General features: G+C 45.3%; 2 protein-coding genes across 4 annotated transcripts in view; both read left to right on the forward strand.

Moving 5' to 3' along the window:
• Window positions 1-3331, forward strand: part of Svep1 (sushi, von Willebrand factor type A, EGF and pentraxin domain containing 1) — a 176593-nt gene extending 173262 nt beyond the window's left edge. For all 3 annotated transcript variants that reach the window (XM_005085043.4, XM_021235926.2, XM_040737940.1), the window contains 2 exons: window positions 947-1040; window positions 2961-3331. In XM_005085043.4, the coding sequence (XP_005085100.1) occupies window positions 947-1040; window positions 2961-2982 (116 nt within the window). In that variant the 3' untranslated portion in view covers window positions 2983-3331. The remainder of the gene's footprint in view (window positions 1-946; window positions 1041-2960) is intronic.
• A 27877-nt stretch (window positions 3332-31208) lies between these two features.
• LOC101824647 (thioredoxin domain-containing protein 8) lies at window positions 31209-55892 on the forward strand. The gene is made up of 6 exons (XM_040741970.1): window positions 31209-31349; window positions 33542-33646; window positions 38042-38101; window positions 40516-40581; window positions 54368-54433; window positions 55779-55892. Exons 1-6 carry the CDS (start codon window positions 31332-31334, stop codon window positions 55839-55841), a joined length of 378 nt encoding a protein of 125 aa, XP_040597904.1. The 5' UTR covers window positions 31209-31331; the 3' UTR covers window positions 55842-55892.
• Window positions 55893-72089: the final 16197 nt, after the last annotated feature.

Raw genomic sequence — 72089 nt, forward strand, 5'->3', positions numbered from 1 at the left:
ACAGAAGACACCAACCTCATTCGTCCTCTCTTCCCAGGATCACATGGCAACTCTACTACTACATTTCCCAGAATCCTCCTTCTCTACTAGTCCCACCTATCTTGCTTCTCTATTGACCAACAGTGTTTTATTCATTAACCAATAAGAGATTCATATACACAGAAGGATCTCCCCCATCATGTGGAGATGCATCTCTCATTGTGGGATGGGCACCCAAAGTCCATTTGTATGTCAGGTATAAATACTGGTCTACTACCCAAGGCCCCACAGATTGCCTAGGCCTCCTCACTGACACCCACATTCAGGAGGTCTGGATCCTGTATACCACTTTCATGCCTGGTGCCTGAGGAGGCAATAAGAGGGCACCAGAACCTCGGGAACCGGAATTACAGGTGGTTGTGAGCCACTGTGTGGATACTGGGAACCAAGCCTAGAGCCTCTGCAAGAGCAGCCAGTGCTCTTAACCACTGAGCCATCTCTCCAGCCCCATGTGTTGTTCTGGGCACTCTGTGTGACAGACTTAACTCTCCTGCAAGCTGGTGTCTGACTCAATCAGTTTAGAGTTCATTGCTGTCCATTCCCCACCACTACAAACAGCCAGAAATTAAACTGAGTCTATGAAAAAAACTTAGAGCTCAGAAGAAGGTGGCACACTGTTTGTACACATTAAAATAATAATAATAATAATAATAATAATAAACATTTTAAAAGACAACCCAGTGGTTTGACATCAGTCAAGCTGATCTTAGTGTGGTGAAACTTAACATGGGGACCTGATATGGAAATCCAAATAGCTCAGAAGGGGAAGGGAAGGTGAGGCCACACGGGGATGTAGCGGGCGTGTCTGGGGAAAAAGAAAGGACAAATGTTACCCATGAGCCTCTGTGACTTCTTTAGAATGTCTAAGTACTGACTAAGTGAATTCATGCATTTTTTTTCAACACAGCTACTTGCCAGTCTCCCTGCTTAAATGGTGGAAAATGCGTAAGACCAAACCGGTGCCATTGTCTCTCAGCCTGGACAGGACACGATTGCTCCAGGTAAGACAGCCCAAAACAAACATCGAGCCCCTCCCTGGACTGTATTTCACGGGCAATAGTAGTCCAAGAGACAGAAGGTATCCCAGTTGTAGTGTAAACTTTGTTAATCACAGGATATCTAGGTATTCTCTCTAAAACTTCACTAAGCCCAAAGCTAGAAAATATTCAGTTGGGACAGGTGAAGAAACCAGATCTCAAAAACAGGCAGTGTTGGGCTCCCTTCAGCGGCACATGTACTTCCTAAAACGGGAGCCACAGTGAGTCTGACACTGCCCCTGTGCGAGGCTGGTGGGTACGGAACTTGTGGCCCTCCTGCCTCAACCTCCCCAGGCCTGGGGCAGACTTTTCCATGATTAAAGGAAAAAGTTTCAAGCCAGGCAGTGGTGGTGGCACACGCCTTCAATCCCAGCACTCGGGAGGCAGAGGCAGGTGGATCTCTGTGAGTTCAAGGCCAGCCTGTTCTACAAAGCTGCACAGAGAAACCCTGTCATGGGAAAAAAATTCAGGGCTGGTGAGATGGCTCAGCAGGTGAAGGTGACGTCTCTGAAGACTGAGCACCTGAGTTTGATTCCTGGGACCATGTGGTGGGGGAAAAGTGTCAGTTTCTGCTAGTTGTCCTCTGACCTTCACACGTGAGCTGTGGCATGGGCACACACACACACACACACACACACACACACACACACATGCACACACATGCACACACATACACATATGCACACACATACCCACAGATGCACACACATACACACACATGCATACACATACACACATACACACACACACATACACACACCACACACACACATACACACACATGCACACACATACACACACATACATATACACATAAACACACATACACACATGTACACACATACACACATACATACACATACACACATGCATACACATACCCACACACACATACAAACACATGTACACATACACACACATACACATACATACACACATGCACACACATGCACACACATACACACATATGCACACATAAACACACATACACAAATACATACACACATGCACACACACATACATACGCACACATGCACTTGCACATTAAATGAATACATAAATATTAAAAAGCAGCCAAAATTTACATACATGGTAAAAATAATATTCTTAAACAGAAAATATAATAATAAATAATGAACTTAACATACTTTATTGAAAATGTCCTAGTAAGGTAGGGTGCAATGGTGCACAATTTTAATCCCAGCATTCCGGAGGCAGAGACAGGAGGATTTCTATGAATTCCAAGGTCATCTGGTCTACACAACAAGTTTCAGGCTAGCCAGGACTATACAGTGAAACCGTGTCTCAAAAAAAATAATAAAAAAGGAAGGAAGGAAGGAAGGAAGAAAGGAAGGAAGGGAGGGAGGGAAGGAGGGAGGGAGGGAGGGAGGAAGGAACGAGGAAGGAAGGAAGGGGGAAGGAAGGAGGAAGGAAAGGAGGAAGGAAAGAAGGAGGAAGGAAGGAAGGAGGAAGGAAGGAAGAAGGAAGGAGGGAGGAAGGAAGGAAGGAGGAAGGAAGGGAGGGAGGGAGGAAGGAAGGAAGGCAGGAAGGAAGGGAGGGAGGGAGGAAGGAAGGAAGGTAGGAAGGGAGGGAGGAAGGAAGGGAGGGAGGAAGAAAGAGTGCCCCAGTTAATCTTTGAGCTTCTTGTCTACAATAACACTGTTGAAGTTGATTTTTTAAAAAAAGTTTCCTTATACTTTAATTTTTTCCATGCCCCTTCCTTTTCCTGAGGAACCACCCTTATCCTTAATGAGTATTTTTACAGATATGCCTACTGGGTTAAAATTTACTGCCCCCTCTCCATGAGCATCCCAAAATGTCTCCCAACCTCAGTCTCTTCTCTCTTCTTGACCCTGTTGGTTTTGCTATGTTTTCTTTCTTCAGGAGAAGGAGAACGGGGTTTTAACACACTCCCCGCCCCCCACCGCCCCTCCCAAAGCAGGGTCATCTCCTGGTAGCTCCTGGAACCCACACGAAGGAAGACCAGCGCGGTGCTTGGGCTCGTCTGTTTTATAAGCTTGAGGTCGACTTGTTAATTTTGTGATCCGTTTTGTTATTCTTTGTGACGTCCTTTCTTACATGTTTCCATTGTTTAAATATGCTTACATTTTCTATACAAAAGTTATATTAAAGGGACGCTGCTCCGCCCTCACCAGAGGTACACACTCCGCTGTCTGCTGAGAAAGTCCCTGGAACATGTTTTTTATTCAATTACTTAAAGATGACTTTCCATTAAAATATATTTTGCTACTAAATATGATTTTTCTGGGTAGTACCATTTTTTCTGAGGGAACTGGAGAACAAAGAAGAGGACTTCCTTCTAGCCCTCTGCACAGCACGGGATCGAATGAAGAGCTCCTTCTGGACAACTACGATAAAGGAGGCCCCTCCATTAGTCCCGTCTTGTCTACGGTGTGTGGCCGCAAAGGTTTCCTTTCTTCATTAAGAGGACACCCATCGGACCCAGTGCCCTCTGCAAAAACCTGTCCCGATGTTGAGTTGAGGGTGACTCGGAGGATCGTTTTCCACGTTCTCCACATTTGGAAGCTGTAGACATCGACTTAGTGGGGGGGGGAGGGTTGGAGTGACCATGATTTATGAGTAAGTGTATTTGCTGAAAAGTTCTCAGAGGTGGCTCCTGGGTCCCCTGATAAGAAGAAAAAAGAGAAGAAGGACAAAAAGGGAGGAGGGAGGGAGGGAGGGAGGGAGGGAGGAGGAGGGAGGGAGGGAGAGAGGGAGGAAGAAGGGGGAGGGAGGGAGGGAGGCAGGGAGGGAGGGAGGCAAGGGAGGGAGGGAGAGAGGGAGGGAGGGAGGATCGCAGACGGCCAGGAGACAGTCAAGCTGCCGGAAGTTTCCACGATTTCATCTACTTCCGTCATTGCACCTGTCTCAGAATAAAGACTTCCCAGACTTCAGAAAATGAAGCCAAACCCTAGATTTGTTTCAACATAGGAAGTGTATAACCACATTGGCTCCGCTCCCTGGGAAACGTAGCAAGGATGGTGCTGCCATTCCTAGAGGTCTCAATCACCGGCTCATTCTCTTGACATACCCTCTCTTCTCATTCTTACATGCTTACGGGCCTGCTTGTCACTCGGTCTGTTGGCTTCCATTCTATGTTGACCTTTGACATTTATAATCATAAAAATACAAAATAAAAGCTTAAAATCTATGACCAATAAAAAGAAAAGTGGTACCAGAGAGCAAGCCATGGACAGTAACACTTGGTTCTCCAAGTGCCTGCTGATGAAACGCACCTGCCAAGTAGACGGTGGTTTGTTAGTTTGAATAGGATCAAAGGTTTAGAATGTGAGTGCCTTTGCTTTGAACGGATTAAAAGGTTTATAATTCCAAAGTAAGCCAAATTAGGTGTTTTACACAAGGTTTTAAGGAAGCTACCTCACATGCCAGTGAGGGTTTTTGTTTGTGTTGTTTTCATCTTGGGGTGGGGATGTATGATTTTTTTTGGGGGGGTGCGCATGTGCCCATGCATGCATGCACATACACAGACTGGTCTTCACCTTGTTTGAGACAGGGTCTCTCGTCCACCGCAGCACACACACCAGGCTTGCTGGACTGCAAGCTTCTAGGAATCCTATCTCTGCTTCTGATCTCGCTGCAGGAGCCCTGGAGTTGCAGACACGTGCTCCTGTACCATGCTTATGTGGACAGAACAGCAACCACATTCATCAGGGCAGCTATGGCTGCTTAAAATAGAATATCGGGAATGAACCTGTGGTAATAGCACTTCCTTGGAGAAGGAGGTAACAGGGCAGGTTTCTAGACCCTCACTTGAGACAAGATCAAGTGAAAACCAAAACATGTTTTAGGATAAGGCAGCTCACCATGTCACCATTTTTATCCATGAAGGTACGCACACAAACAACATCCAATGTTAGGAGCCCTCAAATATGCCACCTTGATGTTTGCAGAATTAATTACATAGTATGCAGCCCTCAAAAACAATGCAACATCATGGAACTTGTCAGAGGCTACAGGACGACAGGTAGGGACTGAGAATCAGGATACAAAATGCTCTGGACCAGGATGTAGCTTAATGGCAGAGTGGATGCCTATGTGGGAGACCCTGGGTTTAAGCTCAACTGTCTCTCCTTTCAAAAGTCCATGTTCACAAGACCTAAAAATCCATTTTGAAAACAAGGAGGGAAATGCCCAACATTTTCTGTGTGTACGGTATCTCAAGTTAAAATGTGGGATGGCTCAATAATTAAAAGCACTTCCTGCTTTTGCGGCGAACGAAATACAGTTCCTAACACCCAAAACAGGCGGTTCACAATCACATGTTATTTCAGCTCTGAGGCCTCTGGGCCCTTCAGGCAATTACACTCATAGGTGCACATGCACGCACACACGCGCGTGCACACACACACACACACACACAATTTTTAAAAATGAACTAAACTTTTAAAAATCCAAAGCAAGGCATGATGCATGGACCCAAATATCTTTGAGTCAGGTGAGTGTCAAGTCCCCGTGGCTTCTCTGCAAAGAGAAGGTACAGAACAGAACGAGCCGTGACCTGAGGGAGAAAGACAAGGCCAGGCAGCGCGGTGAAGCATTCTGTTTGCTTCTTTGCAAGACATGACAGGCCCCGGTGCGTCATCACGGCACAGAGATGGAAGCCCAGGACGCTATTGCCGTGGTGTGAGATAGTCTTTAAAAGTGAGACAGATGCTGATGGTAAGGAGCAGCCGGGATGTCCAACTCCAACCCTCATGTATCTGTACAATCAAGGCGTTTCAAGGGTGCGCCTATAAAGAGGTATTTATTTGTTTGTCCACTTGTTGATTGACTTTTTTCAAGACAGGGTGTCTCTCTGCACAGCCCTGGCTGTCCTGGGACTCACTCTGCAAACCAGGCTGGTCTCCAACTCACGGAGATCCACCCGCCTCTGCCTCTCAGGTGCCAGAATTAAAAGATGTGCACCACCAGTGGCTAGCTATAAACAGACTCCAATTTGGAAATTGAAACAGAAAAAAAAAACACTAAAAGTAAATCCACGTCTTAAATCATGGTTTCATATCTATATAATTGGATTTCATATTACTTCCTTTATATCTTTTGTTTCTAAATATTGTAGATTTCTTACACTAATAGCACAGATCATTAGAAAACATTATTAAAAAGTAGGATTACCTGAAAGTGCAATAGCTTGCAGAGAGAGCAATTCCAAAGAGTGTAAAGAAGGATAATTAAATTAAGGCAGGTGTTAAAATGTAATTAAGCTTTGAGTAGTTCAGTTTGTACCAACTATAAAGAGCCAGTTTGCTGTCTGTAGACTACAACGGAAAGTCTGGAACACGCAGACATTGGTGACAGAGAGACTCACGCTGGAGGCTTGGATCCTCTGAAAAATGGACCAAGACAGGGTTAGACAAGTGAGGTGTGCATTAGAGGCGATGCTTACAAAACGATGGATGATGACAACTGGGAGAAGCAAGGAGTTACTGGGCTGTTAGTCACACACTGTTACTATGACAAAACATCTAAGGTAATCAGCTTAATAAAAGAAAAAGTTTGCTTTGGCCGTATTTCAGTCCAGAACGCCTCGGCTCTATTTCTTTGGGCTCGTTACCACAGAACATCAGGGCAGAGAGACGGCCTGTTCACCCCGTGGAAAAAAACAGACAAGACATGGGCCAGGGTCCCAAAAGTCTTCTCGAGAGCACAGTTCCGGCGGCCCACTCGCCTCTTGCCTCTTAAAGTCTCACCAGCTCCCGTCAGCACTCCCCATGGGACCCACCTTCTGACACAGACTTCCTCAGCTGTTTGAGACACTCGCTCACTGTAGACCTGGCCCTAAGTGAAGAGAGGACAAAAAGCATCAATGACTGTAACACGGGACATGGCAGACAGGAATTCAGCCATGAATTCCTGAAGGATTCAGCAGGACTATCATAGAGAAGTTGCCCTGGCAAGGAAGGAGAGAAAGGACTCTGAAACTTATCTTTGACCTCCATACACACACCACACAGTGACCTGATCTCCATACACACACCGTGCAGTGACCTCCAAACACAGTGTGCAGTGACCTCCATACACAGTGTGCAGTGACCTCCAAACACAGTGTGCAGTGACCTCCATACACAGTGTGCAGTGACCTCCATACACACGCTGTGCAGTGACCTCCATACACACACTGTGCAGTGACCTCCAAACACAGTGTGCAGTGACCTCCATACACAGTGTGCAGTGACCTCCATACACAGTGTGCAGTGACCTCCATACACACACCGTGCAGTGACCTCCAAACACAGTGTGCAGTGACCTCCATACACAGTGTACAGTGACCTCCATACACACACTGTGCAGTGACCTCCATACACACTGTGCAGTGACCTCCAAACACAGTGTGCAGTGACCTCCATACACAGTGTGCAGTGACCTCCATACACAGTGTGCAGTGACCTCCATACACAGTGTGCAGTGACCTCCATACACACACTGTGCAGTGACCTCCATATACACTGTGCAGTGACCTCCATACACACTGTGCAGTGACCTCCATACACACTGTGCAGTGACCTCCATACACAGTGTGCAGTGACCTCCATACACACACCGTGCAGTGACCTCCATACACACAGTGTGCAGTGACCTCCATACACACACCGTGCAGTGACCTCCATACACAGTGTGCAGTGACCTCCATACACACACCGTGCAGTGACCTCCATACACAGTGTGCAGTGACCTCCATACACACACTGTGCAGTGACCTGACCTCCATACACACACTGTGCAGTGACCTGACCTCCATACACACACTGTGCAGTGACCTCCAAACACAGTGTGCAGTGACCTCCATACACAGTGTGCAGTGACCTCCAAACACAGTGTGCAGTGACCTCCATACACACTGTGCAGTGACCTCCATACACACTGTGCAGTGACCTCCATACACAGTGTGCAGTGACCTCCATACACACACCGTGCAGTGACCTCCATACACACAGTGTGCAGTGACCTCCATACACACACCGTGCAGTGACCTCCATACACAGTGTGCAGTGACCTCCATACACACACCGTGCAGTGACCTCCAAACACAGTGTGCAGTGACCTCCATACACAGTGTGCAGTGACCTCCAAACACAGTGTGCAGTGACCTCCATACACACTGTGCAGTGACCTCCATACACACTGTGCAGTGACCTCCATACACAGTGTGCAGTGACCTCCATACACACACCGTGCAGTGACCTCCATACACACAGTGTGCAGTGACCTCCATACACACACCGTGCAGTGACCTCCATACACAGTGTGCAGTGACCTCCATACACACACCGTGCAGTGACCTCCATACACAGTGTGCAGTGACCTCCATACACACACTGTGCAGTGACCTGACCTCCATACACACACTGTGCAGTGACCTGATCTCCATACACACACCGTGCAGTGACCTCCAAACACAGTGTGCAGTGACCTCCATACACAGTGTGCAGTGACCTCCAAACACAGTGTGCAGTGACCTCCATACACACTGTGCAGTGACCTCCATACACACTGTGCAGTGACCTCCATACACAGTGTGCAGTGACCTCCATACACACACCGTGCAGTGACCTCCATACACAGTGTGCAGTGACCTCCATACACACACCGTGCAGTGACCTCCATACACACACTGTGCAGTGACCTCCATACACACACCGTGCAGTGACCTCCATACACAGTGTGCAGTGACCTCCATACACACACCGTGCAGTGACCTCCATACACACAGTGTGCAGTGACCTCCATACACACACCGTGCAGTGACCTCCATACACAGTGTGCAGTGACCTCCATACACACACCGTGCAGTGACCTCCATACACAGTGTGCAGTGACCTCCATACACACACTGTGCAGTGACCTGACCTCCATACACACACCGTGCAGTGACCTCCATACACACACTGTGCAGTGACCTGACCTCCATACACACACCGTGCAGTGACCTGACCTCCATACACACACTGTGCAGTGACCTGACCTCCATACACACACTGTGCAGTGACCTGACCTCCATACACACACTGTGCAGTGACCTGACCTCCATACACACACTGTGCAGTGACCTCCATACACACACCACGCAGTGACCTCCATAAACACTGTGCAGTGACCTCCATACACACACCATGCAGTGACCTCCATACACAGTGTGCAGTGACCTCCATATATACACTGTGCAGTGTGTACGACCACACTCACGGGTATACATCTATCATGTGTACAATAATAGCAAATTTAAGAAATTTAAGTAAGGTATTAGTTAGTAGATGTCCCTAAGGAGCATTTATTTTAGACAGAAAAAGCAATCTGGTACTGGGAAAGAGAGACAGGGAGAGACAGAGACAGAGAGAGACAGAGAGAGACAAAGAGAGAGACAGAGAGACAGAGACATACAGAGACAGACAGAGAGACACAGAGAGAGAGTACTGATGGAAATAAAGAATTTCCTACATTTTTGCCTAACAATTGGCAGAGCTTCTGCTGCTGGAGGTGGAGGTATTGACGGTGACAGGGGTGTTGCTCCTGGTGGCAGCAGTGTTTGTATAATGATAATGCGCAGTTGGCTGTTTAGGATTTCTGAGGCTTCTGTAGTGGTGGAAACACCCTTTCCTCACAATAGCTGGTCACCATGGAACAAAAATGCTTGAAACAGGAATTCATACCTTTTAGTTCGGTAATTCTCTGACTCAGAAGAAATCCCATGAGGAAACCTAACTTTTCAGTAAATATCTGTGCACAAAACCAATTATCACTGCATTATTACATCTTTTAAGAAGGCAGGGGTTTATATAATTTAAAAACCTAGACTTGGCACTGTGGTTCATGATTTATGTGATTAAATATTAAAGAGTCATTAAACATTTTGTAACTATATTAACAAAGATTGTTAATGACATGAAAAACCAGTATGATGTGATATTTAAAAGCAGAACATAAAATGTGTCTTTAGTGGTTCTCGGTTGCCTAAAATATGTACATACAACGTACTTGGAGATCTGCCAAATTCTGTCAATAATTATTTTCTGTGAAACAGGGGGCAGTAATTTTTACATCTTAATTCAACTTTGCCCTTTATGTCTGACTTATTTTCAGTGAAGACATGTCACTTTTAGAATCACACATGATAGGATAAGCCTGCAAATCCCAGCACTCAGCAGACTGAGGCGAGAGGATCTCAGATTTTGGGCCATCCTGTGTTAGATATCAAGTGCCAAGCTAGCTGGGTCTACATAACAAGACCCTATCTCAACACCAAAAAAACAACAGCTACGTCACATTCATGTTTGTAAATGCACCTTCCTCTTCATATCAAGTGATGATCTCCATGAAAACTAATTGAAATAAAATCCCCACATTAATGTGTATGTATATGTAACTGGTTCATCTTATTGGTAGGCAGATCCCATATAAATTTAAAATCAGCGTCTGTTTAGTTTTATTTAAACACACCTTCAGAAACCATTGGAGGAGAATTAAGATCACGATGACTATTAGCTTAATGTGATGTAGGAAAGCCTGGCCTGCTGGTGCACAGCTATGTGCTTAAGAGGGAAACGCCAGAGTGATTAAACTAAGGTATTTACGAATCAAGCATTAAAATGAACCCTGTAGCTTATCCTTGTGTAATACATATTCTCCAGGCAAAGGGTTCTACAAGAAGCAGATACTTATAATGCTGAAAATCCGCCAGCCAAGTCCTACCATAACGACGTTCCGGGGCTTCCTTAGCAACCAGCCGCTACAGCAGTCCCCTCCTGGATACTTTAAGATAGTGACAGCAACCCTCCTTTTCCTGTTAATGTTAGATAAACCAGTTCGAGGAAACCTAGACCCAGTGCCTGGGTTTGTGCAAGACCCGAACAAACAAGCAGTCCTAACCATGACCATGAAAATCGATGGGCCAGCAGCAAGGACCACAGGGCTGCCGGGAGCAGGGTCACGTGTTCTCAGCTGCCAAAGTCCTGTAAAATACGTGCCTTCCAGGGTACAACGTTTCCGAGTACTTCAGGTTTCTGAAGAATAAAGCCAGAGTCAACAGCTACCCCCATCCCCAAAAAATGGCTGCTGGATGTCTGGCCTGTTAGAAACGGAACGCTGCTGGCCTCCTCTTGTAAGCAGCAGTGGGTCCTGCCTGCCCCTCACCGAAATGCTTATAAATGAGTTTTCTCATAAGTCCCAGGTTCTGAGCTTGTCTAATCGCACAACCCACTCCTCCGTCACTCATTAAGATTTCTCCTTCCATCGTGTCTGCTGGATCTCTTTGCTCTCCCAGCTGGATTCGAGGGAGGCTAACGCTTCTGTAAGTTAAAGTATATCCTACCATGGAGGGTAAGAGGAAGCCAGGTCAAACTAGAAAAACCTGACAGGAGAGACTGTGGCAAGAACCCCACAGAGGCTCCCTGCATGCATTTCCCAAGAGCACCACATTCTTCAAACTGACTCCTGTGAATCCACGACATGGTTTAGAGGGGAGACACTTCCAAAGTCTCCCCTGGCACGCCTTAAAGTCTGTGTTCTGCTTTGTCATTTAAAACGCATTTTTCCCTTATGCCATCATCAAGTTGTTAGGATTCCAAGCTCTGTAGACACCTGTCATCTTATAGGTAACCAAATAAATCTTCGTCGGTCCTTCCTGGCTCCTGCTCAGCCCCTCCCCGGCATGTCTCAACACACCCTACAAAGCTCCTCTGTTCACTAAGAGCCCAGAAGCACAGGGGAGTCACACCCACATGACCAACACCAAACCCAAGGTCAGGCAAGGCTAGGCAATGGCAGCACCCTCTCCAGGGAATGAACCTTGGCTTGGCCCTGACCTTAACATTTTCAACCCCATGGAAGGTTTATTAGTGTGGTGGTTTGTTATTACACAGCCTACGTGTGTGATGTTTGCAAAAGAAAATGTCCTAATCACAAGGCATCTCTGGTTTAGGAGAGAGTCCCACCAAATACCCCCAAGGCTGTGTTTAAAGGACAGCCCAAATGTTCCAGAAGTCATAAGAAACAAAGAGGGGCTCATGATGAATGACTCCTGTCTGACTATGACTGCCTCTCATCTGGAGGCCTTGGCGCAAGGTATTTCCATTACTGGTACCACACCTCTCTCCACTCCCTGGTCCTGCCCAGCTTGGCCATCATGATCCAACCCTAACAATACTCTCCCTACAATTTGTTAACCTGTGGGTGCGTGTTTGTGTGTGCATGTACATGTCTGTGCATGTACATGTGAGGGACAGAGGACAACCTTGGAAGTCACTGCTCTATTTTTTGAAACCCACCAAGTCGACTAGGCTTGCCCATCAAAAAATCCACAGGAACCCTCCTATCTCCATTTTCCCCAATACCATGCCTGACTTCTTTGGTGTGGGTTCTGAGGCTTGCAAAGATTAACAAACTGAATTATCTCCACAAGGGCTAGCATTGTTCCTGAGCTCTCAAGTACTGTTGACCCTGCTGTATACCAAGGTCAATTGATCTAGGAGAGTGAAAGAATGAACTGTGCCCTTCTCTGTCCCAAGTCCCTTCTGGTCAGAAATGATCATGAACAGAACAGACAAATGAACATGGGTACCCAGACACAGAATAAAAACACTGTGTGTGTGTGTGTGTGTGTGTGTGTGTGTGTGATATTGCGACCCAAGAGGATCAATAAGTCTGATATTATCACTCTCACACATGCCCCACCAATCTGTTTATTACTACTCAAACAATTCCATGACCCTGGTGTTGACCCAAGATTGTCGAGCTGACAAGTCTACCAGCAAACACGGGTGGAAACAGGAAGGTGCGCCCCCACATTTGTAGCCCGCTCTCATGTGCATCTTCAGAGTGCTGTACTATTTCTCTAATTTTGAAGCGTCACTGAAGGCAAGCCAGATGTTCACGGCACAGTCGTGCATCCCTTCATCCAAGCAGCAGGACTGGACTTCATGGTCTGGTCCACTAAAGGGCTATCTGACTTCATGAACCTCTTCCAAAACACAGACGAGCACTGGCGTGGAGATGAAGCTAGCTACTCCTCCTGCGGGCTGTTTATGCTTTAGATTTCAACCGTGTCAATACACCTCCTAAGACCTCAGGATCCCGAGCTACAACCAGAAGTAAAAAGTGCATGGGAGCTGGGCGGTGGTGGCGCACGCCTTTAATCCCAGCACTCGGGAGGCAGAGGCAGGCGGATCTCTGTGAGTTCGAAGCCAGCCTGGTCTACAAAGTGAGTTCCAGGACAGCCTCCAAAGCTACAGAGAAACCCTGTCTCGAAAAACCAAAACCAAAACAAAAACAAAAAGTGCATGGGACAGTTGGCTCTCTCCATTCCTAGTGCTGCTCTCATACCCTCCCTCTTAGACTTGGGGAAAAAAAGTGACAAACTGTTGCAGATAATTCCTTCTGGTGTCTCACCTGGTTTCACATTCGGATACATTTAAACTCAGCCGCTTGGCTCACTTGACTTGGGAAAAAAAGTGACAAACTGTTGCAGATAATTCCTTCTGGGGTCTCACCTGGTTTCGCGTTCGGATACATTTAAACTCAGCCGTTCGGATACATTTAAACTCAGCCGCTTGGCTCACTTTATTCCTGCTGCCTTCTCTCGTGTAGTATCCCCACACCCCTCTGATTTCCCATGGACCAGTAATGGTTGCTGCTCCAGCTGGGTCCAGAGCTGCCGCTCACCTGACTCCCTCCTTAGAAAGAATCCCCGTGTTCATTTATCCCTGGTAACACTCGGTGCCTAGTAAACAATAAAAACTGTGGAAGAGGAAAATAAGACTCAGGGGGAGAAGCAGATCATAGAGTTTAGAGAAGAACACTCAGGGGTGTTTTCAGGAATATTACATCATTAAAAAAATGGGATAGTAGAGACGATGTTTTTATGTCTATATACATACAAACACAGTTTTTTTTTTCCTCTTCAGAGCAAAGTAACCTTGTTTGGGTGTTTGTTTCTAATGGAAGAAAAGTGTTTGTTGTGGCTTACAGTTATAGAGGGAGAGTCCATAACCATGGGGGGAGAGATGTAGCAGAAGGAAGCCAGAGTCAGAAGCTGAGAAATCACGTCTTCCTCTGCAACTGGGAAACAGAGCCAACCGGAAGTAGGGTGAGCCTACGAACCCTCAAAGCTCACCCCAACGATGTACTTCCCCCAGCAAGGCTGTAGCACCTCCCCAGGAACCTACCTTTTTAATTCGTGTTTTTATAGCTTGCCTTTCCAAGGTCAAACATAGAACAAAAAGGACTGAAATATACCCAATTGTTGGGGGTTACCCTGGAGGCTGGCTAAATTCATTGGACGACAACAGCCACACTCTGATGCAATGCTGAGGCTTTGAAATCGGTTTAACGATGAAAATTATCCAAAGAAAACTTCAGCAGCAGCATTGTGAGATTTCCCATGTAAGTGACCAACTCACTTCTGGGGGTTCTTGCAACCCAGCTCCTGGAGCGCTCACCCTATCTGGGGGTGGGGGGAAGCACTCACCCTGTCTTGGGATGGGGAGGTGGGACTTCCGGTTCCATCACCGCCATTGGTTTATCCATACGCTCCAGGCTTTTAACCCTATAAATAAAGTTACACTGCATCTGCTGCCCATAAAATGTCTTCCCTCTCTTTTATCTCCCAACCACACAATTGTTCATTAGAAAGGCTTGGAAGCTGTGGACACAAGCTCTGAAAGTACCGAGCGATAAAATGTATCCTTTCTTAACACGACAGCGTGGCCGATTCCCTCTGGGGCTCAGGTTGCTTCTTAGTGTGAAACTCCCCAGACCTAACTGTCTCATCCTTTGGGCTTCATGGCGCTTCAAACACATCTCCATTAAAAAGCACATCTCTCCTTGCAGGCTGGCTAGTTTACGTGTCTGGGCATCTTTAATAGCTATGTTTATTTCTTATTTATGGGTGCAGAGCTCTGGAACTCCACCACCCACAACAATCGGTACCCAGACCTTAACTGGCCATGTGACTTGGACAAAGTGATGTCCAAATAGTGCATTCTCCCGCTGGTGTAAAGGAAGAACGGACGCAGTAAAGCTGAGGCCTCAGACTATATAGGTACTCGCCCTGCTTAGTGAGTCAACATCTCTCAAAAAGAGCCCTTCCAAGTGAGTCCATGGTCACAATGACAGTTGAGGGCAGTAGGCTCTAAGCTCTCATTTCCTGACTCCACACTGGATCCACCCAAGCGGGTTAAGCTTGAAGGCTCCTGCAAAGCAACCATCACAACGACATCTGCAACTGAGACCCTCCCTCCCAGACGAAAGCAGAGCCAGTACACGACTCTGGAGCCTTAGTGATCCCAAACCTCTTCCAGGAATGAGGAAGGACCAACGTTGGGAAGTGTGGCCTGTTGGAGGAAGTGTCTCACTGTGGAGGCGGGCCTTGAGGTCTCATATGCTCAAGCCGTGGCCAGTGACCCAGACTACTTCCTGTTGCCTGTGAGTCAAGATGTAAGGGCTCTCAGCTCCTGTTCCAGCACCATGCTTGCCTGCGTGCTGCCACGGGCCATGATGATGATGATGGTGGTGGTGGTGGTGGTGGTGGTCTAAACCCCTGAAAATGTAAGCCACCACAATTAAACGTTTTCCTTTATAAGACTTGCCATGGTCATGGTGTCTCTTCACGGCAATAGAACACTGACTAAGACCAGTGCTCTGAGATCTTGTGACCAAAACATTTTCTTTTTCTAACCTCCCTTCCTGATTCTCCCGCTACAATAACAGCAACCCTCCTCACTTAGCTTCACGGGTCTGTGTTCACTATATTCAGGCCCAGGTTATAGAAGATATTGAGGACTAACGAAGCCTAAGCCAGAGGCACCCCTCCATATACCATTCCCCAGACTAAAGTGCCTGAATCTCAATCATTCTTTTCAACAGAGTTAAACCAGCATGTGTGTTGTATTCATCCAAAAACCATTTTTCAAGTTTGGTATCTCTGAAATGGGAATAGCTCTCACAACAGAAAGGTACAGTGTAAGTGTAGAACAATTTAACAATGCCTCCTACAAACTTAGAGTCAATAAAAACTGATCGAACTAAACCTCCAGTGTCTATCATTGTCTCACTAAGATTTCTGGCATATGAAAACTTACAAGCTCAGGTGAATTAATCACCCCAGACTCCAGGAGTATTTACTACATCTCAGAAAAGCCTTATGAGGCTTTTGTCTGGGGACCTTGTTCTTAAACAACTGGACTGGAGAGACAGTTCAGCAGGTAAGAAATTTGGCTGCTCTTCCACAGGACCTAGGTTCAATTCCCAGTAGCCACATCTCTAACTATATGCCCAGGGCATCTGAAGCCCTCTTCGGGCCTCTACAGGCATCAGGCACACACTTGTTACACAAGACATGCATGCGGGCAAAACACTCATACACATAAAGGATAAAATGAATGAATGAATGTAACTCTGCTATTTCTAAGAAAAATAAAAACAAAGGAAAGCAGTATGGCATGAGCTCTCTGGAACTCTGAACCTGAAGGTGCCTTCCTAAGCATCATTTTTTGTTTGTTTGTTTGTTTGGTTGGTTGGTTGGTTGGTTAGTTGGTTGATTGGTTGGGTTTTTTGAGTGAATCACTCTGCACCGTGCACTGACTCGTTAAGCTGTGACCGCATCTCTTCATTGATTTTCCTAAGAGCTAAGTGGAGAGAATAAGAAGTCGACTGAGATCTCCCCTTTGCCCTTTCCTGACAGGCTCATCCACTTTCACACATTCAGAGCGCCTTCTCCACCCAACGCTGGCCTTGTCATCCTTGTTCTGGTGAGTCACAAAAACACACAGCAGGCCTCCCTCTTTGGCAGCAGAACCCGGATCCCGCCCTCCACGTCTTTGTCTTCCTGTGGCTGATAATATCACCCTGTTTTCTGTTGCTTGCTCCAGGTTCAATGATCTAGGAAACGAGCCCTCCCGGCACCAGCTGCTGCAAGGAATCAGGACTCTTCAGCACCCTCCCCCGTGCAGTGCTCAGAAGGGGCCTTAGCTCGGAGCCATGCCTGTCTTGATTTTCAGAACTAAGAACTGAGGCTCAGGTATGTGAGAGCCACGTGAGTGGCATCACCATCATCGGTGAGAGAGTGGAAAACAGAACCTCAGCCACTGCCCCAGCCCTTCCTTCCTTGAGGTTCGGGACTCCCTCTGCCTTGTTACGCTCTCTAAGCTCAAGAAGAGCAGATAAAGTATTAGCTCTAGAAAACATCATCCATGGCACAGTCCTGGAGCATCTGAGAGGGTATGGGCACACGGTGCACGCTACTCGTAGCAGTGGCTTTGAAGGTACGACGGTTCGGTCAGAAATAGGCTTTAAAACATACTTGTGTGTGCCTTTGAGAGCAAGAAAGGGAGACAAGGAGATGGCTGAGGCAGTAATTGCTTGCACCATGAAAATATGAGGCTCAGAGTTGACCCCAGAGAACCTACATGGAAAAAAAAACAGGTGTATCCCATCTCTAACCCCCATTGCTGGGTAGGAGGGCAGAAATAGGTGGATCCCTGGGGATCACTCCTGGGCAGCCTGTTGAAGTAGTGAAAATAAATTGAATGACTGAATAAAATACCAAATGCCAGGCTCTGAGCTCCGCACACATGCCACACATGGGTACACACACACACACACACACACACACACACACGAAGCTTGATAAAGAGAAGATGGTGCGAAGAATTAACACTGGGCATGGTTCAATCCTGCCCTTTGGCATCCTCAGTCAGTCAGACATTAAGTCCCCACTCTTTGACACCATCTCCTCCTGGTCCTGACTAGATTTCTTTATTGTCTTTTTTTTTTTATAGCACAATAATATGGTGTTGACTGGGAATTGTCCTTTTCCTCTGTACACAATCGTCATGGTGACTGCCTTCTCTCTTGGGCAAAATGTCTCAGAACACATACACAAATACACACACACACACACACACCACACACACACACACACACACCACACACATACACACACATTCACGGGCAAGAACAGACACACAATGCTATCAATAATTCTGTATTATGTCGAGACAATAAAATCGAAATTCAACAGACTTAAGAGGTGGGATGCCAAAGGTCAGGCAAAAACGCCTTCTGGTCAACCACTGGATCCCTTGCTTTCCAGACTTCAGTGATGATGCTTAGCACTATGGAGCAGCCAAGCCAAAATGTTCCCTTCTCTCCTCTTCCATATTCCTTTAGCGCTGCTTTCATTTTCTCTCCCCAAAAAGTTCCACCTCTCTTTGGCACCGACCCCTAAGTATACAGCACCTCTGGGAGATGTGTTGAGAAACTATTGTCGGCACTTGCGTCTGCCTTTTCCTACCAGATGTCCACGCCCCACAGATATCCTGTGCCAGTCAGACCTGCTTATGACATGCTTATCACTACACGCCTTCCGTGGCAATGGTCTAGCCATGATGGGCGTCAAAGAGCACTCACACCCCAACAGCATACACACACTTGCAGAGAGCATCCAGTCACACTGAAGGTAATCCCAGTCACTCCTCAGAGTGGGAGGGAACTCCAGTCTCTAAAACTGTCTCTCTTTCTTCTCCAGCCATCATCCCCCATGCCTTCCACTTAAAGCCTGGTGTTTCCTTTTGAAACTTCAACTGTATAGTTGGAAGTGGTTTTCCATTTTCGAAAGTGATTATGCAATGTCCCAGGACTCTCTGCCCTGCTTTTGCTCTGTGTTTTGTCTTCATTAAGAAGTAGAGTGCCCAACCCCTCATCAGCTGTAGCCCTAGGGAGAATGGAACTTCCTCCTCACCTGGGCAGCAACTGATGCTGTAGACAGGGGTAGGGGTGAGCCAGGCCTCAGGGCATGAAAGGGGCATAGTTAGTATCGCCTCCCTCATCTTTGATGTGGTGGTGGGGACAAGGGATAGATGCCTCCCCCTTGACCCTACTGCCTCCAGCTGGCAAGGGAGCTGACCCTTTCCTGCCCCGACCAGCAGGTCACCACGGGTTCAAGCCCATGGGAACCTGGAATGAATGAGACAAGAGACAAGGAGAGATGGACAGCAGGACAACATGGCTGATCAAGCTGCCGTTCAATGAAAGTTCTGCACTGGCTTAAATGGGGGGAAATGAGGTAGGGGGATGGGGCAGGAGACTGCAGGACAATGATTGGGGGGGGAGTGGTTGCCTAGTAACCAGGCCACTGAAGGTAAGCAGGTAACAGGTCGCAGAGGGAGGGGGTTACGTGATCTAATTGTGGAATCTTTCCTTCCTGCCATCGGCTATTTCCTGTGAGCCCAAGTTGTATTCATTAGGAAGCTGGGGAGGGGATGGACTATTCTTAAAAAAAAAAAAAAAAAAGACTGATGGTATTTACACAAGAGGTTTTAAATAACAAGGATCGCTCCCAACACTTTCCCAGCTGCAACACTCAGAGAAAGCCCGGGTCCTGCACCTTGTCTGGGCAGCACAGCCGAGATCACCCTGTTGACAGGGCACAGGTGAGCCAACCCAGGGAATGTGAGCACGGAAGACCTGACCCTGCCCCTCATCTGCCATATGGCAGCATGGGCTGGGGATAAATGCAACCCCACCCTACCCCACCCCACCAATGCCTCTTCCAATAAAGCCACATGTCCTAAGCCTTCCCAAACAGTTCCATTGCCTGGGGACCAGGTTTTCAAATGTATGAGCCCATGGGGGGGGGTGAGAGGGGGGGATTCAACCACCACAGTAACATACAGTCCAGGCAGAATTATGCTGAAAAGTAACAGTGGCATAAGTCCAGGGTTTTCCAGGAGACTCATCCTGCAAGACTCAGAGGTTGGGAATGCTGACTGGGGGGGCGGAGCCCTTGATTAGCAGGCTCTATATTCTGTCTCAGGGAAAGGTGGGGATGGGGAGGGTCATCTTTGTTTCCTTTTCCTGTTGCTATGATAATAAGACACTCTGACGACAGCAACCCAGGGGAGAAAGGGTTTACCATGAAGGGAAAGACAAGGCAGCAGGCAGGGGAAGACTGCCTGCAGAAGCCGGGAGCCGGGTGGTCACACGGCATCTGCACTTAGGAAGTAGAGGCAGTTAACAGAATCTGGGGGGGGAGGCAACTGCAAAGCCCCAGGACCTGTCTCCAGTGACCTCACTTCCTCCAGTGAAGCCCCACCCCTTAAAGACTCCACGGTTTCCCCAAACAGCACCACCTGCTGGAGACCAAGTGATTAAATGTGTGAGCCTATGGTAGGGTGGGGGGATCCATCACATTCAAACTGAATCCGGGAGGCTTCAAGGAGGGGAGGGAGAGAGAGAGAGGGAAGAAGGAAAGGAAAGGAAAGGAGAGGAGAGGAGAGGAGAGGAGGAGAGGAGAGGAGAGGAGAGGAGAGGAGAGGAGAGGAGAGGAGAGGAGAGGAGAGGAGAGGAGAGGAGAGGAGAGGAGAGGAGAGGAGAGGAGAGGAGAGGAGAGGAGAGGAGAGGAAAGGAAAGGAAAGGAAAGGAAAGGAAAGGAAAGGAAAGGAAAGGAAAGGAAAGGAAAGGAAACAGGCCTAGTCAGGCATGGTAGTACACGCTTTTAGTCCCAGAACTTGGGAGGCAGAAGCAGGCTGATCTCCAAGTAGCCTGAGTTCCAAGTCAGCCTGGTCTACATACTGAATTCCAGGCTATCCAAGGCTACAAAGCAGACCCTGTCTTAAGACAAAAAAAAAGTGGGGGGTTTGAAAATAGTGAAATGTACTGTTTTGTCTTCACACGTGCACAAAAGCGTGGTTTAAGGCAGGAAAAGAAAGATAGGGTGTTAAGAGTTGTTAGCTTAACTAAATTGCCCTATACTGTAAATGCTCTGGATTGTTTTGCTTCTGTGATAAAATAGTTTTAGCAAACTCCCAAGGGTACTTTCCCCAAACAAGCCGGGGAGAGAAAGTCCATTTCAATACACGTAAGTCCTAGGCTCTGTTTATTTATCCCCCAGTAGAACCACCCAGTGACTGTTGGCTTAGTTGTGGTCCCCAGCTAACAGACTCATTTCCACAGAAAATCTCTTTTGGTCCTCAAAAACTCAGTACGATCACCCCCACTTGATGGAGTGACAGCTGTCAAACATGTTTAGGTCTGAAGTAGGCAGGGGTCATGGTGCCTTTTGAGAAGCAAAACGAACTAGTAAAATTTAAATTAGACAGCTGCAACATGTAGTCCCTCCCCCCCGCCACCCCCCCACTCCCCACCCCCCACCCCCGCCAGCTGCTTGGGCTCTGCCACAGTTGCAGTCCCCAAATAACATACAGGAAGCTGTATTAATTATGAAGCTGTTGGCCGTTTGCTTGTTTCTTACTGGCTATTTCTGACTTAAGTATTTAACCCATCTAAGTATTTCTCTTACTGGACCTCTTCTACGGCAGCTACATGATGTCTCCCTGAGTCTCTCTTACCCAGAATCCTCTTCGATTCCTAGTCCCACCTATCTTGCTTCCCTATTGGGCCAACAGTGCTTTATTGACATATATGCAGGACTTCCCCATCAGATAGCAATTCTTTATAGGTTTCTAGGGTAGACAACATATGGTAGAGACCAAACAAAAGCCACGTGAGCTAACAGGGGATTAGTCAGCCAAGGCTCTTCAGACAAAGAAACCCGTGTGCGTGCGTGCAAGTTGGTCCTTCACCCCGAGCCTCGGGCGCAACTCATGGGTCAAGGCAAGGTACACAGTGAGCCACAGTGAGGCAGAGAAAGCTGTGAAGTCCTCCCTCCTCCACCTACGGGTGCATCAGTCAGGAGCTCCACGCCCAGTCACACCCTCAGCAGAGGGACGGCGCTGGGCCACGCCCCGGAAGTGCCATCTACTGCGCCAATCTCACCCTCCAGGACACACCCTGCAGGATCACTGGATCCCGGCGCCTCATCGGAACGGCTCAGCTTAAATCAGGGAGTGCCGGTGTTTCCAGAGAAAGAGAGCTTTAAGACACACACTTGTGCCGAGCCCGACAACAGTAAGACCGCTATTGGCGGTTGACACTTCACCAAGGACACCCATCCTGTGCAAGCCTTGTCAGTGATGCAGGGCAGTGGTCCATGGGATAGGGAGAACCAAATGTCCTTTCCATCAATTCCCTGTTTTCACTCGGAAAAAAACTACTTGAGATGACCAGCGGCTAAATTTCTTCCCAGTTCAAATGAATGAATGAATGAATGAATGAATGAATAAAAATAAAACGTTTCTGGCCACACCGCCTAGAATGTACTTGTCAAACAAAGCAAAACAGAAACCCTTTGACAACCACAGTGTGGTTGCTGAGAACAGTGCTGTTAAGGTTTGGATGCGAGCTGACTCCCAGGGACTCGTGTATTTGGAGAGCGCGTGGTTGGTGGGCTGTTTTAAGAGGTGTGGACTTGGTGGCTCGCTGGTGGCCTGGAGCTAGAGGGTGAGAGTTCTCTCTGGTTCCAGCCCTACCTAAATCTTTTGCTTCCTGGTTCATCAGGCTGTCAGCAAGCTGTGCTATAGCCGCTACCGACTATTGACCGGTCGAAATAAACCCTCCCTCCCTCAAGGATGCTTCTTAACGGGTTATTTGGTCACAGTGGGAGAGTGGCTAACACTTGCTCAGTGTTTGATGGGGAAATGGTCACACGGGCTCCAGGAAGGGAACTGTGTGCCTCTCTAGTCTACAGCCCAGTCACAGCTTACAGTTCAGGGTGTTGTTAGTCAGGGGGAAAATACATGAGTGGTATAAGACATGCTTCTTTGCAATAAAAAGTACTTCAAACCATGTTATACTTTGTGGGGCACACTCCACACTTAGTGAACATGCTGCAATTGCAATGAAAGACCTCGGCATCAAAGCGCCGGGCACTAAACTGAACCCTCTGCTCAAGAACCGGGGCCAGACCACTGGCTGCAAATGCAAGAGGTGTTTTATTGAGTACACAGGCGCCTGCGGATGCTACTGCAACTCGGGTGCAGAGCATACCGGGCTTGTAGGAAGTACAATATTTATAGAGTTTTAATGGTTACATAAGTAACAGGCATTTCATTGGCTCATCTTGGGGGCAGGGGTAGTTCCCACGGACTAAGTTTCCTGGTATTACTTTATGAAAGACCCCGGCACGCTTCAGCAATTATTATCCTGGTCCCATGACTACTATGGTGATCATAGACACAAATGGGGGCAAGGGGAAGTTGCCAAGGACTAGGTGTCCTGGTATTGCCACATAAAAGACCCTGGCACACTTCAGCAATTATTATCTGGGTCCCATGACTGCTCTGGTGACCACAGATCCTGTTTGACATCCTGCCAGCTGGGCGAGGCACCTGGTCTGGGTTTCTTTCATTAGGCAACGGCCTGGCCTTGCTTTTCTTTTTCTAGGGGGTCCTGGGTAGGGGTCTTTCAGCAAGATGCTAGGAAGGAGTCACAGTAACATGCTGACCACCTTTTTCCTCTGGTTAGATGATGAACTTTTTTTCCCATTGTTTTTAGATTTTCTCCAAATATATGTAAATTTAATTAAAATTATAGAATATATGGTGTTTTACAAGCATTTTTGTGAGATGCCTGAAGAAAAGTAACACCTTCAGCTTTTTTGTTTCCATTCTAAGACAATCTGCTTTTCCTGTTGTTGCAGGGTTTGGTAGGGTGTCACCTCCAAGCCTCGTGATTGGCACATTAGTCGTTACGAGAAGGATTTGCTGTGCAAAATTGGAGGTACAACCATCATGATCTGTTCCAGTCTCATTTGTAAATTATAATTTCTTGATCTCTTGTATTTTCCTCTCTCCCTTAGAATGAGTTTGTACCTGGGTACCATGGTAGTGCACACCTTTAATCCCAGCACTTGAGAGGCAGAGGCAAAGGAATCTCCATGAGTTCATGGCCAGCCTGGTCCACAAATCGAGTTCCAGTACCAGCTAGGACTGCATAGAGAGTCCCTATCTTGGAAGAAGAGGAGGAAGCTTAAAGAAAAAGAAGGAAAGACAGCCAGACAGATGGGAGGAAGGTGGTAGCAAGGAGGGGAGGGAGGGAGGGAAGGAGGGGAGGGGGAGGGAAGAAAGGAAAGAAGGGAAGGGAGGAAGGAAGGAAGGAAGGAAGGAAGGAAGGAAGGAAGGAAGGAAGGAAGGAAGAAAGGAAAACAGGGAGCTGGAGAAAAGGCTCAGTGGTTAAGAGCACCCACTGTTCTTCCAGAGGACCAGGGTTGAATTCCCAGCACCCACATGGTGGCTCACATCTGTCTTTAATTTCTGTTCCAATGGATCCAATGCCCTCTTCTGATATCCTTGGTCACCAGACAAGTGTACTGTACACATATATACATCCATACAGGCAAAATACTAATACACACACACACAGGCAAAATACTAAATGCACAAAAAAAAATAAAGTGAATTGTTTTTAAAAAGAAAATAACTTGTGGGGCTGGAGAAATGGCTCAGCCGTTAAAGGCTAGGCTCACAACCAAAAAATATAAGAAGATAACTTGTTTTTACCCATACTAACAAACCACTAATTTTACTTCCGTTATTCATTAAAAGCGCAAATGCCCTCCTCAAGAAGAGCCTCTCATCACAGCAGTCAATGTCTTCCCCTCCTCTGTTGCTGGGAACACCGGGTCTCTTCCATAACTGGAAAGTCTGATCACGTGACCAAACTGTGACAATCAGGCTGGTGGCTTCTGCCTTAAACACTCTAGCACAGCGGCCTCCAGTATTTAAAGTAGGAGGCTGTATACCCCACGTTCAAACACTCTTCATCCCTCAGGAGTTTTTATGTCATTAAGAAAATGTCCTTTCCTTGGTGTACACATCCGGGGGTGCGCGCGCGCATGTGGGTGCCGCGTGGTTACATCACCTGTGCGGGTGCTCGCGGGGGCAAGGAGGTCACACCTCTCCCTTTGGTCTGCTTAGCATCACCACACTCACCCTTTATGAAGCCTGGCGGGGCTGCCTCGCTTTCCCCACTCAAGAACACCCAAAGACCCTGCTCTTTGCTGCTTACATGCTTCCAAGTCCTCTAATGTGAAGTCCCTGTAATCCGACCCTGGCCCCTTCATCTCAGCCTGGTTTCCTTACACTCAGCTCGATCCTGCCCTACGTGGGAGAACCTCAGGCACTTGTCTTCCGTAGAATGCACATTTCTGTGTCGCATGTCAATACTGCCGTCTTCCATCCTGGTCTTTAAGTCCTGATGAAAGACCCCTACCCAGGACCCCCTAGAAAAAGAAAAGCAAGGCCAGGCCGTTGCCTAATGAAAAAACCCAGACCAGGTGCCTCGCCCAGCTGGCAGGATGTCAAACAGGATCTGTGGTCACCAGAGCAGTCATGGGACCCCGATAATAATTGCTGAAGCATGCCAGAGTCTTTTATGAGGCAATACCAGGACACCTAGTCCTTGGCAACTACCCCTTGCCCCCAGTTGTGTCTATGATCACCATAGTAGTCATGGGACCAGGATAATAATTGCTGAAGCGTGCCGGGGTCTTTCATAAAGTAATACCAGGAAACTTAGTCCATGGGAACTACCCCTGCCCCCAAGATGAGCCAATGAAATGCCTGTTGCTATGCTGATACTTATGTAACCATTAAAACTCTATAAATATTGTACTCCCTACAAGCCCGGTATGCTCTGCACCCGAGTTGCAGTAGCATCCGCAGGCGCCTGTGTACTCAATAAAACACCTCTTGCATTTGCAGCCAGTGGTCTGGCCCCGGTTCTTGGGCAGAGGGTTTGGTTCAGTGCCCGGCGCTTTGATGCCGAGGTCTATCATTGGGTGTTTAATTTCCTCTCCCCACCCCCACACTACCCACAAGGCATAATTGCCCACTTACCTCCCCCCCTCCATCTTGGCTCCCTGAGCCTGTGCCAGTGAATACGGCTCCTTTCTGCCCTGGTCTTGGGTCAGAGGACCCAAACAACGGAGTTTTCTTCTCTGATAGTAAAGGAACCACTGACAGCAACAAAATCCACAGAGATGCCCCCTTCAGCCCTAAATTTCCAGGCAAATGCAATTTAAATAAGCATTTCTTCTTTTAAAAGATGTTAGATTTATTTCTTGTATTTGAGTTGTTTTCTTTTTTTTTTTCACCTGCGTGTGCGCGTGTGTGTCACATGCATGCTTGGTACCGAGGAGGTAAAGAGAGGGATTGAGTTCTAGAATTACAGAAGAATGTAATCTACAGTGTAGTGCTGGGAACTGAACCCGGGTCCACTGCAAAGAGCAACAAGTGCTCTTAACTGCTGAACCATCCGTCTCTCCAGCCCCACAAACGCATTGGTCTTCTGACAACTTGATTCTTGGGTACTGATATTGGAAACTTGGTATCTAGGGAGGGCAGCTGTTTGGTGCATTCACTGTCAGTATCACAAGGCTGATACATGCAAGAGACAGCCATACTAGGTTATAAATTATTAAAACAGATGGTGGAAAACTAAGGGTGGGTGGGTAATAGCTCAGTGGAAGAACACTTGTCTAGCATGGTCAAGGCCTTGGCTTTGGTCCATAGTAAAACACACACACACACACACACACACACACACACACACACGCATGATGGCCAATAGCCATGCATCTCTCTACTCTATCCCTTTATCCTTACTGAGGTTGAACAGGTCCTACCATGGGAACCTCCAAATCCATCAATCAAAAGGTTTAATGCCTGGCAGGAACTGAGCAGATACTGCAGGCGCTTCCCATCCTGGTTGATTAGCAAGCGCCAAGACTCAAAAGGTGTTAAGTATGGTGAATGTTACCCCACCACTTCCGGGTGTTGAAGCTGCCCTGCACCTTACTGACATAAATCAATCCAGCTGTGTTTTTCTAGGTTTTGTTTAAATCTACACCAATACTGCTCAAACTCGAGCATGCAACAGAATCCCTGGAGGACTTGTCAAAGCCTGCACTGCTGGGCCTCACCCTCAGAGGTTCTGAGTCAGTACGCCCAGGGCGGGGTCTGGGAATGTGCACAGCTCCTGGGCCATGCGGATGTAGCTCATTTGCAGGTCTACAGAGAGCCTCGGTTAGAAACGGGTCTTGATAGCCACTCTTTTAAATGCCAGTGTGCTCGAGAGGAGTAACATGCAGGGTCAGGAAGCAGGCTCTCTTTCAGCCGATGGGTCTGATGCAGAGTCTGATGCCCTGTGTTTCTGCCAAGTTCCCAGGTGACGCCCATGAGACCTTCACCTTGTATCAAGATCTTTGTGGGGCTTGAATAGAAAGGGCTGGGGCGCTAAAAAGAATTCACTCTTCGTCTCCACACAGGGAAAGTACCGCTGGGGGTAACATGCGTAAAAAAGTTAAATAAGAAAATTATTATAACATTTAAAAAAAAGAAAGTCCCGCTTGTAAGTCTGTTTCTCTGTCTATGGTGCCCTCCGGACCCTGTCTCTTTCATTGACTGTATTTTAACTACCTTCTTTCAGTTTTTTTTTTCTCACTTTCTCCCTTTTCCCCTTTATCTCTCTGTTTTCTTCCCACTCTCACTTTCTGGTGTTCTTGCCACCTTTTGAAGTTTTTTTTAAACCCTGACGTTTCTCAGGACTGAGTCCCTGTTTAAATTTTTTTTTAAAAAAATAGCAAACACAATAAAACAAAACTGCAGTTCTAGCTGCTCATAAGGAAACTCCCCAGACTGTCTCTGGCGTTCACGTTCCCAATGAAGATGTCAGGAATGCATCTAGGGAAATGCGTATGAGCGCATGTTGGGGAAAACAACGCAGTTGGCCAGGTCCAGAAGGAATGCCCAGACTCCTCTTGTTCTAGAAAGTTCTCAACTGAGACCGTTCCTTCTGAGACTTGAAACTTTCCCTGTCTGTCAGCTAATATAGCAAGCATTTTGTCTTAAGACATGAGATTTGTAAACCTGACTATTTTCTGATGTCTAATGCTGCTTAAATCCTAGTTGAGAACAAGCAGGCTTCTGTAAGCTTTCCTCAGTACTCTCCTTGCCCTAGGGCTGGGCAAGCTGCTTGGCAGCAAATTCTGTGGTGTCTGCAAGTCTTAGCACTAGAGGACAGAAGTATGGCCTGACCTCATGACCCTCCAGAAACTGGAGGATGAGGCAGGCATTTTTTCATTAATTAGCTGTGTCTCTCTCTGTGGCCAGGGTTTGAATTCTAAATCAATTCTAGCAACGCAGACTACCAAAACCTGTTGCATTTAACTAAGCAATAGTAGAGAGGCTACCTTAAATGTCCTTGCCCAATAATGAGATCGATCACTACCTTATATGCCGTCCTAGAGCCTTCATCCAATAGCTGATGGAAACAGAGACAGACACCAATAGCTAAACACTGAACTGAACTCCTAGAACCCAGTTTCAGAGAGGGAGGAGTGATGAGCAAAGGGGTCAAGACCAGACTGGTGAAACTCACAGAAACAGCTGACCTGAACAAGGGTGAGCTCATGGACCCCAGACTGATAGCTGAGAGGCCAGCATGGGACTGATCCAGACCCCCTGAATGTGGATGTCAGTGAGGAGGCCTGGGCAATCTATGGGGCCTTGGATAGTAGACCAGTATTTAGCCCTGGCATACAAAAGGACTTTGGGAGCCCATTCCACATGGAGGGATGCTCTCGCAGCCTGGACTCTTGGGGGAGGGCCTGCCCTGAATGATATGACAGACTTTGAAGATTCCCCATGGAGGGTCTCACCCTCCCTGGGGAGCAGAGGGAGGATGGGGTGGGGGTTGTGGGGGCTGGGGGAGGAAGGGAGGGTGAGAGAGCTGGGATTGACATGTCAAGCAGGCTTGTTTCTAATTTAAATAAAAAAAAACCCTCCTGCATTTCAATCGCTCCCCCCCTTACTGCGAGTAGACTTGCAAGGTAAACCATGGAAGGGATACCTAGAAGTCAGCCCTCTGTTTGAAGCAGCTGTTACGGAATGCATGCCCAAGTTTGCACCCCCAAAAGTCGTTTGTGGTTGTCACCAGTCAGGGACGCTAGTGACACCAGTAGGTAGAGCCCAACATCCCCATGCTGTTGAATATCCTACGATGCAGACAAGGTCCCTCACCTGCCAGGAAAGCAAGAGCTCTGGTCCCACAGATGCTCGATCTGACTCACATCTGTCTTCCCTCCTTGAGTGAGAGCTGAGAGACAGGAAGTGAGAATTCACGGAGGTAAGACCTTCTGTCTGTAATCGTGACGTTTGTTTGCTTCTTGGGGTTCTGTTTATGTTCGTTTGGTTTTTTTTGTTTGTTTGTTTTGTTTTAAGCTGCAGTTTGCCAGACCCTCGTTGGGATGACACAAGGATCAAAAGTAGAAAGGTACCAAGTTCTGATGCCAGCAGGGTCTAGATGAGCCAGCCATATAAGCAAAGCATCTCAGGGGGTGGAAAAAGGGGGGAAGAGGGATGTTGCACAAAGACGTCAGAAATGCTCTATCCCTTATTTGTTATAGAGGAAAATAGCAGCACGCCCGCCACCAGAAACAGCATCTTGCTCTTGGCAGCACCTTGTTTGGTCTTTCCAGTCAAGGAAGACTAAGGCCAACTTAGCACATGCATGTGCATACTTATGCCTCCAGGCCAAGCAGCTTATCTCTCCACCTTACTTTACCATGAACACAGGACAGGGGTATAGAAAACCCTAAGACGTCGCTCATTTTTCTTTCATGGTAGAAATAGCTGTTTCTCGCTTTTTTTGTATTGTCCTTGTTGCTCTGAGGAATCGAGGAACAGAAGCCATGGCCAGATCTATTTGATTTGTTTCAATTCTGAATTGATTGCTTTGGGGGGGGGGTACAACTTGCTAGCAAAGACTTTTTTAATGGTTTTTTTTTTTTTTGGTTTTATGAGACAGGGTTTCTCTGTATTGTTTTGGAGGCTGTCGGTCCAGCCTGGCCTCACAGAGATCCGCCTGCCTCTGCCTCTTGAGTGCTGGGATTAAAGGCGTGTGCCACCACCGCCCGGCTTTTTTTTTTAACGGTTTTTAAAAGTTATGAACACAAAGACGGTGTCATGACAAAACAGTATGTGGCCTGAAAAGCCTAAAATATTATAAAATATTATCTGTCCCTTACAAAAAAAGTTTGCCAAGCTCGATTGTGTGAAAGTGGAGTTTCTTTACATTCTGAGTGGTTTAGAGCAAAACAGCCAAGTGTTCTGGGAACTGTGAGTCATGAAATGAATTTACAGGAAGCTCATTACAGGATTAAGGTGGGTTTTTTTATTGCTTCTTTGTGGATTTCACATTACATACCCCATTCCCACTCATTACCCCATCCCTTTGTATCTCCCCTCTGCCCTTGCATCCTCCTCCCGAAAAATGAAATAAAATAAAAAGAAAAAAACAAAAAGAAACAAAAATCTCATCATAGAAGCTGTGGTGTTTCACCAGTCACACAGTATACCCTTTAGTTCATACACCTTTACTTGCAAAATGTTCATTACAATGAGTCACTGGCCTGGTTTGAGGTTCCTGGTTTCTGCTACACTATCAATACTGGATCCTCACTGGAACTCCTGGATATCCCGTTGTTTCCATGTCTTGGAGGTCCTGTGTGACTGGCCCCTTCATGTGCTCCAGCAGTTCACAGACGGGTGGATGTCGGGGCGGGCCAGCTCATAGCCCTGGGTGGTAGCTGCGTTGGTCAGCCCTCCAGCTCTTCCCAAATCCTCACCACCCAGGGCAAGCTCTCCAGTACTACCCTGGCTAGCTCACCCATTGGCTGCAGGCGACGAGGGGCAGTGACAGCTCTCCTACCCTCATGCCCTCAGGGCCGGCTCACCCAGGCTGACACCACCAGGGCCAGCTCTACCGTGATGCCCAAGTTGAGGCACAGAGCCTGGCCTTCCAAGTGCTGCAGCTGGTGAGGGAAGAGGGCCAGCTCTCCCTGCTCTCATTCATGCCCTGAGGCCAACTCTTCTTTCTGCCTGCCACAGGTGGCAAAGGGGAACGGGGAGAGGGCATCTTTCCCTCGACCACGCCACCGCACGGCAGACCAGGGACAGTGTCTTTAAAACCCTAAATGAAATTAGCTGTGAGTTTCTGATACTCAGGTGGGGGGAGGTCGGAAAAGGAAGAAATGTGTAGAAGCCAATGACAGAATGATAAGGGAGAGACTGAGCGAACCCGATGAGTGCCTTCCACATCCGATGCCCTTGGTTTTTCAGCTTCTTGGCGGGCTGACTTGTTGCCTAGTCACAGCCTAAAGGTGAAACTAGGTTCTGAATCTACCAGAGTTCCAGGTTCCGAGGTGACCTGTTGAATGATGTAATAGAAAAGCTAGCTTTATATTCCATCCAAAATGCCGTAATTAATGAGACGACTAAAGTGATCCACCTGAATCAACAGGAGTGGGTGGCCAGCAAGTCCCAGATGTTAAGCATGGTGCAGGTGATTAATGACATGGCAAGTATTTGTTGGCTTCACGAAATATTTCACAAGACACTTAAAAAGCATATTCCATGGGACACTCGGAATGATTGTCCGATACCCAGGCTCCCTCCGTTGCGCAATGTCAAGGGAGATTGTCTTGGGGTCTCACTAAAATAAGAACCCGTGTAACTCTGGCTGACTTGGAGCTTGCTATGCAACCTCAAAAACGTATGAGAAGCCAGGGTAGTGTTGCAGGCTGGTACTTTCTGGCTACTCCAGAGACAGTGGCAGGAGAACTGCAAGTTAGAGGCTAGCCTAGGCTAGACAGCGAGATTCTATCTCAAAATAGAAAGTAGCAAGAGGGGCTAGGTGGTGGCACCGGCGCACACCTTTAATCCCAGCACTCGGGAGGCAGAGGCAGGCAGATCTCTGTGAGTTCGAAACCAGCCTGGTCTACAGAGCAAGTTCCAGGACGGACTCCAAAGCAATACAGAGAAACTCTGTCTCAAAAAAAAAAAAAAATCAAGAGGGCTAAAAGTAGGCATTGTCTAGCTTATGCTTTGTGCTGGGTTTGATCTCTAAGACCGCAGGAAATAGAGATACAACTGAGAAGCAGATGCTTATCTTGGCTGCGTGAGAATTCAGTCGCCCACCCTGCAGAAACACAGGGCCGGAAAGTGGAGGTACTAAACCGAACGGGAACTTAATTATCAAGTTCCCCTTGCTGAACGTCAAGCATGCCATCTCTAAGGAACCAACTCCACCCCTGACAGGGGATAGGCCCTGCTCTGCTTAATCCCATTATGAGCTAACCTGATTATGGGGTACTTAGGTGATGCCGTTAATCGCAGTGATAAGAATGCAATTCTTCTCTGGGAGGAGTCAGCAATGGTTGAAGAAATGGCTCTGTAGTCAGGCTGCCTAAAGGGACAACGCCGGCTGCACCAGCACCCGCTGGCTGGCCCTGAGAAAGTTGGTGAACCGCCTGTGTCCTTTGCTGTGAAATCAGTAGGATGAGACGGTACACAGTGGGCGTAAAGATCACAGTTCAGAGCGTCGGAGTGGATGAGCTAATCTCAGTTCCAGTGAACCATGAGAAAATAAATTGTGATGAGCCCTCCCTGGTAGCCATCATTCTCTCACCCACTAGGCATTCCATAATGACTTGCCATCTGCAAGCCACAAGGGAAAGCTAGAAGTGACCTCAACAGGGAAAACCAGGCCCCAAGCAGCTAGTTTAGGAGAGTCACGAGCAAATATAAATACAGTGATCTGAGGTCCCATGATGGAAGACTTTTGGGGGGGGGGTAATAGAAGACTTTAATTAGGTGATAGCAACAACTACTGGAAATTTTACTAAGGAAGTTTAGCAAATGAGCAATTGCAGAGAGAAGCCTTTTCCTTGCCAGCCGCTTTGGTTTTTCCCCACCAGTCGCCTGGGCTCTGCCGCGTTGTAGTCCCCAAATAACACACAGGAGGCTGTATTAATTATGAAGCTGTTGGCCTTGCTTGTTTTTTACTGGCTAGCTCTGACTTAAGTATTTACCCCATAATTGTTAATCTAAGTATTTCTCTTACCAGAGAATAGGGTCTGGACTTCTCATCCCTATGGTGGCTACATCGTGACTCCCTGTGTTTCTCCCTCCCAGAGTCCTCCTGGACTTTTAGTCCCACCTATCTTGCTTCTCTATTGGCCAACAGTGCTTCATTGACATATACACAGGACTTCTCCATCAAGCAATTAAGTCAAACCATTAAATGAAGGGTACTAATACTTTAAGAGCGATCACCCCCACGAAGCAAGGCATTTCACCATTGATGCGTTTCACCTGGTCTTTAAAATTGTGGACTACAGAAATCCAGCTGTGGCAGCGCCCTCCTGCTTTCGCCTTTAATACTCTCACTTCTCCCTGGTTGACCTGCTTCTTCCCAAAGGTAGCCGCCACTGCTGCTGCGCCGTTTGGTAAGCAGACTCCTAGCTTCTTTGCCGATGTGTCAGCAGTCGTGTGCACTCGCAAAGAAAGCTCTGTCTAGCCTCAGACTCACTCAGACAAGGCGGGGCTATCTGTGGGACAGTAAGTTGGGGTGCCTGGGCTTGAAGACTTGCCCTCTTTCTTGTACCCTTTGCAAGATTTTCGTTTTATTTCTTGCAAGACTTTGTGAGCGTCCGTTTTTGACCATACCCATTTCCCCATTTGTTCTGGTTTTAGGATGAATTGAACGAGTTCCTAAAGTCTGCTGGGAGCAGGCTTGTGGTGGTGGAGTTCTCAGCAAAGTGGTGTGGCCCCTGCAAAACGGTTGGCCCCATTTTCCAGGTAAGTATTTCCAGTGTCTATGTCATAGTTGCAAAAGTTTTCCCAGCCACTCTGAAAAGTTTTTCTACTTCTGAACTTTCTGTAGGGTATAGTTCTGTTGTGATTGTTTTGTTTGTTTGTTTTTAAGCATCCCAGTGAACCTGAAGCTAATACCCTAGAATCTCATTAGGAGTTACCCAAATTTTGGGGTTATTTGTCTGTGGGCAGTTCACCAAGGAACACCAGTATATGCTGAAGAACTGCAGCATACAAATGAATGGGGATTCATATCATTACATCTTACCCAAATCGGAACTCAGACCTTGCAAATATTAAAAGAGACCACACAGAGAGAGGCAGCATTTCTGTTTAGCCGTAATGTGTGTCTATGCATCATTTGCACGCCTGGTGTCTGTGAAGGTCACAAGAAGGCATCTAGAGTCACAGACAGATGTGAGCTGCTGTGTGTGTGTGCCAAGAAGTGAACCCTGATCCTCTGGGAGAACAGCCAGGGCTCTTAACCACTGAGGAGTCTCTCCAGCCCCCACGCCAGGGAATTTTAGTTTCCTTTCTCCTGGTTGTACAAAAGTCTCCTGGTTATACCTTTGTGACATGTATTCCTTCCTTCAAATATAAAGACGCTTTAATCCCGTGACGACTGTCTTACTTAGGGTTTCTATTGCTGGGAAAGGACACCATGGCCACAGTGGCTCACTTACAGTTCCAGAAGTTCAGTCCATTATCATCATGACAGAGAACATGGCAGGGTGCAGGCAGACGTGGTGCTGGTTACATCTTGACCAGAAGACAGCAGGAAGTAGACTGAAACACTCAGTGGTAAATCTCAAAGGAAATCTCAGTAGGAAATCTCAAAGCCTAACCTCCTGGTGATATGCTTCCTCCAACAAGGCCATACCCACTCCCAGAAAATCACACCTCCTAACAGTGACGCTCCCTATGAGAGTATGAGAACCAGTTACATTGAAACTACCACAAGGATACAAGTAAAAACATTCTAGTCTATTTGGATTTTCTCATATGGCCTCTTGAATAGGCTGAAACTAGTTCACACGAATCACAACCATCAGTATTTAGTTGTAAATGAACTTGTGGCAGATAAAGAAAGGTCTGATATGCACGCGTGTATGGATGCTTGCATGTGCAGGTCCAAGGTGGATACAAGATGTTTTCCTCAGTTGCTCTGTATCTCACATATTGAAGCAAAGTCTCTTGCAGAACTCAGAGCTCGTCGTTCAAGCTAATCTGACTAGCCAGGTTGCTCTAGGGACCCACTGTCTCTGCCTCCTGCATTCTGAGATTATAGGCGGGCCACCGTACCCAACGGCAATGCACAGGTTCTAGATATCTGAGTCTTTACACTCTCATGGCAGGGTCTTTACCCACTGAGCCATCCTCCCATCTTCTGCATGACACTTCAGCATCCCTCCTAGCCCTGAAATTCTTGGGCTGTCAGGAAGGAACATTTTAGTGTCTGGAAGGCTACTCTGTCACTCAAAACTAAGAAGGAAGGACCCCTAACTATGCCTTAGAAATAGCCAGTGCTCAGGTGCAAAAGTGTGAATCCATTCAAATGACACACAGTTAAAGCCGATGCCTGTAGCCAATAAAAGGCCCTTAATATACCACCCGAGTGTGTGTGTGTGTGTGTGTGTGTGTGTGTGTGTGCCTGCCTATGTGCAGATGGAGACCTAAAGACAACCTCAGATGCCATCATTCCTCAAACACCGTCTACCTTCTTGTTTGTGGCTGTTATTTTGGTTCCACTTGGGTTTTTTTGAGGCAAGGTCTCTAACTGGGCTGGAACTCCAGCTAACCTGGCTCGTGGCTAATGAGCCCCAGAGATCCATTGGTCTGTACATTCCCAGAGCTGGAATTACAAGTGCACACCACCATACCTAACTGACCGTCACATGGGGTCTGGGGGTCAGACTCAGGCGTTCATGACTGGACACCAAACACTTTACTGACATATTTCTCCAGCCCTAAAATCCAAGTCTTTTTTTTTTTTTGAAACTGGTGATGATGTGGGGAAACTGTATTGTTAGATGATATGGGGAAACAGTATTGTTATATTTTTTTGTTGGTAGAAAGGCGATAAAACACACTCTGAAAATAATTTAGTAATTTATTATATATGCATATATATGTATTAATATTGGAATGTTAGAAAAATGTAGTCCTGTAAATAACTTAGTATAGCATGTTAAGTAATTAACCCGTAACCTAAAAATTAAGATTGAATTAATGTATGACCTAACAGTGTGTTCTTACTCAAATAAAATGAACCTACTCGTGAACACTCATAGTATTTACCTTTAATAGTTAACAGCTAAAAGAAAAGTTCGTGTCTTTCAATAGACAGTAATTGTACAAGAATTAAAAGGAATTACGTAAACGTCATTCATTGCATATGCAGATAAAAGATAGCAGAAGGATACCTGTCAAAAAGGGGGAAATTTTTCTGTGAATAAGTGACAGTTGGAGGAAAATGTGAATGGAAGAATTTTGCATCTGCTGTACTGTTAATGCCCGGCCTTTCATAAGAGAGCATATTTGGGTATTTCGGGTGATTTTGTTAAACTCGTTGTCCATGAGGGATTGGGAGGGAGGCACTGTCTAGTCACTGTACCCATCAGAAATCAAATCAGGAAAAATAAATGAAGTTAAACAAGGATTCTAATGCCTGGAATTAAATGCTTATTCAGCCGCTGGAAAGCCAGTGAGAAAGCTGGGTTGGGACCAGACTCTGGCACAGGCTGACAGGGCCTAGGACTCCATGGCTGGCCTCAGGCTTGTCATTCTCTTACCTCAGCCTCCCAAGCGCTGGGATGAGAGTCATGCCACACCACGCCCAGCTAAGAAGCATCCTTTTAATCTGAAAAATATTCTCAGGCCTTTGTGCTTATTTTGTTGTTTTGGTTTTGGTTTGGTTTGGTTTGGTTTTCTGAGACAGTGTTTCTCTGTGTAGTCCTGGCTGTCCCGGAACTCACTCTGTAGACCAGAATTCACAGAGATCTACCCACCTCTGCCTCCAGAGTGCTGGGATTAAAGGCTCTCGTGCTACCAATGCCTGGTTTCTTGTGTTTATTATACAAGAATCTTCTCCCATATCACCATTTCAAGGGACCACAGGAGAAAGAACCCCCACCCCCACCCCACCCCGCCCCATAAATCACAATTTCAGGGAGGATTACTAGTGGCTTCTTGGGTATCCATCTCAGCCCTCCCCACGCCTTGCAGTTTCCTGCCTCTTCCTCCTCCAGGGACGGCTTCTTGTGGTATTGATTCCCCTTGGCCAAGCTTTGGACACCTTGTATGTTACCTTCCAGGAAATGCTTGTGACTTTTTTTTTTAAACAAATCAAGATACTATCAAGTTACCAACAGCTGTCTGAACGTAAATCTGTGCTGGCATAGGTAACTACTGTCCTTCATCTGCATCCCCTGTGACAAACCTTGCTGTCACCACTTCTGTCGAAGACATTTTCAGAACAAAATAGAAGCAGGAGTACAAGACAGCCCCTTTTCCCTACCACCTTTCATGGTTTCCCATTGGCTAGCTGGAAGTCAGCTGACAAAGGGGTCTGAAAAAAAATCTAGTTTCAGTACCTGATAGACTGCAGAGAGTGTGGAAAGTTGGACGAAAAACTAGGCTGATGATGGTTATCAGGGAAACCTACTTCCCCCAGGATCACACCTCCCAAACCCTGTCAAGGTGAGAAGGTCAAAGCACCAAGCACGTATCTGGTTCAGAGAAATGCATCTTTCTGCAGTTCCTAACCGTGATCTAAGCCTACCCCCATCACCCCAGACGAATTTTGAAAGCCATTACGGGTAATCCCTTGACACCTTCAGGAAAATGCTGTTTTGTCCCCCCCACCCCCGACAGGGTAGGTCTGGCCCCACTGCACACAATTCAATTGTGCTGTATCTTGTCCTCCAATCTTAGAATGCCAATCTTCAGCTTTGTTCTTAGACTCTGCTAAGAATCCTCACCTGACCTTAAGGTGCTTCAAGTTCTAGGCTGTAGTGAACCTTCAGAATGATGCTGTAGGTCTCTCTAACGACCAACTCATAGCCGGGCCAGAGTGTCACACACCTTTAACTCCAGCACTTTTGAAGCAGAGGCAGAGAAATCTCTGTGAGTTTAAGGCCAGCCTGGTCTACAAAGTGAACTCCAAGACAGCCAGAGATACACAGAGAAGCCCTGTCTCAAAAAAAAAGCCAAAAAGAAAGAAAGAAGGAAGGAAAGAGGGAGGGAGGGAGGGAAGGAGGGAGGAAGGAAGGAAGGAAAGAGGAAAACAACTGAGTCATACATTATACATTTATTTTTTTCAAAATGACGTTTTTGGTACAAATGTTAATATTTATATTATTTTATTCTTTTGTATTGAAGGCAATGTCTTTAAAATACCAAAACGTCATGTTTGCTAATGTGGATGTGGACTCATCTAAGGTAAGGCTCTTAAATCTTCGGTGTGGAACATCAAAACCCAACACCACTGAGTCACTTGGTCAAAGTGATGACACCGTCTGGTTAAAAACAAGTGGAATTCCATATATCTGTTTTCATGATGAAGGCAGCAAACTGTTTTGCATAATTTTCTTTAAATATTAGCAAATATACGGTACCCCTTCTGCTCTGACACACATCACCAGTCAGTCCCAACAGTCTTCACAGCTTTCTCCTCAGCCTGTTGTTACTCTAGGCCGTGGTTCTCAATCTGTGAGTCACATCCCCCTGGGGGTCACATGCCAGATGCGTGCATTACGATTCGTAACAGTATCAAATTATAGTTATGAAGTAACAACTCAATAATTGTGTGGTTGAGGGTCTCCTCAACATGAAGAACTGTGTTAAGGAGTCACAGCGTTAGGAAGTTTGAGAACCACTGATCTAAGCAGACATTAAAATGAATCCATGGTGAAAATTTGCTTTTAGGTTGCAGCAAGTTTCAGGGTCTTAGTCCAACCACGGAAGGCTGAGCTGAGTCCGAGGAAGGGTAAATACACAGCTCACCCATTCCCCAACCTCCCAGGATCCCGGAGACACTCAGATGCAGCAGGGAGCCTAGTCTAGCAGGAACTCATTTATTGCCCCCACAGCAAGCATCTTTTAAAGCTAACAACCACAGAGCAGGAATACAGCCAGCCAATGGTTTTAAAGGCCAGCCTGTCATGCATCTAGGTGGTGCCCTATGCTTTACCCAGTGAACATGAGCCGTTCATGCAGTGGCCTCATCTGGTTCGATCTGGCAACCAATCACCCTTTTTTGTATAAAAATCTCACGACTCCTGACTTCCCCTCAGCCCCAACTTTAACTGGCTCGTGTGCCCTTCAGTAAGTTATTAATCATTTTCTAAAACCTAGCTCAATAATTATAGATATTTTGACATATTTCATTTTGGTGTCCTGTCTTTTTTTTTTTAGTGGTGGGGTGTGTTGTTTATATAGCATAAAAATTCCAGGAAATCCTTCCCTCTTGTCCCTAGATCCATCCTCCCCCTTCTCCTGTCCCCTCTCCCAAAATAATCAGCGTCCTAGTCTCAATCCTTTTGGATGTGACCCAAAGGGACCAACAGCCTCCTAGAAGGCCTCACTCTACTACCTCCAATGGCTCCATGCTGGAGACCAGGCTACTAACCAAGGAGAGACGTTCAGCATTCAAACTATGACAGAAAAGACAGCAGGTGACCTACCCATGCATTGGGTTGAAGCTGAACTTTAAAATGATTAGAAAATCAGAAATTAGTTATCTTGTGTGTCATAGTTAGTCATAATTTTATCAACGACACAAACTTGGCATAGCTGGGAATATTTGGGCTATTGTGATAATATTTGTATAAAGATTACTGTATAAATTTCTGTATGAGCATAAGTTTGATTTGTCTTGGAGCTATATCTATGTGTGTAGTTGTTGCTACTACACTTTGATGGTATATGGAGGAACTGGAAAACCATTTTGTAAATAAACCACATCATTTTACTTTCTCACTGCTACAGCAGAGAGTTCTGATTGCTCCCACATTCCTGCCAACACAAGTTACTCTCAGCGTTTGGATTATAGCTTTTTGTCTCTTAACGTGAAGCAAAAGACACACTTTTCTAGTAATAACTTACTGAGTAGCTGTTGCTGTAGCAATTATAACTAAAAATACAACTTGGTGTGTGTGAGTGTGTGTGTGTGTGTGTGTGTGTAACGCTTCTTTGGGTCTGTGTGTTCTGGGCAGAAAAGAGTTAAAGTCAAGCAAATGGCATATCAACAGGAGAGTTCAATTCTGTTGTCCATGGACAGCCGATTTTATTCAGCTTCCAAACAAGGGAAACTAGCAAACAAAAAAAAAATGCCACTTGGAAACAGTTTGATTTGGGTCAAAATTGCGGAGTCCTGGACTTTTCTCTTGTCCTTGGGCTCCAAGATGTTTCAGAAGTAAAGATGAGTAGTGAGGGGAAAAGGCTAACAAGGCTTAAAAGAAAAAAAAAGTGCTAGCCTTGAGTGTGTGGTGTCTTCAGTGTGACCGATGAAGACATGTCTTTTCCTTCCTCGTTTTGCAATATTTCCATAGTAGGCTTCCTGGCTCTCCTCTGCCATCATTAGGGTTGCTAAACACAACTCATTTAGCCACTCCCCATCCATTCCAATTGACTGTCATCTCATCCCTCACTGAGAGCTCTGGAAAGAGAACCCCAAGAGTACCAGAATTAAGGGGTGTCCTGGAGGCCTGGAGGGTATGTTAGGAAACTCTGTAAAGTGTCAGGTGCCCTTAGACTTTAAGACAGTGCTTCTTAGAAGTCACTAAGTAGCACACATGGTACAGAGAGAGAGTCACCAAAACCATGACTTCATGACATTTCTTTTTCTTTCCCAGGAATTGACCCAACTTTGTCAGATCAGAGCAGTACCCACATTTCAGATGTTCAAGCACTCCCAAAAGGTATGTTTCCATGGAAAGCAGCAGGGATGAATTAGATAATGCAACCATCAGAGCTAAAATTTAAAAAAAAAACCCTGGTGTTCCTTGGTAAGATGAAAATACTTGGGTTTTTAAAATGTAATTATTAGTTTCAAACACCACACACAATGATGAGGGATAAAGAAAATACATGACTTATAGTAAATCTCTCCTTGTCTGGGGCATTCAAATTATAAAAACTGCACTATTCTCTCTACTTTGGGGCAGAAATATCAAGAACCTACTAGATAAAGAAATAATGAAATTCTCACCCAAGAGTGTATATAGTCATTAACATGATATGCGGAAACACCCACCAAAAATTATCATAAGGCAATATAGCCTCATGACTGAGTATGCACATCCTGGGTTCAATACCCGTGGTCCAAACACCAGCTCTCCCTTTCTTAGTTATAGGGCCCTTGGTGGCTTAGTTACTCTTTTTATATTTTTGTTTCCCTATTTGTAAAATAGAGATCATTATAAATTTTCTATCATTTACTGTGAACATTAAATACCTTATCAAGACCAAAGTGGCATTAGTGGTTTAATGTGTTCCATTAATTGTTCTCTTATAGGCATTAATGGGATAACATGGCTAAAATGTCCTCCAGCACATGGTAAAGCTAGCATTTCCAGATGTGACGGGAGAGGGGGGCATCCATAGTGAACTATCATTTTGTAGCAAACTGGGGAGACATAAAATATACATTGTCTTTCACAACAGTATCTTGCCCCTGGGAACATATGCTACAGAAACACCCCCAAAGGGGAAAAAATAACAGTAACTGAATATATAACAATTGTAACACTATTTCTAGCATTGACAATAGCAATTATGACGCCTTTTCCAGCAGAATGTTCTATGGAATAATACGCAAAATGTTATGGAGCATTTTGTGAAGTTTAAAAGTCATGCCTAGGTTTTATAAAGAGTCTGTCTAAATTGGGTGAAATGAAAACACACTTCTTTGATCTACCAGCAGTACAATTTTATTTTTTGTTATTTATTTCTTGGTATTTGCTGTAATACGATCGATGCAATAGGTCTAAGCTATTTTTTTAAACACGGTGTTTCTTCAAATGGCGTTTAGTTGAAAGTAAGAGTACTCAGCATGCGTTTCCTTAACTTGCCCCCACCTACGTGTCTGATTGCCTGTGTATGTCTTTTTTGCTACCATCTCAAACGTGAGAATGTGTTCTTCTTGCATAACCAGTCCTGCCTTACACCTTGCCTGCCTCCCCTCTGGCTGCTACCTTCTTTGGGCGTGGCATCCCCCCCCCCCCAGCATCCATACTCCATTTTCTCTCAGGAGCCCTATTTCCTATCTTTAATCTCAAGGCTCTACCTCTAGGTTCCAACCAACCAATTAACTCTATCCTCATCAGGTGTGGATCCTTTGGTTTAATCAGGCCTCCTCGTATCACGCCAAAAGTAATACCAGAATTTGGTGGAAGGAGCTAAGTCAAGGTATTTTCTTTTGGCTGCTGCTGGATTTACCTTTAAGGGCAAGAGCTTTGACACGGCTCACTGCCGTATGGGACCTGATAATGAAGCCATCGTGGGGAGGAAAGCAGAATGCAGCTGAGATACTAGTGCTTTAAACTCAGAGTTCGTTGGAGGTTCAGGGAGGGCTCAGTGGCTCTTACACAGAACCCATGTGGCGGCTTGTAGCCATCTGCAACTCCAGTTCTAGGGAGTCTGACACCAGGCACCAAACATATACATTCAGGCAAACAGTCTTGCACATAAAAAATTAAAAATAAATAAATAAACTGAATTTGTCTGCAGCGTAAGCCTAAATCATTCCCATAGAGTCTTCATGTTTATAAACTGAGTGTATTTTAGCATCAACTAAAAAAATAAATAAATAAAAATAAATCTAAGCACATTAAGAGAAAGGGTTGGTACTCTATAACTCCATTCTAGAGTATTCCCCCAATGCCCTGAAGACCTCCTGCAAGGCCCCACCTCCTCCCAATGTCCTGGAGAGTAAGAGTTACCAGATGGACTTCTTGTGGACATGACAGCTGAAAACATATTTAAATTTGCTGATAGGAAACTATCAAAAAATGAAATTAATTGAATTGAAGATATTACCAGTAGCCGCTGTAACTCTCTACAGATTTAAGTTTGCTGATTTAAGTGACTATCGGAAAATAACATTAACTGAATTGATAATATTACCAGTAGGTACTGTAACTCCCCAACTTCTAATTCCAGGGCTACCCAGTAAGCCCCTGATTATAAAGTACATAGACATGTTCAAAACTTTTTCATAAGAATTGAAGTTTTCAACTGAATACTATCAGCATAGTATCCTGATTATGGAGTTTAAAAACCAAACAGCTGGGATGGAGAGATGGCTCAGCTCTTAAGAGCTCAGTTCCTAGCACTCAGGTCCTGTGGGCTCACAACCACCTGCAACTCAGGTCCTGTGGGCTCACAACCACCTGCAACTCTGTCTCCAGAGGATCCAATGCCCTCTCTGGCCTCTGGGGAACACCAGTGTGTACACACATACACAGACACACAGAGGGACACAGAAATAAAAAATAAAAATAAAGCCTCTTTCTAAAAACTAGACAATCTGAAACAACTTCTACCACAATACTTGGATGGATCTGTGTCTAATCATATGAAAACATGCTCAGAAATTAGTGACCAAATCAAAACAAAACACCTTTTGTACACCAAAGGCAAGGGCCAAGAAAAAGATGCCAAGATCCTGAAGGGGGATAACACTCTAAATCTTTTACTTCTTGACTCAAACTTCAAAATGGGGTTTGAACAGGTCTTTAGGGTCCCAGTTTTCCCATTGCATCAAGAGTTAGAGTTAAGCCATGGCATGTCTGGATCCTTCTCCCCCAGTCCCACAGGGGTCTGCAGAGAGAGAGTCCCTGCAAAGGAGGGGGCTTAGGGGACATCCAAGAAAAAAAGATACATTCACTTGAATGTCTTTGTTAGGAGGCCAGAGCGAGAAAGCTTCCACTGGCATCAACTGTCTTCTAGAAAGTAGAGAAAAATGGGATTCACGTCTTTGAAACCACCTCCAGAAACAGGCTCCATGCCTTCATCTGGAGCATGCAGCTGGAAACTGACTTATTGAAGCAATTAAGCACCACTTATGCTTTTTTTTAAAGCTAGAGTTCAGTCTCTGTTGAGGAATGTCTTTGTGGTTCCAGTAAGACATCTGTGTGTTTCCAGTAAGACATCTGGCAAACAGCCACTGTGCTGTGTGCGCCTCAGAGGTTCACAGTACAAAAAAAAAAAAAAAAAAAAAAAGAGTCATAAATCACCCTAGAACACAGGAGACTATCTTCCTCCTGTGGGAACACAGTGTGTGTCCTTTCGTCAGACAGGAAGAGCTAGAGTTCCCCCCTTTGTTTTTCAATAGACTTTGAGAATCTCAGGCTTACTTCTGCTGCAGTTCCGTGACCCCCTTACCTGTCCTGTCTCCAGCCTTTCCAAATAGACATTCACCATACTATGCCATCCTTACTTCTTTTACTTCTTTGGCCATCATTCTTGCCCATGTCACTTCTAGTGTATATGCATCATAAGTAAAGTAGAACTTTTTTTTTAACGAAAGCACCCTAAAGTCACGTATCTTAGTGATCAGTCCCTGGCTGCTGGAAGGTTTCATGTAAGAAGTTGATTGGCAGGGATGCAATATAAGAAATGACTGTAATGGGTAGGGAGACGGCTAAGGCAGTAAAACTTGCCAGAGAAGCACGTAGACCTGAGTTTGAACCCCAGAAATCACATATGAAAGCCCAGGTGTGACGGTAAGCATTTGAAATCCCAATGCCCGAGAGACAGAAGCAGGAGGGTGCCTGAGGACTGCTGCCATCCAGGACAACCATAGGGTGGGTTCCAAACCGTGTGAGAGATGCTGTCTCAAAAAACAAGATGGATGGTGCATGAGGAGTGATACCGGAGTTTGACCTACACACGCGCGTGCGCTCACACACACACACACACACACACACACACAGAGACAGAGAGAGCATATTCTACATTCCATTACTTTCTGCTATACTCCTTGTGTTTTCATCTAAGGCATTATAGCATGTTCCAGGAAGAATCACCATGTTTAGTGATTGTAGTATTCTATTGTACATGCACTAGTCCCCCTTTTATCAAAAAAAAAAAAAAAAAAAAGAATTCATTCCGAGACTACCAATGGATGCTTGAAACCACAGACGCTACTGAATGATCTTGTATATAACGTGGAGGGGTGGCCCTATTCATCCTCACTATAGATCTTGGAAATGCATATAATTCTTCTCATTCTTTAGTAAGTAAAAAAATTTTTTTACACATTTTCAGGTAAAACAAACATTTCATAGCTTTTTCTTTGATCACTGGTCATTACTCTTTAACAGTTTAGGGTTATTAGCAAGAAAAGCCAGGGTTACCTGAACGCACGCCCATAGAGTTGATGTTGAGGTGATTGAATTCCTAACCGGTAGGTGGAAGGACCATCCTCTCCTTAAGCATGAAAGTTTATTGTGTTTCCTCAAAATGACACATGATTTCAGGGTTTTGTTGGCTTCAGGAATGCCCAAGTAATGTTTTCAGATAGTGACTACCTAGGTCACTGGAGTCATAGAAAGCAAAATTGCCCGCAAGGTGAATTGCATGCTATATATATACATACATATGTATATATATCATAAATTTTATGGACCATCTTAAAAATTCACCACAGGCTATAAACTCTCTTCAGAAAATAATAAAAAAAATGGACAGACACATGCGTCCTGATCCTGGCAGATGATTCTGTGGTTTCCACAGAATCATCTGCCTTTGAGACAACAATAGCTCCACTACACAAAGAACTTTGGTGTCATGCTAAGCAGATGTCTGCGGAGCCCAGGAAAGGGAGAAAAAACAAATAATTAGCAAGTCTTGGCTAATTGCTTACACCTGAGCCAACTTTCATCTCTTGCCTTAGGGTAAAATTGCTTCCCAAAAGCACTTAGGTGGGCCTACTTAGTAAGAGCAATGGAAACTGGGCCTGTATTATGCTAAACCCTATATTTGGAAAAAAGTTATTCACAAGTGAACAATTTGCCAGACTCTCAAACTAAGTAGGAGGAAGCTCTTAACCCAGATGTCTGCAAACTGTAGGGCTCCTGTTGACATCACAGAAGTCATTTCCAACAAGCATCAGCCATAACATGAAACAGGTATAGAGACCAAAAGCATCCCACATCATTTGCTAGGAAGAGGCAGCGACTGAAACAGGGCTGCAGGGCTGACACACAGTGCCTCAAGGCCAGAAAAAGAGAATAAATGAAGCAAGAAGAAATGGGGAAGAGGGTGTGTCTGAAGAATCCTTCCCAAATGCTTGTGCTCAGCTACTTCAAAAATTAATTATGTTTGGCCTTCTTCCCAGAGAGCACTTGCAACCAGATCTCACTATCCCAGGAACTAGACAACTGAGCGATTTAGGAATGTAATAAGCCATCCTAAGGTTCATTTTCCTCCTTTGTGAGATGAACTCGTCTTTGAAAATTGGTCTTGAAACTTTTCAAAGACAAATGTACAGAAAGAGCCAAGTACTGGACTTGGTGCATACTTAAAATATGATTATTATAGTTGACATGAAGGTTCTGGCTTACTGCTGAGTTGTTTAGCACTGTGACTAATATCAGAACCTCAGGACCCAGCTGTGTCCCTACAAATCCATAAATAAATAGGAATTTAGGAATACAGTTTGAGAGAGCATTTAAACTCTTCAAATATGTACAATGTCTGCTCACACCGAGTCACCATCAGCTGCTTACTCAGTAAAACCGATCCTGCTACAGAGAACAGACAATGGAGTTCTGCAGGGGACTAAAAATAGTCCCTGGTTAGTTATCAGTCAGCCCCAAGAACAGCCGATACTCTAGACAGAGAATTGTCGAATTCAAAAACTAAGTGGAATGGAAGGAAAGTTACAAAGTGAGGCAGCTTCCAGCCCATTTTAGCAATCCTTAGTATCACTCCAAAGGACACTGCCATTGCCTTCTCCAAGATTAGACAGCACAAATCACCCTTCAGTGTTGCGAACCATGCTTTTATTTAATGCTCTATATTCTGTTCATTGAGGAGTTTTGTATTGATTTTTTGATAGTTAAATTTCTACCAAAATGTCATCTATCTTGATTACTGGGGGTTTCCCACACTTTAAGTTTTTTGCCCAGCCCTGTTCATCTCCTCCAAATTTCCAAATTTTCAGATATAGCAGTGGTTTGTGAGAAATGAGGAAGACTCTGAAATAAAGTTGTACCTAGAGTTAAGATTTATTGCATCAAAGAATAGAGACTGAAAGCATCAGAAGACGTACTCATTAGTAGGATCCAGAAAGCTCTTCAGATGCCCTCTCTTGTCTCAGGACACAGATTGCCCCGGAGTCGAGCAAGGTGTAAGCAGCCAGACATTAGCCCTTTTCTCATGAGTCACGCAGATAACCAAAATACGACCTCGTTATCGTGAGTCCTTCTGGTGCTCATAAAAAGTTTACGGCTGGGACCCACGTGAACAGTGGCTCTCTTGAAGCCTAGACCTTGAGATGGCCCGCCTTCGAAAGGACCTGGGGGTGCCCAGGGGAAGAAGGCTCTGCCGTTGCTTTGCATGACTCCCCAGGCCTAAAAGAGAGCCAAGAGTGGCGGTGTCTTCTCACCTGTCTAAAAAAGGCAAACATGGGTCCACTTTCCTCAGGGTGTCTACAAAGACTGAGGGGAAGAGTATGACTGTGCCCGTGACCAGGGTATCCCAGAAAAAGAGAGAGGGTAGACATGAGCTTTTTTCTTTCATCTAGGCTTAAGAGACACTCACTCTGGGCTTTGGGGGCAAGGGTGGGAACGGAGATAAGCCAAGGGTTGTAGAAACCCGACGCCGAAAATCTGAGCAGATTTTCCCAGTGGAAACATGCCGTTGAAGAGAGTGCCCCCTGGAAGCTGTTGACCCCAAGGAACAGAGTCCCACTCCACACTCCCAGGGACAGGCAGAAGATCGTTTCTGGTAGCCATAGTCCAAAATGGCCTTTCCTATGCCCAGTGTGGCTGGAGATGAACTCCGACATTACACACACACACACACACATCCCCTTCAGCCGTAACCCACCTGGCCCGGCAGCAGTCAACACAGTCAGCTGGTGCCACAGAGTAAGAATTCACACACTTCAGCCAAAGCTGACCCTGCACCTGCTCAGAAATAAACACAGCCCTCCCAGATTGTTTACCTAGCTCCCTGCCTGCTTTTGCATTTCCGCAGCAAATGTGAATGTCCTACCAGGCCCCAAATGAGCAAAAAAGTTGGTTCCTACTAGAGAAAAAAGAAAAGTGCTTTTGTCATCATTTGGGTCACTGATGCCCAAAGAGTAAGACACACGGAAGCAGCTTCAAGAAAAGGAAAGTTGGTTAGCGTTTTTTGTTTTGTTTTGTTTTGTTTTTTGTTTTGTCCCGCAGTCAGAACAGTCACCGTCCAGTGGAGCTAAGCGGTGGGAACAGAGGCCGACTCCAGCTATGGCCCTGATCTCGAGTCTGAATGCACCTCTTCTAGGTGCCTCCTGGATGTGTTTTAGCCCAGCCCCAAAGACTTTAATTGAAGTACTTACATATCAAGGTCTGTCTGAGGCGTAGGCAAGTCGACAGGTTCAAATACCTGCTTGTGACTTACGCGGTTCTGGAGAGATGAGTGGGGTGGGGTCAGAGGAAGGAGTCAAGACAGGATCGACAGCAGTTTGCTTTTTGTCCCCTCCTCTTGCGTGAGGCAGCTTTAAAAGCTTCGGTCATTAAACTTACCTTTTCTGTCTTATTCATGCCCCCTAATGCCTCAGCACATCTAGTCTGTTTGGAGGAGAATGCATTCTTCTTTTATTCAGGTTATTCTGAATTACACATTGTGTTACAAACGTCTCCCCGGTCATCCCCCCAAGGGGGGCCTTGTGTTGCTTGATGGGATTGGGCTGTTGTTCATTGTCACACTGTTGCTGGTGCATCGAGGGGTGGGGGTGGGGGTTGCTATTGTTCTGTTGTTGTCAGCTAAGCCCAAATGTCTGGGAAATTGATGAGCTCAATCTGGACCGTGCAGCTGGTCCAAATACACTTCAATATTCACTCAACCAGAATTGTACAGCAACCTGCCAATGCGTTCTATGATAGTTTATTCTATGCATGCGTCATTAGTTTTGTCTCTCAGACATTTATTTGTTAGGGAGGGACCACTGTCTCCAAGACCTTTGTATTTTCCTGGGAACAGCAATAGGCTGCATATAAATGTCAGAACGTCTTTGGCATATGAGAAATATTACCTCTGATAGACCTAAGGGATAGGTAAACCAGGAAAGAATCACTTTATTACTCTTATTTTGCTCACTTTTTGCTTTTGCCTTTTGAGATAAGGTTTCTCTGTGTAATCCTGCCCATCTTGCAACTCTCTCTAGACCAGGCTGGCCTCAAAGTCAGAGTATCCACCAGCCTCTGCCTCCCGAGTTCTGGGATTAAAGGTGTTTGGATTACCACAAAATAATCATTACTGTGTGTGTGTGTGTGTGTGTTTGAAAATGTCCACAATGAAAGCTGTTTTCAAACATGTTACATTTGGGGTTTTCTTTAGTACTGAACAGCCTCCCTCCTCCCATTGGCCTCAAAAAAAAAAAAAAAAAACAGGATCTTATCATTTTTTGTTGCAAATATTTCCAGCATGCAGCAGCAGCTCATGGAGAATGACACAACTAGGTGTGGTGGCACACCTGTTATTTTATCTCTTGGTTGACTGAGACAGGAGAATTGCAAAGTCAAGGCTAGCCTGGAAAGCATGGTGAGGCCTGATCTCAAAGTGGGGTGGGAGGAGAAGATAGTGAGATCCTATCTCAAAGTGGTGTAGGAGTGCATAGTGAGGCCTTATCTCAAAGCAGGGAGTGGGGGAGAAACTTTTAAAATAAAGGAGACAGTAGGAGAGCTGTAAACTCTTTTCCTGATGCTTCTGGTCTAAGCCTTTGAGAGACACAACACAGCATCAGATTGTTTATAACAGCCAGTACAATATAAATGCTGTATAAGTAGTTTGTACATTTTCAGTGTAAATTTTTTTTTGCAGATATTTTTGATAAATCTAGAGAGGATTTAAAGATTGCGAGAACACAGGCTTGGGTTTCTAGGCATGCACTCTGGAGGACTTTGGTGTTCCTCCAATCCCCGGTGACATCCCGGGACAGTTGCAGAGCTCCTGTTAGCAAGGCCACTTGTGGAATGAGCTCTGGTGGGTATCATTTCCTCGTGTATCCTGTCCGCTTACTCAGTTCCCAGAATCAAAGCTCAGCACTAGACAGGGACACGAAGCTCAATGTTGATGTTTGGTTGGCTAGACAAAGAAAGAAGCCAGTGCCCAGGGTGTGGCTTGGTGCCAGAGCTCCTGCCCAGCACGTGGGAAGACCCTGGGTTCCGTTCTCCAGCGTAATAAAGGAAAGCAGAAGGAAGGAAGAAAAGGAAAGGCTGGCAGGAAAGAGGGTGTCTTAGTTACTGTCCTGACACTGGCAAAAAATACCCTGAGAAAATCAGCTTAAGAGAAAAAGGATTTGTGTTTGCTTGCAATTCAAGGCATACCCCATCACAGCGGGGAAGTCAAGGCACCACGAGCTGACAGTGGCTGCCCACTCTACATCTGAGGTCAGAAAGGGACTACAGTGGACACTGCTTCACTTACACAGTGTTGGGAGATTTTCTCTGTCTGGTCTAGTCCCACTGGACCAGTTTCTTGCCACCCAATCAGGTCCCTGTAGCCGCTATGAAATAACCATTCTGAGACTTAATAGCTGTTTATAACTTTTTGGCCATTGGCTTAGGCTTCTTACTGGCTAGCTCTTTCCTATTATTAACCCCATTTCTATTAGTCTGTGTATCTCCACGTGGCCTTCGCTTACTGGTCATGCCCGGGGATCCTGCCTCCTCGGCAGCTACATGGCAATTCTCCAACTCTGCCTATATCCTTCCTCTATCCCTGTTCGGGTTTCCTGCCTGTCCATTGGCCAAAAAAGCTTCATTCACCAACCCATAAGAAAAACATATTCACAGCATACAGAAGGCCATCCCCATCAAAACAGTCCAGAATCCCAGCAAATGGTGCCATCTACAGTGAATGGATCTTCAGACCTCAACTGACATAATCAAAGTAACCCTCACAGGCGTGCCCGCAAGCCAATCTCCAGGTGATTCTAGATTCTGTCATGCTGACGGCTAACACTAATTACGGGAAAGAGGGAGCGACGCTTAATTCCTGAAATTTAACACAACCCAGTGTCTTGAACTCACTCTTCAACGACCAATAAATAACTCATTCCAATAAAATCTAATTTGTGTGAGAGCTCCAAAATAGACACTAAAAATGTGCTGAAAAAAAAAATATATATAGTCTCCATCCTTGAGCTATGGGCAGGCTGGTGACAAAATCAGTTATGTCCCTGTGGGAAGTCGAGAGAGCCATAGGACAGTGAAGAAAATGTTTCAGAAGGCTTCATGAGGTGACCATCATCTGGGAGGGACAGGCCTGGACGAGGAGAAGCAGAGAGTGATAGTGTAACATGGGGTGTGTCCCCGGAATAATTTCCATACTTACATACCAATGGCTTGAAATTATTATTAGCATGTGAGCTCCTAGGAGATTTCATCTGTCTTACTCACAGCGCCCTAGCCCACCCTAGGCACCCATTAAGTGCAGTTTCTAAAAGAAAGCCATGGGAACATCCATAACCCAAACATCCAAAGTCAGAGGCGTTCCAAAATCTGATACTCCGTCGTACCAGCATGAGGCTGTAAGACTGATGTTCCAATGCTCATCGACTCAGTTTTGTGAATAAAAACTAGAAACAGCACTGTTACAAGGCTACTACCTTGGTAACACGACACAGGCTAGAATCATCTTAGGAAGGGAACAGCAACTGAGGAACTGCCTACCTTGGTCTGTGAGGAGGGCTATCTTGATCATGGTTGGTATAGGAGTATGCAGTCTAAGATTGGGGCGCCGTTCCTCAGTCAGTGATCCTGGGCTGCCTAAAGCTAGCTAAGCATGAACCAGGAAGTGATCCAGAGACCTCGGTGGTGGATTGTGACCTGGGAACCAGTAGATGAAATAAACCCTACGTTCCTCTACATTGCTTTTGGTAAGAGTGTCTTACCATAGCAACATAAAGGAAACTAGAGCAGGCTTCGGGTTATAAAACAGGTGAAACATAAGCAAAGTTTGGGCTAGATTTGAACCCCATTCCCAAGATAGCTCACTATTTACTTTCAAATATCCCCAAATCTGAAATGCTCCCAGCCAACCACTTCAGACAAGGGGTCCTCAATTCCTGGGGTTTTTTTGTTTTGTTTTGTTTTAAGTAAGCAAGTTCTCTCGTGTGAGGAAGGTTGTTGAGGTGGAGGAGACACAATTAAGATGTCGTTAGGAGACTGGATGTCGCAGAGGACACTGAAGAAGCTTGGAAAGGGTGTCACACGCACACTTGTGGTTTTGCGATTGATGGGAGGAGGGGGACATAGAAGGCACAGAACTGAATACAGAGAAAGTTGTGTTGCTATCACTATTGCCTAAAAGGGGCCAGTCAGGAAACAAAGGTAATGTCACACTGAAGCCACCGGGATGTCTTACGTAACAAAAACTGGTGATACCAATTGTTGTCAAGGACGTGGAGCAACTAGAACACTCATCCTTTGTGGGGGCAGCTAGTTTCTGGGACTGCTGTTGCAATTTAGCTGGTAGAATGCTTGCCCAGCTGGCCCTGGGTTAGATCTCAGGATGGTATAAACTGAATGCGGCTGTGCATACTGCAATTCATGGTTATCCTTGGGTGTATTGTACGGGGAAGACCAGCCTGCATTACATGAGATTCTTTCTGAGAGGAGGGGAGAAGGGAGGGGAAGGGGAGGGGAGGGGAGGGGAGGGGAGGGGGAGAGGAGTGGGAGAAACAGAGACAGAGAGAAATAGAGAGAGGACTTCTATTAAAGTTTAATCCCATAATTCCATTCTTTAGGTGTACAACCAGGATGAAGTCTTACATGCAGCCCCCAAATACATAGACAAGGGTATTCCCAGAAGCATCATTCCCCGCAGCCCAAGTGGGTAAATTATGTTCCATTCATGCGAAGGAACACTGAAACACATACAGACTGCTGAACAGAGAAATACTGTGAACATGATACTGAGTTAAAAAAAAAAAAGAAAGAAAGCCAGACATAGACTACAGTCTGGAGGGCTGGAGATAATCTTCAGTGGTTATAAGCACTGGCTGCTCTTCCCAGAGGACCTGGGTTCAATTCCCAGCACCCCCATGGCAACTCACAACCGTCTGTAACTCCTGTTCCAGGAGATCCAACACCCTCACACAGGCATACATGAAGGCAAAACACCAATACATATAAGATACAAAAAAGTTTTTTTAAAAAAAATGCTGTCTGTAGACTTGTGCAGTTCAAAACTATGCAAAAGCAACCCATTGTGAAGAACTGGGAATTGAGGTTGCTTCTGAGCATAGCACATGATGTGAGGGGTAGACATGGCGTCTGGGTGCGGATATACAATGTGATCCCTTCATAATAATTTCCTAAGGTTTTTGCTTAGAAGCTACGGGATTGTGTGCAGTTCTGGCTCCTCTAACTGGGTGGGTGACAGTCCCCTGTGGCGCATTCAATATTATCTCTAGAAAGATGTCAGACTCCACAGTAGCCATGGTTCTCATTGCTCCTGGTGCCTGTACAGTAGGAATCTCATAACCCCATAATCATGGGAACCATCCCTCTCCAGAGCTGTGCCCCGTTTTATTTATTTATTATTTTCTTTTTTTTTGCACTTCATAGCTTACACCATCCCACTATGAGATAGAGCTTTTTTCCAGATAGAGAATTCTCTCCAGAGGAACCCACCTCCTTTTTTTTTTTTTTTTTGAGTTGACACTGTCCTTTGAAGTAGGAAGTAGGCTGAAATAAAGGAGACAAAACATGATCTATCGGGTATATCTCTAAAGAGAGAAGGGAAATATCTTCCAACAGAGACTTGGGAATCCAGAGGTCCATCTAGAATTACATACATGGTATGATCGTGGGAACAGACACATCCCTTCTTCTCTGTGGATGCCCTGCTTGCCTCAGACGGTCTCCCTCGGACCTCCAACTGCAGGAGGAAAGATAAAGATTTAGGCGTATCCTTGGACATAAAATTCAAATGAAGATTAAATGGGAGCCGCTGCTCTTGTATAGTGATTCCCGCCCTGGCGGTTCCCATGGGAAAAACAGAGACTAAAGTGGACTCCAAAACCTCCCACATCCTGCATTCATTCCAGCTCTGGCTTTTAAGTCCCAAGAGTGAAACCCCCTTCATGCCCCAGACCCACCCTCTGGTTGCCATCCTAATATCAGGAGGAACTCCCACCCCACTCCCCAAAACAAGGTCTAATGCAGCCTAGGCTGACCCCCAAATTCACCATGAAGCTCAGGACAGCCTTGAACTTTGGATCCTCCTGCCTTCTTCACCTCCTAGGTGCTGGGGTTACAGGCGTACACCACCACAGTTGGCTTATGAGGTGCTGGGCCTCAAAGCTAGGACTTGGTGTATGCAAGGCAGACATTTTTTTGCAGACTTGGCTTTCCCCAGCGCTGAAAAGGCAGATCCCTTTTGATACCTTCCTCTCCTGGCCAAAAGTCAGGAGAACTATTTATAGGGAGATGAACTACAGACCGGCAACTCAGATAAACCATGAAATTCTGCACCCACACATAGGTCTCTCTATTCTCAAGACTCAAAAGAACATTGTGCTGTCTCGGAAGTGGAATGGAGGCCTGGAAGGTAAGAGAAATGAGACCAAGATATGGAAATGACCCACACCTGGGGTTGGCATTCATGGAGTGAATAAAATGACAGACCCGGAGGGGATGCTGCCGAGCGGGGGAAGCAGGAACAAGAGGTGTGGGGACAGCTACTTCCCTGCAGCACACTGAGCACGGAGGTTTGTTCTGGAGTTTTCCAACCCCTACTCTAAAGCCCTAACACATTCTTGGCTTAAAAACTTCCTTACCGGAAGCGCAAGTCTTCAGGAGATCCTCGCCTCGGCTCATTCACGTTCTTCCCTAGATCCAAATAGCTACCACACCTAGTATTGACTTGGTGGTGGGCTTAAAGGGCAGGTTGACGTCCTTATTTTAATAACTGCCATGGGCTTATTTTGTGTGTTCATGTGAGTGTGTGCGAGTGTCCTCTGGAAGCCAGAGGACAACCTCAGTGTTCTTGGTTTGGGTCTCTCATTGGAGATTACCAATTATCTAGACCGACTGGCCATCAAAGCCTAGGGATTATCCACCTCCACCTCCCCTGCTCTGAGACTGTCATCATACACACACACCCCACCACACCTTACTCTTTAGTTGGGCTCTAGGGGATCCAACTCTACACCTCATGCTGTGTACTGAGCCCTTCAACAGCTGGGCTATCTCTCCACGCCAAACGTAAGAGAACCATTTAAAAGGTGTTCCAACAGGGGGCATGTTTGCCGTATGCCTGTAATCCTAGCATTTCGTGGGTGGAGGCAGGAGGCTCGGGACTGGACTTTATGGCCAGTCTTGGCTACCTAAGACATGTCTCAAAGAGAAAGAGAGAGAACCCGTTATTTTATATGCTACTAAAAAAATGTTGCAATTAAAATATACCATCCATTATAAAGTATACCCTGGGTTGGGGGAAATGTGAAGAGCAGGTACCTGTTATACATGGTTATACAACCATGACCTGGGCAGAAGTCACAGAAAGACTCGGTTTTAGAAAGCTGTGTATATAAATGAACAAGCCAATACGTAAGAAGCTCTAATTTCAAGGACTGGGCTTCTTCATCTCTGGTACAGTCACATGTTTTAGGCAATACATCAAGAAGAATTACAGAGACCCGGAGAAGTATTCGTGTCACCCATCTTGAAAGCTAGCACATTGTCTACGGCCACACCACCTGAATGCACCCGATCTTTTGACAAATGATGAAAGGTCATGAACGTAATCCGATTAATGTGTGTTTATACTTGAAGTGCCTTAAAAATTATGGAAATGAGAAACAGTTTTGCAGACACAAAACTCCTCGACACTTTGGTGTCTTTGCGGCGCTTGAATCGATAAACATTTTTGTGCCTTTATGTATCTGAAACAGATTTTTGAATTTCACGGAGCTGACGTTAACAAGCTGGAATCGAAGATTCAAGAGCTAATGTGAGCCGACACCCAAAACCAAATACACCTGTGGCATTTTCTAAAGCAGCAGCAAATGTTTCATGTTTTCATTTTTTCGATGTGCCCTGTCTGTCGTTTGCAAAATCAGTCCCTCTCCTGGTGTTTCTATGGGAAGAATGTGGCATTGCGGTCCTCCCAGGGCCTTGACTGGAACCACCCTAGAAGCAGAATCATGTTACTTCCATTCTCTTTAGTCAGCCTTGCTCTGGGCATGCTCCTTGGGTGACGTTATTGTGACCTTTACAATGAAGCCCACCTGAAGCTACGCAATAGCAGGTCACCAGGATTTTCCAGAGACAGCCCAAAGGTGCAGTTGTTCACATGATCAAAGAACTTGGCCATTCTTAAGCACGACCCTGTTAAGGTTGGGGGTGGGGTGGGGGGTGGCTGCTTCGCTTTGCCCTGCTTTGATTTGTGTGGGGACCAAGAATCAAGCTTGAGGCCTCCCACATGCTAAGCAGCAAGGCCTTTTACCGCTGAACTGTACCCACAGCCTGGGAGACACTACTGGTCCCAGTTTGCTCTCTATTGTGTGATAAAGCACCATGACATCTTTGGAGCATACAGTCCAAAATGGGACGTCCTCATCAAACCCCCTCCCCTCAAGGCTTGGGGATTTACGGAAGATGGGTGGCCCCAAGGAAACAATGTCTTTCAGGTACAGCAGGACTGACAGAGGCCCATATAAAATCACAGGCACTTTAGCACGAGGCCTGCACATAGCCAAGCACACAGACAAGGTCCCAGCACTAAGAGGAAGTAGACACGGACTCCCACCCCTATCTGCAAACGATACCCACTGGAAGGGAAAACCCAGTTCTCACCAATGGAGGGAGTCTCACTGGGTGTATTAACCACACTTTGGGGCAGTCCCCGTGCTCAGGAGAAGTTGGCCAACGAGAAATTAACTCAGCGGTATCTGTGTAGACTTTTTGTGACACGGCGATTTGTTTGGGCTTGTTTTATTTTTTTTTCAATTGTTACTTTTTATTTCCCTTTTTGTGGTTTTGTGGGAGTGGGGGTGTTGTGTGTGTTTCTTGTGAGGTTTGCAAAAAAAACCCCCAAAACCCAGCAGGATATCCGTTGGGGGGGAGGGGTCCAGGACTGATGGTGTAGAAGAAGCCAGAGGCCTTGAACCAGTCCAGCATCTCATTGCAATGAACATTTGCAAGTATAGCTGTTTGGGGGAAAGGGTATACTTCGTGACACACCACAGCGCCTGAGACCACTAGCGACGAGAGAATGTACAAGGGAGAGGCTGGAAATATGAAGGAGTGGAATGAATTATCTTTGGTGGTGGTGTTTCGTTTTATTGTGTTGTATTTGGGGCTGGGGAGGCTACGAAGGGAAGGCAGACATGGAAAGACTGGGGAATGAGTGGAATTGGGATGCATGATGTGAAATTCCCAAAGAATCGATACACTATGTTAAACGATGATGAGCACCAGTGCATTAGTACCTGCAGTTTGAGATCCACAAGGGCCAGCATATTAAACATATTGAGTAAAGTGAAGTAACTAGAAATAAAATTGTGTCTTAAGAAAAAAAATTTCAGATCTTGTCTGCCGTGCTCATCTTAATGAACCAATTACAGAGTTCTGAGGGGTGGTTCAGGGGCAGAACACTTGCCTGGATTCAGGCTCTAACTGCTCACCAAAAATGAAGCAACAGAGAAGGAAGAAGGGAAGGGGAGGGGAAGGGAAAGGAGGAGGATTAAGGTGTGGATGAAAATTGCATCTGCCAAATCAGACAGGTTAAAAGTGTGTATTAGTTCCCAAAGTGTTTTTGCCTCTTCCTGTTTTTAAATACAAACCATACCTTCCATGTTGTCTTGCACCGTTTAGTGCACGTCACTGCCCCTGGAGGTGCAGACATCAGCCTTTGCAGGGCAAGGAGACTGAACATGGCTTCTGAGGGTTCCAACTACTGGTCTCAAACCTGGATCTCCCTTCCCACAGTTTGAAGGCCTTACCGTCAGACAGCCAGGGCTACATAGTGGGATCCTGCCTCCAGTAATGTCATTGATCCATTAATCGCCTCCTAAACTTCCCACCTCTAGTGCATTGGGAGGGGTTATGTTTCTAACGTATTAACTCTTGGGGAACATAACCTATTAGCCAGCATTGTTTGCAAGGCAGGCAAGACCCCAGTCAAGAACTGGTGTTTCAAAGTCAAATCTTGGAAGCCACTGGTCCTCTGGAAAGGGCAGCCTTGAAAATGTCTCTGAAGAGATAAAGCAAGGTGGAGAATTAGCCATGCTTGTACACGTGACACATGTGCCTATGCGTGACCCATGAGTTCCCCGGGTCCCTTAGGCATCCCACATTCTCTTCATCCTGGATCAGGCAGGTGCCTAATTTCCTGCCTTGCTTTTGCAGCCTGGCCTGTGGAATGGTACTCATCCCAGAACCCAAAAGACATTATTGCTGTAGACAAAGAGATGCCCCATTTCACCCTCAGCAGCTAAGGTCTTACTGTGTCTTTGCTTGTTTCAAAGCAGGAAGCAGCATGCCTTTCTCCTGCAACAGGAAAAGAGAAAGAAATACAACTTGTTTTTGCATTATTATCTAGTGCCCAAGTTGTGGGTTTTCTCACTTTTAAACTGATTTTCACTTACCAACATCATCTTCCAATACTACAAGTCAATCTCTGTGGGCCAGCATTTTCTTACAAAGAAAAGAACCAAGGCACGTCTGCTGTGGTGCCGATAGGCATTTCAGGAAGCTTGATTAGTCATCTGCAATAAGCTCATGCTCAAATCTATTTCTTACTGTGAAGTCAGATCTAAAGCCAATGGGGGAGAGGCTCTTCTTGGTAAGGAGTAACGGCCAGGTGATCTCAAAGAGAGATCCGGAACCAGAAGCCTCAGCACGGCTTGCCAGCTTCTTAGAAAGGAACACATGTGGAAGGCTACACCCATGATGTCCCATAAGACGTCAGGGTGACCAGGCATCCATTTCTACTTCTACCTGGGAGGCAGCCAGAAATGGAGAATGAAGTAAATAATGTGATCACGTTTAATGTGTTCCATAATCTCTACCTGGCCCCGTAGGAAGACTCAATATGGTCAGCACTATTCTCTAACACAGAGGTTCTCAACCAGCCTAATGCTGTGACCTTTTAATAATGCAGTTCCTCATACTGTGGTGACCCCAGCCATAAAACTATTTTCCTCGCCACTCCATAACTGTAATTTTGCTGCTGTTATGGAATGTTATATAAATATCTGATATGTAGGATATTTAATAAGCATCCCCTGTGAAAGGGACACTCCCCCACCCCTTCCCCATCCCTCCACCCCCCCTCCACCGCCCCAAGACCGCTGTTCTAGTTCATCTGTAACAATGTAGTAACAATCCATGCACTGCACGGTTTCCAGATACTTGCGTGTCTACCGTCTGCTCCCACACAGACCTCATTATGAGCGTGAGAACTATGCACAATTCACAGTCAAGCCCAATAAACAGCAGCAGCAGCCCCCGATGGAGTCTACTCCTCGATGACTGTTTCTGCCTCTGCTCATTTAGCCGGCGAGATTAGCCACTGCGTTTGGCTTTGAATCTCTGCCGTGGGGGCAATGAGCAGCCACGGGAGAGCCACCTGCTCAGAAGTTGAGCAAACCTCGGTGCGCAGCTATGTCTCCGCTACTGCCGAGCCTGGGGGGCCACCATTGGAGGTCAGTCTTCTCATCTGTAAACCAGGCTCTGATGGGTACCCCCCAAAAAGTCATCGGGAGCACGGAATCGATAAGAGTGCATGAAGTGTTCGGGGTGGCACTCCCCCAGACAAGCATTCATGGGCCGTGTGATGGGAGGATGATGAAGACAGTCAAGTTTTCATCTTTCTAGCCAAATGATAACGTCTCGGAGCATATTAACTGCCTTCTTTTTCTCAGTCTCCCTCCCTCCCTCCCTCCCTCCCTTCCTCCCTCCCTCCCTGTCTTTTGTATTCTTCAGCAGCCTCTGAAGTGCAATGAAGAGTTGTCATCCTGTAGACACCCAAGGAAGTTGAGGTATTAAAAAAGAAAATGACCAGTAGTTTAGTGCTTTTCACAAGGTTGACAATGTTTAACCACAGAATGGTAAGGTGTGAGGGGGAAAAAAAAAGTTGTGTTTGTAAATGACCGCATTTTGTCCCTTATGAATCATTTAAAGATTAAGTTTGGACAGATAAGAAATTCTAGAGAAATACCAGCTATGCCACTCCCGGTAAATGGACTCCAAGTCAGGACACCACTGAGAGACCTCCATAGTTGCAGTGTTTGCATCTCTCTCCCTCCTTCCTCCTCTGTCTCCCTCCTTCCCTCCCTCCCTCCCCTCCCTCTCCCTCCAGCCCCCTCTCTCTTCTCTCCCTCTCTCCCCCTCCCTCTCTCCCTCCTTCTCCCTCTCTCTCTCCCCATCTCTCTCCTCTCTTTCTCTCCCTCTGCCTCACGGTCACGGTCTCAACACACCAGCTCTTAACCACTGCTCCAGGACCGTGCCCGTCATACCCCTGACCATCGTGGTCACAGACTCTAACCCTCTGAAACGGTAAAGGCCTTGGTCACAGCATCGGAAAAGTAACTAAGACACCTACCAACCAATTGATAAGGAAAATACGGTGTGTGTGTGCACGGTGGAAGTTTATTTAGCCATAAAGAATGATGTCATTTTCAGGAGAAACTGATGCAGCTGGAGATTATCCCGTTAAATGGAATGACTCTGACTCAGAAAGGCAAACAGCGCATGGTTTTCCTCATTTGAGGATCCTGGGTTTTATGGAGATCCATGATTCATAGACGGGTGGGTACGGAACAGGAAGGTGGAAGAGAAGCTTTCTCGGGGAATAAATGAGAACGGCAGGGGGATAGGAATGGGAAGGTAAATTCATCGAATACAGCCAACGTGTGTGGCACATATGAAAAGCCTATGAACCCCATCACCACGTGCTGTGAATGCTCACCAATATACTCTATTAGTGTAATTAAGAAATTCCAAAGAAATGAAGCAGTCACTCAGATCGTGAAGAGTAGTTTGGGTATAAAAAACAGCTCTCCACCCATTTTCTCAGGAGACACCCTGCTGAGTGTAAGTCCTCCTCCAAGGCGTTGATCTGAGCAGATAGAGCCATTGAGCTACCCTGCAGTAGAGTTCCACGTGATGGCTAACCCACCTCAGCTGACACACGCTTGCCATGTCTAAGGCCTTACTCATGCCCCGTCTAATTCAGCTGCGGCTGCCACCCAACTTTTATTTCCATGGTGAACTATTTTAACTCAAAAACTATCCAAGTTCCCACTGGTGCTCACTTTTCTAACCACGGCGCCTCTGTGGCTCTAGACAATTAACTGCGACAGACTTACACCGAGCCAAGATCTCCTTGACGTCAAGCGCAGCTCTATGAAGGTGCAATTGGCCACTTTCACGTTTACTGCAGGTCAATTCAAACACGAAGTAAGAAAAACAGAAAAATTGAGATTTGTCTTTTTAGCCAGCAAAGCGTCCCATCTCCTCTTTGCAAGGCTTAGGGACTGAAAGGCTTTGGCGATTGTTCGTTGTATTCATTGTCATTAGCGCAATGGGGGAAATAAATACACTACAGCTACTGTGTCCTGATCCCCATCATTGGCAGAGCCTGAGACAGTCATCCACCTTAGCCCTTGTCTCTTCAAAAAAAAAAAAAAGCTCCCAAATAGGGCTGGTAAGATGGCTCAGCAGGTAAATGCTGCCCACCACGCTTGTTCACCTAAGTCCAACGCAAACTCATTTCATAGGAGAGAGCAGACTCTTACAAGTTGTCCTGTGACCCCCCACACACACACCACAAATAATTGTAAAGAGGGAAAATATTAAGACCTAAAACCAGGAAGGGAGAAGATAAAGAAATACTGGGAGTGTGGCGTAGGTGGGTCCGTCAGCAGTGCGAGCGAAGTCAAACCTTCCCAACACATTTCTGTTGTTCCCTTATTTGACCTTTGTCGCACACAGTTTTTATGAGAAGCTTAGCCATGCGTCTTGATTTGAACAAATGTGTTCAAATGCCCCAAACTCATGAGCATCCATTTCCTTATGGTCAGCACCTGCTCCTGTCAGTGTCTCTAAAAGGCAAATCCGTGTGTGACAATATACTGCTTATGGTTTATTAAAGCTTGCCTGGGGATTCAGAAAGCAAAGTCAGTCACAGGCCATTGTTTTGAGAAAATAAAAAAGGGAATGCAGATACAGGATAAAGAGATAGATTATTGAATCTACTCTGAAAAGAAAAAGGGGAAGCTATAATATGATAGGGTAAAGATGTAGATTATTGAATCTACTTCTAAAAAGTATAAATATGGTGAGAAAAAAAGGCAGAGGATTGAATCTACTTCTAAAAACTACTAGTTTTAGGTATTTCACGTTTGATTGAACTTTTGTATATTGTATACAAATATATATTGATTCAAATTTGATATTAGTTTGTTAAGACATGTTGTACACACGTTTCTAAGGTATTGCTCAAGGTATTATACCTATACAGCTCATTTATCAAGTAATGCAAATTTCTAGTCCTTGAAAGTTATTATTACCTACTATGTAAGATAATAAGGAAATGTAGGTAAGTAATTAGTCACCTATTACAATCAAACTTGTAATCACACTAGGCATGTTTTTAAAGACTAACAGATATATTTTAGAAATACAGCTCATCTTTAAACACTTCAGAGATCCACAGGATATGACATTTAAAATATTTTAATAATAGTTTTTTTTAAATGACAATGAGACATGTCTGCTCCTGGCAGCTCCAGTATACTTAGGAGAAGATTCTGGGCATCAAAGAAACTCACATGGAATTTACCTTCTTTATGGTAAAGGTAAGCCACTGGGCAAGAAAGTGTCCTTTCCTCAACTGCTAACAGTATGTTGTCCAAAATGGACAAAGAGTACAGAAAGAGAGTGACTGCAAAACCTTGCCAAGACAAGGCAGGACAGTCCTTAAGAAAATCGTGCTTCTCAGAAAAGTCTGCCAGAGATTCTAGGCCTATCGGTCGAAGATGGATGCCCCAACGTTGCAGAGGAACCCTGGGTGACTGTCCAGGCAGCCGGCTGTTTTGATCATTCCTCACATTTTTTGGAAGTATCTTACTTGAACTTCCTGCTTACTCAGTTAATAACATTTCCTTCTCAGGTCTCTGACAGAGGTGAAAACTAGATAGTATAGTTATGATTTTCTTTTTATTTATTTGTTTTTATTTAAATTAGAAACAAGCTTACTTCACATTGTCAGTCCCAGCTCTCTCTGCCTCCCCTGCTCTCCTGCCCCCTACCAACCTCCCAACCCCCATCCCATCACACCCCTCTGCTCTCCACATCATCGAGGGCAGGGTCTAGGTCCTCCCCCATGTGTCCAGCTCCGAATGGAATGGGCTCCCAAAGACCATTTGTACACAAGGCATAAATGCTGCTCTACTATCCAAGGCCCCATAGATTGCCAAGGCCTCCTCACTGGCACCCACGTTCAGGGGGTCTGGGTCAGTCCAATGCTGGTCTCTCAGCCATCAGTCTGGGGTCCATGTGCTTCCACTTGTTCAGATCAGCTGTTTCTGTGGGTTTCTCCATCCTGATCTTGACCCTTTGTCCACGCCTCCCTCTCTGCAACTGGGTTCCAAGAGTTCAATTCACTGCTTAGCTGTGGGTGTCTGCTCTGCTTCCATCAGCCTCTGGATGAAGGTTCCAGGATGGCATATAAGGTAGTCACCAATCTAATTATAGGGGAAGGGCATTTAAGATAGCCTCTCCACTATTGCTTAGATTGCCAGTTGGGATCATCTTTGTAGATCACTGGAAGTCTTCCTAGTGCTGGAACCTTCCTCAAACCTATAATGGTGTCTCTTATCCTGCTCTCCTCTATTCTTCCCCCAACTCAAACTTCCTGCTCCCTTATGTGTTCCTCTCCCCTCCTCTTCTCTCCCTCTTTTACCCAGCTCCCTCATCACTCCCCCCACATTCCCAATCCCTTCAGGAGATCCGGACCACTTCCCCATCTCCGGGATACGATGCCTGTTTATCTTAGGGTCCTCTCTGTTTCCCAGACTCTCTGGAGGTGGGATTGTAGGCTGGCAATGCCCTGCTCCATGTCTAAAATCCATATATGAGTGAGTACATACCATGTTTGTCTTTTTGTGACTGGGTTACCTCACCCAGGATGGTTTCTTCTAGTGACATCCATTTGCCTACGAACTTCAAGATTCCATTGTTTTTTCCGCTGAGTAGTACTCCATTGTGTAAGTATACCACATTTTCTCTATCCATTCTCCAGCTGAGGGGCATCTAGGTTGCTTCCAGGATCTGGCTATTACAAATAATGCTGCTATGAACATATGGAACAGACGTCCTTGTTGTATGAATGGGCATCTTTTGGGTATATGCCTAAGAGTGGAATTGTTGGATCTTGTGGTAGACTGATTCCCATTTTCCTGAGGAATCTCCATACTTATTTCCAAAGTGGCTGTACAAGTTTGCACTCCCACCAGCGATGGACGAGTGTTCTCCTTTCTCTACATCCTCTCCAGCATAAACTGTCATTGGTGTTTTTTATTTTAGTCATTATGATAGGAGTGAGATGGTATCTCAGAGTTGTTTTGATTTGCATTTCCTGGATAGCTAGGGATGTAGATTACTTTCTTAAGTGTCAGTCATTTTAGACTCCTCTATTGAGAATTCTCTATTGGTTCTTTACCCTACTTTTTAATTGGATCCTTTCATGTTTTGGAGACCTGCTTCTTGAGTTCTTTGTAAATTTTGGAGATCAGCCCTCTGTCAGATGTGGAATTAGTGAATATCTTTTCCCACTCTTTGGGTTCCGTTCTGTCCTGTTGACAGTGTCCTTTGCCTTACAGAAGCTTCTTAGTTTCAGGAGGTCCCATTTATTAATTGTCGATCTCAGTGTCTGTGCTACTGGTGTTGTGTTCAGGAAGCAGTCTCCTGTACCAATTGGTTCAAGGGTACTTCCCATTTTCTATTCTAAGAGGTTCAGTGTGGCTGGATCTATGTTGAGGTCTTTGATCCATTTGGACTTAAGTTTTGTGCGTGGTGATAGATATGGATCTGTCTGCAGTCTTATACATGACAGCATCCAGTTATGCCAGCACCATTTGTTGAAGATGCTTTATTTTTTCCGTTGTATAGTTTTAGCTTCTTTGTCAAAGATCAGGTGTTCATAGATGTGTAGGTTAATACCAGTGTCTTCAATTCGATTCCATTGGTCTATTTTTGTGCCAGTACCCAGCTGTTTTCATTAATATAGCTCTATAATAGAGCTTGAAGCCAGGGATGGTGATGTCTCCTGAAGTTCCATATTGTACAGGATTGTTTTGGCTGTCCTGGGTCTTTGTTTTTCCATATAAAGTTAGGAATAGCCTTTTCAAGGTTTGTGAAGAATTATGCTGGAATTTTGAGAGAGATTGCATTGAATCTGTGGATTACTTTTGGCAAGATTGCCAGTTTTGACCCTATCTATCCAAGAGCATGGGAGATCTTTCCATTTTCTGGCATCTTCTTTAATTTCTTTCTGTAAAGACTCAAAGTTCTTACTGTACAGCTCTTTCACTTGTTTGGTTAGCATTACCCCAAGGCATTTTATGTTGTTTTGAAAGACTCCTACCCAGGACCTCCTAGGAAAAGAAAAGCAAGGCCAGGCCATTGCCTAATGAAAGAAACCCAGACCAGGCAGGATGTCAAACAGGATCTGTGGTCACCAGAGCAGTCATGGGACCCAGATAATAATTGCTGAAGCATGCCAGGGTCTTTTATGTGGCAATACCAGGACACCTAGTCCTTGGCAACTACCCCTGCCCCCAGTTGTGTCTATGATCACCATAGTAGTCATGAGACCTGGATAATAATTTGAAGCGTACCGGGGTCTTTCATGAGGTAATACCAGGAAACTTAGTCCGTGGGAACTACCCCTGCCCCCAAGATGAGCCAATGAAATGCCTGTTGCTATGCTGATACTTATGTAACCATTAAAACTCTATAAATATTGTGCTCCCTGCAAGCCCGGTGTGCTCCCTGCAAGCCCAGTATGCTCTGCACCCGAGTTGCAGTAGCATCTACAGGTGCCTGTGTACTCAATAAATCACCTCTTGCATTTGCATATGGTGGTTTGGCCCCGGTTCTTGGGCAGAGGGTTCGGTTCAGTGCCCGGCGCTTTGATGCAGAGGTATTTCAGTTTGTGGCAATTGTAAAGGGTGATGTTTCTCTGATTTCTTTCTTAACCCGTTTATTGTCTGTATATAGTAGGGCTACAGATTTTTTTTAGTTAATTTTGTATCCTGCCATTTTGCTAAAGGTGTTTATCATCTGTAGGAGTTCCCTGGTAGAGGTTTTTGTGTCACTTATGTAAACTGTATCATCTGAAATAGTGAAAGTTCGACTTCTTCCTTTCCAATTTGTATACCCTTGGTCTCCTTTTGTTGTCTTATTGCTCTAGCTAGAACTTCAAGTGCAATATTGAAGAGATTTGGAGAGAGTGGGCAACCTTGTTTTGTTCCTAATTTTAGTTGCTTTGAGTTTCTCTCCATTTAGTTTGATGTTGGCTGTTGGTTTGCTGTATATAGCTTTTATTATGTTTAGGTATGGTCCTGTTGTTCCTGATCTCTCCAAGACCTTTAGCATGAAGGGATGTTAGATTTTGTCAAAGGCTTTTTCAGCATCTAGTTTGTTTATATGGTGGGCTACAGTGATAGCTTTCTGTATGTTGAACCATCCCTGCATCCCTGGAATGAAGCCTACTTGATCATGGTGGATGATTTTTCTGATGTGTTCTTGGATCCGATTTGGCAACATCTTGTTGAGTATTTTTGCATCAATGTTCATTAGGGATATTGATCTGTGGTTCTCTTTCTTAGTTGTGTCTTTGTGTGGCTTGGGTACCAAGGTAATTGAAGCTTCCTAAAAAGAGTTTGGCAATGTCCCTTCTGCTTCTATTGTGTGGAACAATTTTAGGAGTACTGGTATTAGCTCTACATTGAATTTATGGCAGAATTCTGCAGTGAAACCATCTGGCCCTGGGGTTTTTTTTGGTTGAGAGACTTTTGATGACTGCTTCTCTATCATTAGGGATTATAGGTCTGTTTAAATTGATTATCTGTTCTTGATTTAATTTCTATCCATAAAATTGTCCATTTCCTTTAGATTTGAATTTTGTGGAGTACTGGTTTTCAAAGTATGACCTAATGATTCTCTGGATTTCCTCACTGTCTGTTTTTATGTCCCCCCTTTTCATTTCTGATTTTGTTAACTAGCATGCTCTCTCTCTGCCTTTTGGTTAGTTTGGATAAAGGTTTGTCTATCTTGTTGATTTTCTTAAAAAAACCAACTCTTTGTTACATTGATTCTTTGTATTTTTTTTTTTTTTGCTAATTTCTACTTTATTGATTTCAGCCCTCGATTTAATTATTTCCTGCCGTCTGTTCCTCTGGGGTGAGTTTGCTTCCTTTTGTTCTAGAGCTTTCAGTTGTGCTGTTAATTCTCTAGTGTGACTATTCTCCAGTTTCTTTATGTGGGCACTTAGTGCTATGAACTTTCCTCTTAGCACTGCTTTCAAAGTGTCCCATAAGTTTGGGTATGTTGTGTCTTCATTCTCATTGAATTCTAGGGAGACTTTAATTTCTTTTTTATTTCTTCTTTGACCCAGGAATGGTGCAATTGAGCATTATTCAATTTCCATGAGTTTTCAGGGTTTCTGAAATTTGTTATTGTGGTTGAATTATAACTTTAGAGCATGGTGGTCTGATAAAATACATGGAGTTATTCAAATTTTTTTGTACCTGTTGAGGTTTGCTATGTTGCCAAGTATGTGGTCAATTTTTGAGTAGGTTCTGTGTCGCGCTGAGAAGAAGGTATATGCTTTTTTATTTGGATGGAATGTTCTATAGATGTCTGTTAAACCCAATTGGGTCATAACTTCTATTAGTTCCTTTGTTTCCTTGTTAAGTTTCTGTCTGGTAATCCTGTCTAGTGGTGAGAGTGGGGTGTTGAAGTCTCCCACTTTAAGTATGTGAGGTTTTACATGTGATTTGAGTTTTATTAATGTTTCTTTTATGAGCATGGATGCCTTTGTATTTGGGGCATAGATGTTCAGAATTGAGACTTCATCTTGGTGGATTTCTCCTGTAATGAGTATGAAGTGACCTCCTTCATCTCTTTTGATTGATTTTAGTTTAAAGTCTAATTTTCTAGGTATTAGGATTGCTACCCCTGCTTGTTTCTTGGGTTCATTTGATTGGAAAATCTTTTCCCAACCCTTAACTCTGAAATAACGTCTGTCTGTGAAGCTGAGGTGTGTTTCTTGTATGCAGCAGAAGGATGGATTCTGTCTTTGAATCCATTCTGTTAGTCTGTGTCTTTTCATGGGCAAGTTAAGACCATTAATATTGAGGGATATTAATGACCATTGATTGTTCATTCTTGTTTGTTTTGGAATGGTTGGTGGTGGAGGAATTTTATGTGGTTTTCCACCCCTTTTTTCTTTTGCCTGTTGGTAAAAAATATATATTGCCTATGTTTTTCTGGTTGTAGTTAACTTCCTTAGGTTGGAGTTTTCCTTCTAGAGTTTTCTGGAGGGCTGGGTTAGTGAATATGTATCATTTAAATCTGGTTTTGTTATGAAATATCTTGTTTTCTCTGTCCATAGTGATTGAAAGCTTTGCTGGATATAGTAGTCTGGGCTGGCATCTGTGGTCTCTTAGTGTTGGTAGAATATCTATCCAGGACCTTCTGGCTTTCAGAGTTTCCATGGAGAAGTCAGGTATAATTCTGATAGGTTTGCCTTTATATGTTACTTGGCCTTTTTCCCTAACTGCTCTTAATATTCTTTCTTTATTCTGTATGTTTGGGGTCTTGATTATTATTTGTCGAGGGCACTTTTTTGTGGTCCACTCTATTTGGTGTTCTGTAAGCTTCTTTCACCTTCATTGGCATGTCTTTCTTTAGGTTGGGAAAGTTTTCTTCTATGATTTTGTTGAATATGTTTTCTGCCTCTTTGAGGTGATTTTCCTCACCTTCTTCTATATCTATTATTCTTAGGTTTGCCCTTTTCATAGTGTCCCATATTTCCTGGATATTTTGTTTTAAGGATTTGTTGAACTTAAAATTTTCTTTGATGGATGAATCTAATTCTCCTAGTGTATCTTCAACACCTGAGTTCTCTCTTCTCTTGTATTCTGTTGATTATGCTTGCATCTGTAGTAACTGACCGTTTGCCCAGCTTTTCTATTTCCAGCATTCCTTCAGACTGTGGTTTTTTTTTATCGTTTCTATTCAGATTTCAGCCTTTGCACTGTTTGAATTGTTTCTTGCAATTTTTACTTTGTCTTTTCCTCCATTTCTTGCATTTTTTTTGGATTGTTTTTTCTTCCATCTCTTTAAGTGATTTACTCATATCCTCTTTGAGGGCCTCTATCATTTTCATGACGGTGTTTTTAAGGTTGTTTGATGGGGAAGTCCTGTGTATATGTCAATAAAGCACTGTTGGCCAATAGGGAAGCAAGATAGGTGGGACTAGGAGTTGAGGATTCTGGGAAAGAGAGACACAGGCAGATATCATGTAGCCGCCATAGAAGTAAGAGGTCTGGACCTTTTCTCTGGTAAGAGAAATAATTAGATTAACAATAATGGGATTAAATAATGGGATTAAAGTCAGAGATAGCCAGTAAGAAACAAAGCAAATGGCCAACAGCTTCATAATTAATATAGCTAATTACTCACAAAAGAAAAACGAACAACCCAGATAAGTCAAGTAGTTTTCCACCACCGAACTCGAAGCCAAGAGGGCAAGTGCAGTTCTGCTGCATTCTTTTATCCCCACCTCTGTACACGCCCCTAGCCATGCCCAAAAGTGGCCCTGGCTAGCGGCATAGTTCATCCCCTAAATCCCATATGCCTCGTCACGCCCAAAGTGGGTGTGGTTAGTGGTGCGGTAAACCGCCCTTTTATTACTTCATCTGTATGCGCCTCTAATATGCCATGTGGCTAATGATGGAGTCCTATGTTTCTCCTTACAGTTGTTCTCTTCTGCTTCATCTGCGTTGGGATGTTCAGGTCTTGTTGGTGTAGAGTCCCTAGACTCTGGTGGTGTCATATTGTTTTTTTCTGTTGTTGACTGTGTTTTTATATTGCCGTCTTCCCATCCATTCTTCCAGTGGGTACACGTGGGGTCTCTTCTTCTCCAGGTAGGTATCAGTCTAAGGTTCTCTTCCGGTGGGTTCAAGCAGGTCCACTACTCCGATGGGTCTCACGATGGGTGCAGGTGGGTGGGAGACACTCTAGGCGAGGGGCAGGCCCAGGAAGATCCAAGGTGGGGGGAATATAGGGAGTTGGGGCCCCGAGCAGAGCCCACACTCACCTCAAGCACAGGATGGGGGGTGGCCGCAAGACTGAGGTGTGGCCAGACTCAGGGTTTCCTTTCTGTCAGGGCGGGCCCACGTTAGGCACTGAGCAGGCCCAGGAAGATCCAGGGAGGTGGATGTAGGGAGTTGGGGCCCTGAGCAGAGCCCACACTCACCTCAAGCAGAGGGTCTTGTTATAGTTTTCATTGTTTACCAGATTCAGGAAAGAAACTCACTAAAGAAATGTCAAGTATATAAAGTTGAGAGACGTAAAAAGATAATGCAAATAGAGTAAATTAGGCATAAGACTTTAGAATCATCAATTTTGGATAGATAATGAAGTAGTTTCTCTGATTTGTCAAATGCAAATGGACTAGATATTTTCTCTGAATTTGTTAAAATGCAAATGAACTAGACATTATTGATGAACTTATTGCCTATATATACTGAATATACTTATTGTTCTTATTGTATATAGTTATTCTTATGTTAATTGTAGCCTTCTTTTTGCATTAGACAAGAAAAGGGCACTTGTGGTGATATATTGTTTATGATATATTAAACCTTGCCTGAGGATTCAGAAAGCAAAGTCAGTCATAGACCATAGAAGCCAGTCACACACCTTTAATCCTAGCAGCCAGAAACTAGGAGGTGGTGGTACACGACTTTAATCCCACGACTCAGGATAAGAGGTGGATGGGATCTCTATGAATCCAGTGCCACCCAGATCTATTCAAGAGTAAATCAGTCTAAAAATTACAGCTCACACCGTTAGTCCCAACATTAGGAAAGTACATAAGACAAAAGCAATGTCTCAGAGAGGCATTCATTCTCCAGCCACACTGAGGAAAGGTTACAGTCTGAGGCTCATTGAGAGTTCTTGGAGACAGGACCAGCCCATTCAACCTGAGGTGAGAGCTAGTGGCTGGCTGCTTTGCTTTTCTGATATTCAGCTTGAAGTTTGAACCCTAATATCAGTCTCTGGGTCCATTTATTTATTTGTGCTACACCCATATGACACAGCAAATCTCCACTTTCTTTTTGAAATTAAGTTCCTGGAAGGGGGGAGAAAAAAGATAGAAAGAAAAGTTACTTGAAATCAGATAAAAGGAGGGTGGACAGGATACCAGAAATGCCAGGCAGTGGATAGAGGCCGTGCCTTTGTGCTGTGCCCAGGGTAGAATCTAGAATGGTGGATTCTTCTAGAAGTTAGACCTGCCATGTTCCTATGAGAACAGCTCTTCAACCTTGGCAGTTGTGGTTGTGACTTCCCACGGGTTCTGGTTGTCCCTCGTTGGTGGCAGCCCGGGAACACGTAGCTGGCAAATCCCACCACATCAGAATGCATTCACGCCTCTGAGCTCCACCAGGAGCCATGATCCTGTTCCTCCCATGAAGCTGTACCGTGTGGACACCATGAACAGGAAGCAGAGCAGCCCTTCCCCCCCCCAAAAAAAACCCGGTTTCCTGTCTCTCTGTGGGATCTCCCCTTCCCACATGCCATCTTGCCTCTGAGGTGAGGCTATTCACCGTGAAGCCTTCACCAGAACCCAGCAGAAGCTGCTGAACTGTGAGCTTCCCAACATAGCTTAGGCTCTGCTTCTATGAGCTTGACTCTCGTTTACTCTACATCGCTATATCTAAAACACTACCAGCTCTACTGCCGTCATCACACATCAACAAGAAAGAAAGATGCTGCCAAAGAAAAGTTACTAGCCTTTCTATAGTGAAATCCTAATTTTAGGAGAGTAAGGTGTGGGAAAATGAGCATCTTGGAACTTATTAAGTCTGACATGTAAATACAGAGACTATCTTGCTACTCTGCTTGCATCCTAGAAGATACTGAGTTTGCAACCAACTTTGGCTGAATAGCGTGCTTACCTA

Source organism: Mesocricetus auratus, unplaced genomic scaffold (genome assembly GCF_017639785.1).
Source record: "Mesocricetus auratus isolate SY011 unplaced genomic scaffold, BCM_Maur_2.0 Super-Scaffold_6730, whole genome shotgun sequence".
NCBI classification, from domain to species: Eukaryota; Metazoa; Chordata; class Mammalia; order Rodentia; family Cricetidae; genus Mesocricetus; species Mesocricetus auratus.

Excerpts from the sequence above, each read along its gene's own strand:
- LOC101824647 (XM_040741970.1), top strand. Across the intron at positions 40,582-54,367 it reads TGTTCAAGCACTCCCAAAAG|GTCTCTCTATTCTCAAGACT; the intron begins GTATGTTTCCAT and ends ACCCACACATAG. Across the intron at positions 54,434-55,778 it reads GTGGAATGGAGGCCTGGAAG|ATTTTTGAATTTCACGGAGC; the intron begins GTAAGAGAAATG and ends TATCTGAAACAG.